The 72,089-nt window shown below is 42.3% G+C and overlaps 2 protein-coding genes across 12 annotated transcripts in view; one reads left to right on the top strand and one right to left on the bottom strand.

Moving 5' to 3' along the window:
* grhl3 (grainyhead-like transcription factor 3) overlaps window positions 1–14,216 on the top strand; it is a 14,884-nt gene extending 668 nt beyond the window's left edge. Inside the window, exons 2-16 of one of the 2 annotated variants that reach the window (XM_061217773.1) lie at window positions 2,163–2,340; window positions 2,548–2,612; window positions 3,472–3,763; window positions 4,434–4,522; window positions 5,001–5,157; window positions 5,839–5,950; window positions 6,056–6,150; window positions 7,800–7,958; window positions 9,227–9,308; window positions 10,136–10,275; window positions 10,917–10,948; window positions 11,327–11,427; window positions 11,574–11,659; window positions 11,895–11,959; window positions 13,614–14,216. In XM_061217773.1, the coding sequence (XP_061073757.1) occupies window positions 2,163–2,340; window positions 2,548–2,612; window positions 3,472–3,763; window positions 4,434–4,522; window positions 5,001–5,157; window positions 5,839–5,950; window positions 6,056–6,150; window positions 7,800–7,958; window positions 9,227–9,308; window positions 10,136–10,275; window positions 10,917–10,948; window positions 11,327–11,427; window positions 11,574–11,659; window positions 11,895–11,959; window positions 13,614–13,728 (1,768 nt within the window). In that variant the 3' untranslated portion in view covers window positions 13,729–14,216. Of the gene's footprint in view, window positions 1–2,162; window positions 2,341–2,547; window positions 2,613–3,471; window positions 3,764–4,433; window positions 4,574–5,000; window positions 5,158–5,838; window positions 5,951–6,055; window positions 6,151–7,799; window positions 7,959–9,226; window positions 9,309–10,135; window positions 10,276–10,916; window positions 10,949–11,326; window positions 11,428–11,573; window positions 11,660–11,894; window positions 11,960–13,613 lie in introns of both variants that reach the window. The other variant, XM_061217764.1, reaches the window with a different exon arrangement.
* An 8,136-nt stretch (window positions 14,217–22,352) lies between these two features.
* Window positions 22,353–48,143, bottom strand: LOC133132223 (nuclear GTPase SLIP-GC-like). 10 transcript variants are annotated; one of them, XR_009709098.1, is made up of 21 exons: window positions 47,986–48,142; window positions 43,816–44,332; window positions 42,312–42,383; window positions 41,718–41,837; window positions 40,851–40,950; window positions 38,849–39,074; window positions 35,367–35,618; window positions 34,985–35,188; window positions 34,690–34,868; window positions 34,551–34,590; window positions 34,373–34,474; window positions 33,790–33,910; window positions 32,330–32,463; window positions 31,201–31,380; window positions 30,537–30,682; window positions 26,665–26,828; window positions 25,833–25,989; window positions 25,549–25,657; window positions 25,327–25,460; window positions 24,925–25,015; window positions 22,353–24,451 (listed from the first exon to the last, which is right to left on the bottom strand). XR_009709098.1 is itself a non-coding variant. In XM_061247527.1 (20 exons), the coding sequence occupies exons 2-20, from the start codon at window positions 44,267–44,269 to the stop codon at window positions 24,387–24,389; spliced, it is 2,904 nt and encodes a 967-aa protein (XP_061103511.1). In that variant the 5' UTR covers window positions 44,270–44,332; window positions 47,986–48,142; the 3' UTR covers window positions 22,353–24,386. The 10 variants fall into 10 exon arrangements, 5 of the variants coding, with proteins under 5 accessions (XP_061103511.1, XP_061103520.1, XP_061103565.1 ...); XR_009709093.1 differs by having other exon boundaries at window positions 30,537–30,643; XR_009709095.1 differs by having other exon boundaries at window positions 30,537–30,629.
* Between the last annotated feature and the right edge of the window lie 23,946 nt (window positions 48,144–72,089).

Genomic DNA, 72,089 nt, shown 5'->3' with positions numbered 1-72,089 from the left:
AAAAAAAAAAAAAAGAAGCAGGATGCCCTGTCATTGGGAAAGATGATCCCAGCCTTTTCCCCTCTTTCTCTCTGGGAATGCTGTAAAAGAGCCAGGGATGCAGGGTGTCTGGATTTCACAGAGCCCTCTCTCTGTGAGGGGTTGTGTTGACGTTGTCCTTGGGGGATCTGTGTACAAAGCAGGAGAGGAAACGGGTAACCCGCAAAAACCAAAAAACCTGTGTTAGTGAGCACCTTTTAAACAATCACCTTCCCGACTCACGTTTCTCTCCGTCTCTCCCTCTCTCTTTGTCTCTCTCTCTCTCTCTCTCTTACAGTCCTGTGGCTAGGTTACCTTTAAAAAGTCTCTGCATTTTGCTCATTAGATTAATCTTAAAAAGTGACGGGGGGGGGGGGGGGGGGTCACTACAGATGTGCATGTTTTGTGTCATTGAAGACGGCGGCCCTCAAGTAAAAAGGGAAATGGTGTCATTCCCAGGGGTTGAGGGGTTTAAAATGACGTTGCCGGGCCCACCTGTGCTGGAATGCCACCTGGGCTCCTGCAGGTGCTGCAGGTGCGTCTCAGACAGGTGCACAGGCTCCCAGGCTGCAGGAAGTCCAGTGCACCTCTCTGACTTACAGCGCGGAATGCTGCTTTATTGGTCTTTTTTCCTTAAGGGTGTGTGTGTGAGTGTGTGTGTGTGTGTGTGTGTGAGTGTTTGTGTTTGTGTGTGTGTGGAGAGAGTAGGGTGACAAACTTTTTTCCTCCGGGGGGCCTTTAGCTGCCTTTTCTCACAGCGGCGTGTTTGGCTCCGCGGTCGCGATGGGTAAAGCTGGCTTTGTTTGCTCCCTGTCTTCGCTGGACAAACGCACCACACTGACACACTGAGGGATTAGCTCAGCAGCTCGCAGAGGCCCAAACAAACCCCAGGTCGGCTCCTTTTGTGACCCAGTCTGCAGGAAATGCACCCGTTTGCTTATATGACGACACCGAAGAACCATTTTGGCCTTTAAAAAAACAATGAATTCCCTTGTTAAAAAATTAGGAGTTTCACATGAAAATGAAAGTTTAGATTTGAGTGAAACCGGTGCTGATACAACTGCTTATAAAAATGAACTTTGTGTAAAATATATGTAACATGTAAGGAATACCTGCGCTGCCAAAATGTGCTGTTGATTGTGAGAAACATTTCTGAACCTGGAGGTGAAGAAGTACTTACAGATAAATGGATTAAACACAGCAAAATGTCCAGTCTCAAATTAACTCTGAAAGGGCATGTTTTGCATCACATTATTTAATATTCAATTTTGAAACTGAGCTAAATTAAATCTGATTACAAGCGCTTGATGTGTTAATTTTTTTTTTTTTTTTTTTTTGTGGAAATGTAATGTTACTCAGGACTCAATCAGTGGGTAACTAGGCGTTTGCACACGTGTGCGTGTGCGTGCGTTTGTGCGTGTACATGTGCGTGGGTGTGGGTGTGTGCGTGTGCGTGGGTGGCGAGTGGAAGTTAGCGCAGGGTTAAACTGCTCTCATCCTGATGCAGTAAGTCCCCAGCTGCATATTAAGCTGTGGTTTTGCAATCGAAACCATCGTAGCCTGGGGCACATAGCAGCGCGGAAGGCGTGTTATTAAGACGCAACTCCTCGCCCCACGTCTGCCTTTTCTCTCTCCTTCCCTCCAGGGCCACTGCGTCAGGCTTTGAGTCAGATTAGAAAAATATGCCAGCACAGGCAACAATGACTATTATTTTTATTTCGTATCTATTTATGTTGTGCGTGGCTGCTTTGACAAAAAAAACGTAGTCGTTCTACCGTTCCGATAAAAACGGCTAAACGCTTTAGTCTCAGTACTGTTTCAAAGCGAGGACATTATTCACATACGTTGTTTTATATGTTTACCGTTCAAGCCTGCTCAAGGTCCAGCACAAGCTTCCGATTGGGCAGAAATTCAGAGATTTCACCCTGGTTATGGCGCATTTATGGCGCGATTAGAATGTTCTCCACCGAACATTCTGCCGCCGATGCAACAACCGCGGCTGGCGACCGAAAGCATTCTAGAACACTGACAACATTCCAAAAATCCCCACTCTTCAAAGGGTTAAAAAACAAACAAAAAAACACAGTAAATGTATGCAGCTCAGTACTAATTTCTGCACTAATCCCCCCCCCCCCCCCCCACAGATCTCTGATGGTTCTACAAAACGAGAGCTTCGGTCCGCAGCGCTTTTACGACAGCTACGTCATGGACGCCTGGAAGTCTTACGGAGACGGATCCATGGTGGACCCGGATCGCACCAAGACCAGGCTGAACACCGAGGATGACATCACCACCATCTCTCTGCTCTGCGACCCCTTCAAGGTACGCCCACGTCCAATGACATCACACTCAAGTGCAATGACATCACACTCAAGTGCAATGACATCACACTCGAGCACCAAGACGCAGCGAGAATGTCTTCGAGCCCACGACAGTCCTTTTTCAAACGTATGCTTTCAACGGTCGGAAAAGAAGAAAGCGATTTTGCGAGACTGATTAAATAAATGTCATTTTTTTTCCCGCCTAAAGACCCAGAAGGAGCAGAAGCTGGTGGCCTGCAGTCGCAGTAGCAGCATATACAAGCCCCTGGAGAGGTAAGGCCCATCTCCGTCAGTGTGTGTGTGTGTGTGTGTGTGTGTGAATGTGTGCAGTGTGTGTATGTGTGTGCGGTGTGTGCGTGCGTGCGTGTGTGTGTGTGTGTGTGTGCGTGTACAATGAGGCAGGTCCCCTCCCTTCCCCTTGAATCGAGGTGTAGAAAGTCAGGGCTTTGCGGAGGTCACACTCAGGTGACAGGACAATCCAAACTTTACACCCGGAGAGAGGATTAAGAGGCGCTGCACAACTCCATGAGTCACTGCAGAAATCAGCCGCTCATGAGTGAGGCATCTTTGTTTTGGGAAGAATGGGTCTTTGATTGGGCATGCGTTTCTCTTTGAGTAAAGCCAACAGAGAGGAGGAAGTGAATAAGTTGGGATTAGATCAGTAATAATACTGTCCGCACAGGTTTCACATGGTTTCCACCACCACAGATCCTCAACCCTGTTCATTTTTTAAAAAAAGATAGCAGTTAGCATTAGCCTGAAGTGGTACATATATATTTAGACTTAAAATCCTTCCTTCTTTTTTTGTTAAAAGAGGCAAACATTTTGCCCACTGAGGGTTTGCCACTTAATTATAAAGGCGCTAGCAGTTAGCATTAGCCTGACGTGCCTTTTTCCCTTCGCCTGTCAAAACTGAAACGGTACACTGCAAAAACCAAAAGAATAAGTCAATCTCAAGAAGCATTTTAATATCTTAATATCTTAATATCTTATATATTTTTACTTCTTTGGTTAAATAAGACAATTTTTAAAAGCTTTTTATCACTTATGTATGTATTTATCACAGTTTTTACCGCTTAATTATAAAGGCGCTAGCAGTTAGCATTAGCCTGACGGCCATTTTCCCTCCCAGGAACCTGAGCGCCACGCTGCCCGACCTGGCAGCCCTGGAGAGCCCCACCCACATCATGAAGCTGCTGTCCGACAGCATTTCGGCCTCCCAGCCACAGGAGGCGCTGGACCTGAACAAGAAGCTGGCGCCCTTGTGCACGGCCAAGCCCGGCGGCCAGCCGGACGAGTTCATCGTGCCCGGCGGCGAGACCTACGACCGTCACGCCATCAACCACTTCTTCGACACCATCTTGTCGCCTCCCGCGCAGCAGAAGTGGGGCGTCGAGGCCGGCTACATGGACGCCGCGTCCGAGGTACGGCGACCGTTAAAAAAAAAACGTCTCGCCGGGGCCCTGCCGATTGCGACCGAGATTAGGCTGCGTTACGTCAGCGTGGAACGGGTGATGGTCAAATCCGGCCCTGGTTTTCCCTCCTCCCGGGTAATAATTCGCTGAAGGATTCGCGCTGCCGATTCGGCCCGACTGTCTTCACACCCGACTCCCCGACACAGGGAGGACGGGAAAACCAGCGGTGGTTTGATGATCATCGGCCAATTTAGAAAGACACTCAAATATGAAATGGAAGAACCCCGGCTTGCTTGTGACCGAGAGGTCGGAGGTCGTGGGTTCGAATCTCAGTGTGTATCCTGCCGTATGTAATGGAGATTAATGAATGCAACGAACGTAGTGAAAGATGCTGAGCAGTGTGATCGTTGGCCTCTCTCTCTCTCTCTCTCTCACTCTCCTCATGACAATCTCTCTCCCTCCTCACTCTCTCTCTCTCTCCACACAGTCCCTGCTCTCACTCTCTCTCTCTTTCCACACAGTCCCTGCCCTCCTCACTCTCTCTCTCTCTCTCCACACAGTCCCTGCCCTCCTCACTCTCTCTCTCTCTCTCCACACAGTCCCTGCCCTCCTCACTCTCTCTCTCTCTCTCCACACAGTCCCTGCCCTCCTCACTCTCTCTCTCTCTCTCTCCACACAGTCCCTGTCCTACACGGAGCCTCTGCTCGGGGATCAGGCGAGCCCGGTGTACTCTGACTCCTACACAAACTCGCCCCCAGACAGATACAGGTACGCCCTGCAGGACACGACAAACTACACTGCCCACTGCGTGCCCACATGGTAATTTACAGCACCGCTTTCACTTTCTTTATTGGATTTTTGACTTTCCTTTAACGAGGATCGTCACAAAATGAGTGTGATAACTGAAACGGTGGACTGAAAAAAAAAAAAAGTTGATCAAGTGTTTTAGCTATATTTACAATTTTTATCTTATTTTGATTACTCCTTCATTAAATAAGATTCTTGACTAATTTCAAGATTTGCCAATAAGGGTAAGATATTTTCCCTTGTCAAGCAAACTAACTTAAAGTGAAGTTAACATTTTCTACTTGAGAGAAATAAATACAAGTCTAGACTTTACTAAAACACTTGTTAAGACAGTTCTTTTTTTTTTTTTTTGGAAGTGCAGCACACGCACTATGCAGTCGCTGACTGGAAATCAGGAAATTGACCCCCCCCCCCCCCCCCTTTTAATATCCCTCCGTAGGAATGACTTTCAGTTCATCCTGGGGTCCCCTCGAGCCTCACAGCACAAGACCACCGACATGCCCATGGTCTACCTCAACAAGGGCCAGTTCTACCCCATCACGCTGCAGGGCATGGGCGCCGACAGCGCGGCCGGCCTCTCCTCCAGCAAAGTCAAGGTGGGTCTCTCCTGCCCGGCGCACTCTGATGACATCACAATGGGGGGCAGACACTTCTACAGCAGCAGTTGTACGGGCTACTGAACGCCGAAGGGCTTCGTAATCCCGGGGTAGAACGTGGGCCCTGTCAGTTTAAAAAGGGGGTCCCCTGTCGAGAAGGGGGTAGTTTAAAGGTAGTAGCACTCAGGTCTTCAGGGTCATCTCAGCCGAAAAATAAGAGGGGAGGTTGCTGTTCTATTTCTCTCTCACTCGCCGTTTCATCTCGGTGTCGGGAGGGGGGGGGGGTTAGGGTTAGGGTTAGGGGGGGGGGGGGGAGCACTGCCTCCCTTTGTGAGAAGGAGAATTGAACACACACAGACCTGGCAACTGCTAACACCCCGACACAAGGGAGAATTAGCGTGATTAATGAAGCTAGCTTTAGCCGACGTCACGCAGTTCATCCATTTAAGTAACGCCCGTTCTCTCTCTCTACTCTCTCTCCCTCTCCATTCTTCTCCTTTCAAACTCTCGATCCATTCCTTCACTCCCCTTTTCTCTCTCCCTTCTATTCTCCCTCTCCCTCTCTCTCTCTCTCGCGTCTACCTCCGTCCCTTTTCCGTCTCTCTCTTCCTCTCCTCCTCTCCCGTCCTCCCGCTCCTTTTTCTTCTCCTCTCTCTCGCCCCCCTCGCCCCCCGTCTCCAGACGGTGATCATGGCGGTGTTCGAGAACGACAAGAACGCCGAGGTCCAGCTGAAGTGCTGGAACCACTGGCACGCCCGCCAGCCGACCATCAAGCAGCGCGTCATTGACATCGGTAAGTATACTCCCTGTATATAGCCGAAGACACTCGCGAATTGTTTGAATCTACGGGAACGTTACCGGTTTTAACTTAACGGCTCTTCTTTCTCCCTCTTTCCAGCGGACTACAAGGAGGTCTTGAGCGGCATCAGCAACGTGGAGGAAGTGGCCTTCAACGCCCTGTCCTTCATCTGGAACACCAACGAAGAAGCCAAGGTGAGTCCTCCAAGGGGGACCAGGGGCAGGGCCAATGCGAAGGGAGTTGGCGGGGAGGTGGGGGGGTCTTTGGTTTAATGTTGGAAACACGCACACACACACACACACTCACACAAACACTGTATATATACACACACACACTCACACAAACACTGTATGTACACACACACACACACACACACACACACATACACACAGTATACAGACACACATACACGGTGCGTGTCAGGCAGGTTCTTTGCTATGCGCACACGCCCTGTGTGTGTGTGTGTGTGTGCGTGTGTTTACCCGGCAGAGCTGAGCGTTTTCCCTGAAAGTGGGCCGATGATAGCATAATCACACCCCCCCCCCCCCCTCGTACCCCCAACAGGGGGAGGAATCTCAGGCATGTGCCTGCCCCTGGCGCCTGTCACCGTGGAGCTCAATCTGATCCTCCAATCGCCCCGGGCCTTCTCTAGGGCGGGGCAGCGAAACTCAGAGCAGGGCGAGGGAGAGAGAGAGGGAGAGGGAGAGCGAGAGGGAGAGGGAGAGGGACAGGGAGAGGGAGGGAGAGACAGGGAGAAGAGAGAGATTATTACCACCTTTGTACAGGTATTATTACTGTCATTATTACACCTAGGAGAACAGAGCTTAACATAATTTTCTAAACACCTAGTCGTCGCGGCACGGACATATCTACTTTATCAAGCACTCGGCGACCCCGTTTGAGCATTGCTTCAACGCGAGCAGCGATCGCTCCCGCAATAAAAGCGCGTCTTCATTTCAGCGCGACTTTGAGAGCGGGGAGGGCGGGGGGGGGAGTCACGCTCGGTTTTCGCTGAAGGCGCCCGCGTCGCGCCGTCTCACCGTGGGCGTCAGAGCAGGAAGCCGGGCCCTCGGCCAACTTTCCTCACGGGGCTACGGGGAAGAACACGGAGTACGTTCCAGAGAAGCGGGGGAATGAGAGGGCACACGGAGATGGTCATTTTACAAAAATACTAATAATGTTTTTTTGGGTTTTTTTTTTTTTTTTTTTACATTTCGCTTTAGCCATGTAGGTGCTCATATGCAGAGGGACGTGCACAGCGTAGATTCTCTGGCGTGCGGCCCGTGTGCTACTGAAACAGCTCAGGACATGTTCCTTTCCCCCATGCACTCTATCACACCTGGGATTCAAACCCGCAACCTTCAGTTACAACACCTGTGGCCAGCCCGTCATATGTCACATCCCGGCTCAGTGTAGCCCACACGAGTAGCATGCTTTCAAAATTAACCGGGTACATAAATCAAGGAAAAATAAAACACTCTACGTTTTTTTTTTCTTCCAATTTTTCCACCCAGCTCCTTCTTTTCTTTCCCAAATTCCCGCACGCCCCAGCCTGCCCAGTAATTGTTCTTAATAAGTAAATCTCTAGTGCAGTCATCGTCCTGAACAGGTGGAAATTATTGCCCAATTAGCGGGTGTGGTGTAGCGTGCTGTTCTTTGATGAGATGCGTTTGCTCTGGAGGCAGATCCGTGCGATATTGTGCCGACACAAGTCGCCCGGCGGCGCCCTTCCGTCTCAGGCCACCAGGTGGCAGTGTATCCACCTCACCGCACCTTCGGGTGCCTATCTCGGACCCGTTTGACACCATTTTATTTACATTTTTTAATTTATTTTTTTTCACAGGTGTACATCGGCATCAACTCGCTGAGCACAGACTTCTCCTCCCAGAAGGGGGTAAAGGGACTTCCTCTCAACCTTCAGATCGACACCTACGACTTCAGCACAGGCAGCAACCGGCTGATTCACAGGGCTGCCTGCCAGGTCAAAGTGTTCTGTGACAAGGTGGGCACTGCTCTATGTTCACTCAAACGGGCCATCAGAATCATCGCGCCTGCCTACTATTGAGTACACAGGTCACGTGGTTGTACAACGCATACTGTGTACTCTATCGTGGGCACGTACAGTGATTCGGACACGGCTAACCAGCTGTAAATTGGAAGTGCGCCCAATCCAACAATAGGCTATAGCCCTGAATTGCACGCACTGTTCGGTTGCGGTGCGTTTGCGATTCACGGGATTGAACAAATAAATAAATTGGCCCTTTCTATTTTCCCTCTCGTCCGTTGTTCCGGTAACTCATACGTCTGCGGAAACTTTGCTACAAAAGCAACTCCAATTCAGCGCAGCTCGGTTCCAAAAACTACCAGCCCAATCTGCTGTACAGAGTAGAAATTAGGAGTGAAGTGGTGACGACCTTCCCTCCTGTATCAGATAACTGACAGCGCCTAACTGATGCCCTAATCTCTCCCATCTCTTTGACCTCATCTGTCTCACCCCAGCGTCTGTGCCTCTCGATGTTTTGTCACACTGTGCTTAGCGCACACAGGAGAACTCGCCGACGCACACAACCGACCGGTTTCTGTTTTTCCGGCAGGGAGAAAGGGCTCTTCGGTGATTGAAATGAGTGCGCCACTGGGATTTCGTTTTGCCCTGTGCTGTAATGACAAAACGACTAAAACATCGAACTTCTTACATGCGATACATTCATCTTAAGAACTACAGCAAATACTGCTACTACTACTACTACTACTACTACTAATAATAATAATAATAATAATAATAATAATAATATTATTATTATTATTATTATTATTATTATTATTACTATTATTATTATAACATTTTAGTCCACCTGCCATTGTTGTCTTTGAAACAAACAGGCTACATATTTTATGAATTAGCCGTCGGTTCTGCGCTCTCGGGGCGCCGGCTATGTGTCCTCTGGGTAATTCTCATTGCCATTTATGATGGAAAATGTTCTGGGAATTCCCTCTCAGCTAAAGAGCGATTTACCAGAGTGGCTTAATTAAGTGGCTGCTCTCGGCCTTTCACAAACACCTCAAGGCGATACTCCGTTATAAATCTGTCGTTCAGTCAAACACGATCCCATGCTAGCAGAGGCAGTCCTGTGTATACCTTCTTTCTTTCTTTTTTTATGTTCAGCGTCCATTTTATCGTCGCGCAGAATAAAAGCGGCACACGACGTTTAAAAATGTTTGGTGAAATCGCGTTCATGTCGCTTATCCCCACTGTATCATTCTACCCCCCAGGGTGCGGAGAGGAAGATGAGGGACGAAGAGAGGAAGAGGGTGAAGAGGAGGGGCAAGACCAGCGACAGCAGCAACAACAACAGTAAGTTGCTCCTCTCCTTGCGACCACGGCCATTGTGCGCATCGGCTCATCGCAAATGCTCAGATAAAACTAGGAAACTTATTTTAATGGAACAATTAGTGATTAGGTCGAATGCAAGAATCAGCAAGAGATTAGAAATTAGGAAGAAATACACGGGTATTTATTTTGTTCATGCTCAAGCCTGACAGGAAATGTGTTTATTCACCTATTGCCCCACAAGGCACTCCAATGTTGTGAAGGACGTTTCCCGATAAGAGTGTGGGATGTGTGCGGCGCTTCCGTGGCGCCCTGCCAGTGGCCCTCGCGTGCAGTTACAGCTCCCTGCGCGGTTAAACAGGCAGCGTCGGGCCCTCCGAGTGAAACCAGACTGTAACTTAATCCTGACAGTAATCACCGCTTTTTCACGCATCGGAGCCTGTCTTCCCAGTCCTGTCGCGTTGGCCGCGATTCCAGCTCTCCGCGTCTCCAAACACTGCACAAACTTCACAGACGGCCAGGCTTGCAAGCAACTAATTAAACTCTTGACATTTCAGAAGATAAATCTATAAACCAAAATCTGAAATACCCCTTTATGATTTATTTTATTTTATTTCGTTCCAGTTCATATTCTGAAATGCTACTTGATTCAGGCTCTTTAGTTGATCCGGCGCTAACATCTTTTATGAAACAAAACTTCTTGACAATGACTGCAAGCGAAAACAACCTTTCCCCCTGAAATCCAAATCTGCACCCTGCTTGAGATGCTTGATTTTAAAATGTCTGACTGATTGATTGATTAATTGACTGACTGATTGATTTATTGACTGATTGATCCCTGTCTTTGGTAGATTCCAGCAGTAAGCAGTCAGCGGTGTCCAGCTCCATCGGAGGAGACTGCACGTATTTCAAAACCATGGATGACCTGGTGACCCAGCCCGTGCTGTTCATCCCGGAGGTCCACTTCTCCAGCATGCAGCGTATTGGCCTGGTATGTCTCGTCTCCTCCAAATCCTTCTCTCTCTCTCTCTTTCCACCTGTATTCTCTCCCTCTTTCCTCTCTCTCTCCTGGGATGTTGAGTCATATCCATATCCTTATGACCCCGGGGGGTTGTTGAGAAATGACAGGAGGGAAAAAAAAAAAGTTGGGAAAAAAAAGTGTGGGAAAAAAGTGTGGGAAGAAAAGAAGGGGGGGGTGGTGCGGGGTGGAAGGTGTCTGGGATGGGAGGAATGGCACTTTCTCAGAGTAGAAGAGAGGCAGAAGGGTTTATCTTTTTTTGGCACGGTGATGAGTTTCAGTACAAAACTCATGCCTCAGAATGACACACACACTCTCTCTCACACACACATACACACACACACACTCACACACACGCTACCACTGTAGAGGTGCTTCTCAGGCTTGTCGACAGATAGCGGAGAGGCAGTAAGGGTGTTGTTTGGGTAGGCCAGTTTCCCACAGTCTGGAAACATTAGAGGGGAGGGGGGCGGGTAATGTGTGTGTGTGTGTGTGCATGAGAGAGAGTGTGTGTGTGAGTGTGTGTGTGAGTGAAAAGGAGTGCATACAGAGAAAAGGGCACGTTACAAACAAGCACATCTCTGATCATATCTCTCTTCTCTTGTTTCTGACAGGCGCCCCCGACAACTCTAGAGGAGGCTGAAAGGTAACGAGTCTCCGCACTTCATTTTGTCATATTTATGCATATTCATCATCGTTGTCAAATCTAATGTACTGGAGTACGGAGCCTAAAAGCAACAAATACTGTGTCACTGTCCCAATACTTACAGACCGTGTGCGTGCGTATCTATATTATGTGTTCAGTTAGCGTCCGTGAGGGTACTGCTTTGGCAATGGAGTTCAATAAAGTTTATGTCGAGATCTTCGTATGGAGTGGCTTGGGCATAAGAAACCGCTCAACTGCTAGGCGCTGTTTTAAGTCGTCGTCATCTTGCTCGCTTTCATTCTGAGACTTAACTTTTGACTTAATTGCCCGATTGTGGTGTCACAGCTGACCGGCGTTGTTCTTGTCATGGTTTTTCAGGACCTCGCTGAAGAGGAGAGCCTGCCCCCCTTATCCCGAGAACGGGGAACATTGCAGCCCCCCCGCTGCCAAGCAGCCCCGGCATGAGGAGCAACAGAGAGGTAAGGGGGGGGGTGGGGTAGATTTGGGAAGGGGGGGGGGGGGGGGGGTCAGTTGCGGCCTCGGCCAGAGCAACTGTCTTTTCTCGTTCCGTACCTTACCCCACACACACGCAGGGGCTAACTCCTGTCCCTTCTCCCTCACACAGTCCTGCTCTACGTGCGGACCGAGTCGGAGGAGGTGTTCGACGCCCTAATGCTCGGCTCGCCCACTCTCCGGGGACTCAAAATGGCGGTAAGCAGCAGCCTGGTTGCCAGGGGAACGGCACTGACGCCCTACTACCGTTGCACTTCCGGGTCACGGTCAGTGCAGACGGCAGTGGAACCTTTAGTGGTTGTGATGTCACTGTGGCTGGCGTTAGCGTTAGCGTTAGCGTTAAATGTGTTTACGTGACGTTAAATGACGTGACACTAACATGGATACCTCTCTCTCTCTCTCTCTCTCTCTCTTTCTTCTCAAAAACCCACAGATTTCAGAAAAGTACAACCTGCAGGAAGACACAATTGGGAAAATCTACAAGAAATGCAAAAGAGGGTAAGCGCAAATCTCCCGCCAATCAAAAATAAAAGCCAAAAACAACACAAACAAATGAAACGAAAGTTGCCCTGTCTGCGCGCGGCCGTTGTTACACTTCGCTGTCATTGGACGGGCAGCCGCGGTCAGGACGGAGACACAAGAGACACAAGAGATACAACCCCTGGTAATAAGCCACCTGGCTCCAGGTACCTGTTAGAAGTTAGTCGAATGTCAGCGCTGCCCTGACGAGGAAGCTTACAGCAAACTGTCTTGTCCTGTGGGCTGGAGGATCTCGAGGAATGCCATAATTGCACCTTTCAGAAAAACAAAGAGAGGAGAGGAACTGCACAGCTATGAGTCACGCCATTGTTTTCCCTAATCTGATGTGTGAGATGAGCTCCAGGAAGTGTTCGGACGGTTTATCAGTTTGTGTGTGTGTGTGTGTGTGTGTGTGTGTGCATGAGTGCGTGCGTGTGTGCCGCTATAGAATGAAAGAAAGAGATCACTGGTTCTGATAAAGGTGAAGGTCCTGATTAGGTACAGACTAGGGAGGTGTCCAACTCAGCAGAGGATGATGGTGTTTGCATGGTGCTGGCTGGGAGCGGATTGGTTGTGGGGGGGGGGGGGGGGTCCTGTGGGTTCTGGGGGATCAGATACAGGCAGCAGGGAGAGCCAGGGACTGAAGCATTGTCTAGCGCACATTCCCAGAAGAGTATTGATCAGGGAATGTTCCCTCTGGGTGGATCTGGAGTGTTTTAAAACAGGACCGCATATACTTACATGAAGTGGTGCAGGTCGTCAGGCAACATAAATGAAACAAATTTGGAGATTGGGTAGAATGAAAAAGAACATGTGGGAATGCACAAAATGGCGGACACCCTCAGGTTAGAGAGATGCAGGACAGTGGGGCTTGAAGGTAATCAGAACGTTCCTCCTTGCTGTGTGTTAAAACTCTGTAAACACTTTTTTTTAATTTTTATATTATTACAATGAAAGGGAACAGAAATGTTAGTTAATCACAAATCTGACTTTGTGCCGTATCACAGTGACTTGCTGGAGAGCCTGTGGGCCCGACTGGTGTTAAAAATGTCCCAGGGCGGGGAGGGCGGGGGCTCTTATGACATTCTGCAGAGGAGCCTTTCAGGTTCCGTCACATTTTCTCCGTCTTTAAGTCGTCCTCTTCCCTCGGGCGCCTGGCAGCATTACCGACGCAGATAACAGGGCGCTGATGAAGGGAGATCGCTTTTTTTTGTGGTTTTTTTTTTTTTTTTTTTTGGGGGGGGTGATGAAGCCTTCACACTTTGTCAGCCTTAGAGTCCTGCTGTCAACCACAAATGCCTCAAATGCTATCGGCGGATGAGTCTAAACGAGACAAACGACCTACTTGGTCGGTCTCCAGATAATTAAAGCGTAGAATCTCGCACTGGGCCGCGAAGCTTCCGAAGGAATCCAAAAAGGAACGATGTTCTAAAGATCCTGAAAAAGCGCATCAGCGGCCATAAGCATGTTATAGTGGTAAATAAATCGTGCAAATTGGTCGGTTGACGTCGTCATCGTCTTACGTTCACGCCAGTGTTTCCTCTGTTTGGATTTGCACAAACGAATGTTCCCCTCCTGTTTTCACGGGCAGGACATTAACCCCCTCTTGTTCCTGTCGCTTGTGTCTCCTCAGGATCTTCGTCAACATGGACGACAACATCATCGAACACTACAGCAACCACTCCGCCTTCCTGATGGAGATCTCGGAGGCCATGGGCCAGTTTCAGGTCACCCTCACGGAGTTATAATTGGGGTGCGGGGGACTGGAGGCCCCGGAAGTCTGTGGGAGTCCAGTCCCACCAAGCAATTTCAAAACTTTTTAAAAAGCACTGTCACTCCGGAGCCAGAGATCCCATCGGACTGCGCCCCACAGAATTCCAGAACGGGAAAACCAGCAGTTCACCGCAAACAAAGCCAGGCTTTCAAACAGATGCTAAACATTGCCATTGTATATATCTCTTCTAATAACCCCTTTTTATATTTTATAATTATTATTTTTTGGGGGGAGCGTAAACAAATATTTTATAACGTGAAAGCATTTATGATTAATATGCTGTAAATATTTTATGTAAATAGACATAATTATTGGACAGGGAGCTGTTTGCCTGCAGTTTTTGCTGTTAGCTGTTGCTATTTCAATTAGCCGAAAGTGTACGCTATCGCGCCATTCACTTCTCAAGCTGCCATTTGCTGCTTAAAAAAAATAGTTTTCATTCCTTTTTTTTTTTTTGCAAAACATATTCAAAAAGTGTTGGTTGGGAATGGTGAGGTTGCTATGACTTGTGTGTGACGAACATTTCTTTTACACTGCCGATTTTTGTTGCTAGCCTGTCATTTTCAGATCTAAAATCAGCCAGCAAGAGGCTTTTTAGACCAAAGTCGCACATTTCCTCCTGAAAGCCTGCCGCTCAGCACCACTCCTCCACGGAAGCTTAGTTGAGAGGCCCGGAACATTTCCAGACATTTCTCGTTTCTCGTGACGTCACCTGCGGCGGCTTCTGCCACCAGGCTGACGTGGCAACCCTTTCAGTTCATGACAACCACGAGCAAAGTGAACCACTGAGATTAAAAAGTGGACCTCCTTCAAGAGCTGTCGCTGAGTCTTACCCGCTGAAGGTCTAGGTTTTGTTCTTCAAATGGTATTTCACAACATTTCAACGCTTGGTATCTCTGTATTGTGTGTTGCCAAAGCTGTTCATTTTTTTTTTTTTTACTGACAATGTACCTGTTTTTTTTTTAAATAAAATAAAATGAAAACAATTATGTTCATTGTAGTTATTTTGTTCATCTATTAATCAATTCTCTGTACATCCATCCATTATCTTAACCCGCTTATCCTGAACAGGGTCACAGGGGGGCTGGAGCCTATCCCAGCATACATTGGGCGAAAGGCAGGAATACACCCTGGACAGGTCGCCAGTCCATCGCAGGGCACACACACCATTCACTCACACACTCACACACTCACACACATGGGCAATTTAGACATGCCTAACCTGCATGTCTTTGGACTGTGGGAGGAAACCCACGCAGACACGGGGAGAACATGCAAACTCTGCACAGAGAGGCCCCGGCTGACGGGGATTTGAACCCAGGACCTCCGTGCTAACCACTGCACCATCCAATGCCGCCCAATTCTCTCTACATGAGCAGAAAATAATTATTTCATCATTTTGATAGAAACCCGGCTTATCATTTCTACATCACTTCTTCTGAAGAAATTTAGAGAAATGTAGCAAAATCATTGATCATTGTGTTCATCAGTAAATTTGGAACCACCCTACACTCACTCCTCTACATGTTAAACACTGATTTATATACACAATATTTAAAAAGAAATTCCCCCATTTAAAATAAAAAAGTGCAAACTGCATGGATGCACACGTATTCAACCCAGAACATTGAATAAATGATATGCTGTTTTTACAGGCACTGCAGACTCCTGGCCCAATGTGGGGCCTACGGTCTATTGAAAAACATAAAGACAATATTGTCTTCATGAAGAGTAAGAAAAACAGAATATTTCAGTGTCAATATATCTTTGTTTCTATACCAGAGATCTACACGAAGAACTTGGATAGTGACAGTGCAATTTCATTAGGACATTGTTAGGAAATTATTATTTGATTATCTGAAATAAGGTTGTCATATTTAGTACTTGGTTGACTAAATATAAATGAAATAAATACAAATAATAAATTTGACGACTGTCTGAAGTCTGTAAGCCATAGACATTACATTACATTATTAGCATTTGGCAGATGCTCTTATCCAGAGCGACATACAGTTGATTAGACTAAGCAGGAGACAATCCTCCCCTGGAGCAATGCAGGGTTACGGGCCTTGCTCAAAGGCCCAACGTCTGGCCGCGGCGGGTATTCTTGGCCACACGTTGATATCGTGGCGCTGTTCCGAGCTAAACGAATGACGTCTTTTCAGTGCGGATTCCTTAACTATACGAAATCGCCTGGCGCGAATCATTTCCAATGGAACCAACGCACGTTTCGGTAAGTCTAAGTAAATAATAATTTTACTACTAACGGGTCCTTGAATTATATTGATGTTGTTGAGGTATTCCCACAATATTTTCAATAAAATTACCTGTAGTTTAATCAGTTATACTGCAATGTATTATTGTTATTTTGAATGTTCCAATTGTTGTTTTTTTTATGTGGGAAAATTACAGGTAAACGGGATAATGTCTCTGCATGTGTGTTTCTCACCGTCGTCGCCAGCTACATTAACATGATATCACATTACGGTTTAAAACATCACCGTCATTAATAGGATTGCCAATTTGTACCCACGTTTTATTCACTGTGTCGTGAAGGCTTAGACATAAAATGTATTATTGTTACTCTTATTTCACTGCTATCGTAAAAGCAATAAGTAGCGCCAGTGCCAATTGTTTATTGTCATAGGCGTAACTTACTGCCATTCAGACATCTTATTTTGGGACATGTTCCTTTATTTACCATTAATATATTATTGTTGAGGGCGGCACGGATGGTGCAGTGGGTAGCACTGCCGCCTCACAGCAAGGAGGTCCTGGGTTCGAATCCCCGTCGGCCGGGGCCTCTCTGTGCGGAGTTTGCATGTTCTCCCCGTGTCTGCGTGGGTTTCCTCCGGGTACTCCGGTTTCCTCCCACAGTCCAAAGACATGCACGTTAGGCTGATTGGAGAGTCTAAATTGCCCATAGGTATGAGTGTGTGAGTGAATGGTGTGTGTGCCCTGTGATGGACTGGCGACCCGTCCAGGGTGTATTCCTGCCTTTCGCCCAATGTATGCTGGGATAGGCTCCAGCCCCCCTGCGACCCTGTTCAGGATAAGCGGGTTCAGATAATGGATGGATGGATGGATATTATTGTTGTTGTAGTTAACTTGCCCATATTATGTAGTGGCCCAGCTAAGTACTTAAATAATAGAGCAGTTGCCACAATAATTATATTGTACAATATTTACACCCATGTTACCTTAAATTATATGAATGTACAGTAAATACATACACTTATTGTTTTGTTTTTTCTTTGTTTAGTACAATAATGACTGTAATACCAGGCATTACAGTATAATTAGGCACACAGTATAATTAGTACAGGTCTCTTGGTTACTTTCATCCTAACTCATGTTACTTTGATATCTTCAGGTGATCAGCATGTGGAAGGCGTGTATCTCCCAGGTAGGTACAGATATGCTTCCAAAGAGGTCTGTGAAGTCCTTGGCGAAATCAGAACAATACCAGTACTTAACACCAGTCCTGAGAAGCTTCAGGAGACCCAGCAGTTGTGGCAGCATCTGACTGTCGGGAGATGGGCTGTGTGTGTGCCAGTTGTCACCTTCCCTCCTGCCCTGGTATTTTTTGTATGCATGACTGCTTGAAGTCTGTGACCCATTGAGACATTACTGTAGTCTTCTGTGGACAGTAGTCTCTGACACATCCACGCCTGCCTCCTGAAGAGTGTTTCTGATTGGTCGGACACGTGTTTGGCGATTTTTCTTCATTATGACAAGAATTCTTCAGCTATCAGCTGTAGAGGTCTTACTTGGCTTGCCATGCCCTTTGCCCCATTACATGTTCTCTCTCCTTCATGCTGTTCCAAACAGTTGATTTTGTTACACCTAAGGTTTGGCATAACAAAACAGACATTACAGATTTTAATTTTTCAGTCTCATAATGGCTTCCTTGACATTCATTGAAACAACTCTGGCCCTCATGTTTAATAACAATAATACAAACCAAAGGCAAGAAAAAGCCTAGAAAAATATGGTGTTTATGGTTACTACGTATAAAACACACTGTAATTTCAATATGGTGAAACCAAAGTCTGTAAACATGCCCTTCAATATTTCCTGAGAATATACAATTTTACTGCATGTCATTTGTTTGATTGCAAATCTAAAATTGTGGAGTACAGAGTCAAATGAAAAAATGTATTTGTCTTAAACATTACAGATGGCACTGTATATAACATTGTAATCTTTTTTTTGTGTATGTAATAAATATCAATAATTGATGTAATGTTAGTACTTCAAGTAGACCTCTCCATATATTGATATACACAGCTATTTGCCCATACATACTTCTGTACTACTTTTATGTTGCCTCATTGTATTAGTGTAAATATGTCTATACAGTTATGTACTTTGATAAGCTATACCCTTCACCTCAGGTACGTAGTTTGCATGTTCTTTTTGACAATATACACTTTATTGAGCACTTTATTAGGTGTCTATTAGACGTATTAGGTCTTCTGCTGCTGTAGTCTATCCACTTAGAGGTTTGACGCATTGTGTGTTCAGAGATCTGTTCACTGATGTAATGTGTAGTTATTTGCATTACTGTCACCTTCCTGTCACCTTAGACCGGTCTGGCCCTTCTCCATTACCTCGCTCATCCTCAAGCCATTTCCGTCCGCAGAACTGCCGATCACTGAATGTTTTTTTGTTTTTTGCACCATTCTGAGTAAACTCAAGATACTGTTGTGTGTGAAAATCCCAGGGGATCAGCAGTTACAGAAATACTCGTACCTGCCCGTCTGGCACCAGCAATCATGCCACAGTCAAAATCACTAAGATCATATTTTTTATTTTTATTTTGATGGTTGATGTGAACAGCAACTGAAGCTCTTGACCCGTATCTGCATGATTTTACGCATTGCACTGCTGCCCCGATTGGCTGATTAGATAAGTAGGTGTACAGGTGTTCAAATAAAGTTCTCAGTGAGTGGATATTTTGGCTGTATCTGTGTGCATGGATAGTAGACAAGTTGTAAATATTGTTCTCCTTCAGTTGCCATAAAAACTTTTACCATCCAACCAGCTGCCTGCCTTTCATTTTATTTCCTGCTTGTTATTGTTCATTTGAATGTAAAGTTTGTCAGGATTAGAAGAGATTAAATTATATACAAAATTATTGAATTATAGGTCAAATTTATTTGAAATAACCAGTTTACAAAAATTTGTGGTGTGAAAGTCAGTTGCATCAGTAGTGTGAATGAGTGGATGTGTGAAAAGTATGCTGAAGCAATGTTGTCGGATGCAAACCCAAAAAGAACCAACAGGTATGTGGGGAGAGAGTTCCCTCCTTCAGACAAGAGACAGGCACATTTTAACATCTGGCCACAGGTGCTCCCAATTGTGCAAACAACCTGGTACTCCCACAAGGCGCCTGTGAAGTAACGCCAGACTAAGTAGCACAGAGCAGGGGGCTGTAACATATCCCTAATATTATTGTTTACTGTCAAGCAGCAGTAAACAATAAAATAAATAAAAAACATTTACAGAGTTACAATAAGAGCCATTAAAAACGACGTACTTAAAATAAATTGCATATACCATATTGTTCAGAGTTGGGGGACAAAGCCAAATACCTTAATTGTAATGTGAGATAACTATTAAGTAGAATGATGGCAGAAAGGATTTCCTATCCATAGTGAAATGGAGGTGGAGGTCAAATCTAATGACACAACAAACATGATTATGGGACAATTCTGCAAGGAAACTGTTTCCATTATTTATGTCATTGTTTGCCTAAGGGGGGATTCAAGCCGTGGTGACCATTGTAGGGCTCTACACCAACACGCGACTGGCCCTGGTGGGCTACACTGGGATTCGAAACCCCGACCTTGCCTGTCCCAGTCATTTACCTTAACCACTACGCTATTAGACATCACGAAACGCTGAGTAAAACGACACAAAAATCCGCCGCTGTCAGAATGCATGCTGCACTGGACTGTATATTCAGCAGGGAGATTTATGAGCGAACAAAAAGGCAACATCACCATCTAGTGGTGAAGCAAGAGTATTGGCTGTAGGCCTGCGCTGTGTTATTAAAACGAGTGGGACTTGTCAACTCGGTAATGTAGCATAGAGGCTACCCGTGAAAAGCATATCAAACACATTTAATAACTAGTCTACGTCGTTTACCTGTCCCATCATACTATAAATCATACTATTGTTAGGCCTGCAGATTGAAATAGCCTTACTGTAGGGGACATGTAGCAGCAAAATAAATATATACAAGATAGCCTACTGTTTAATCTATTGTAGTTGAAAATGTGAAACCACCAATTGTTCCGACCGTATAAAGAATATTTGTGGAGCTTTTCTAATGGGCCTATCCCTCTCTGTTGTTGACACCATCCAGCACAAACTCGGTTTCACAGCAAAACCCGTTCTTTAATCGGATGCGTGGCATTACTCTGCTTCCTCAAAGTGAAGTTTTGTGGGAAACTAAGGTTTCCACTGGCTATGGTAGTATTATGTCGCTATGTCATTAATTTAACATTTTAATTGGTCAATTACTTTTGGGCAAATATTAATAATTATGTATAGGCTCATAGACGTACATACTGTAGGCTATACAGGTGAAGCTCGAAAAAATTTTATGTCGTGTAAAAGTTTTTTTTCTTCTGTAATTTCATTCAAAAAGTGAAACTTTCATATGTTCCAGATTGATTACACATAAAGTGAAATATTTCGAGCCAGCATCTCAAAATATTAGAATATTACATAAGGATTTATAATACAGAAATGTCCACCTTCTGGAAAGTATGTTTATTTATCCATCAGGATGTTGGCATCAGATCCAGTGTTGCGAGATTGGGTTGAATTCTGAATCTGCATTCTGCATGTGGGAGTCTGGGCAACCCAACGAACAAACCTAGCGGTCGGTTTTCAAAAGTCAACCTGTGTATAAAGCAGCCTATCGTTGCCTAACGTTATTTTTGAGTTTCTGGGGTGCCACACAAGCCGCTATTATGATGAATTATAGATAACACTGGGGATAACCTTAGTCAAAGGAGGGAAAGGCTTTTTAGCTTTATTTGTAAATGGTTTACCAAAGGATATCCAAGGAAATTATGGCAGGTTTGTTTTGGCTAGCTAGCAAGGATAGCTAAATGTTCAAGGGGCTGGCGAACGTTAGGTAGCTACCGTGCAGGTTGCTAGCTAGCGATATAGCTAATCCGTTTAAACCGAACGTTAACCAGCGAATTTAGATGAAACAAATGCTAGACACTAAGCTAAGTAAGAACTTCCACGAGCGTCATGGCAGAAGAAATGTATAAACCCTGTTGAAGGTAGGTTCACTTTAGTGATTCTAGCTTTGGTTGGGCGTTAGCTAATCCATAGCCTATATTATTTGGCAAAATACTTTTATTTATTTTAGTAAGAAAAAGTGGCGCCCCTCTGGAATACTTGCGTAGCCAACATAGCTCAGCTATGTTAACGTTACCGCCTCCCTTCATTCATTCTTCGCTTGGCCTGCAAATTATGGACACGGTTTTTTTTATAAAGTGACCTTAATTTAACTTCAGAGTAAATACGTAATGTTAATGAAAATACAGGGCAAGTTTACGTTGAACAGCAGTTGTGTTCAGCAGGTCTAACGTAAAGTAGGGGTTTACACAGTTTATTATTTTATAATTAGATCACTTAATGTTATAGCTGTACCTATTTGTAATAAGTCTGCTGTTTGTCTTTAAATTACACTTGGTCATCAACCATTTTTCACGCAGTTGAGGATTTTTAGACAGGTGCACAAGTCCATATACTGTCGACAGCTCCAGATAGTTATGTGTTAGGCTATAACCTGGAATGGACTTAGGCTATATATCCATGACTTGATAAATATTTTTGAACGAGAACAGTGAATAGACATCCAAAAACCCAGACAGGTGGCAAACAGAAGAGTGGACTACATCAAATGGAGGAGTCTGATCAAGTTCCTCTCGGCTTAAAGGGTCATTTATATTTTGGTGTGAATAAATGTATAGCACAGTGTGCTGACTTCATTATTTAGTATTTTTGAATAGAACTCATGCATTATCATGATATTTTTGCAAACCTATCTGCTTGTAAATGTAAACTCGCCTGGATTTACATAAAAACAAAATGTTTTTTCGTGAGTGAGTGCTTGGTGCTGTGGGGTGTATCCAGATGTGACTTGTGTTGGCTCAGGATCACAGATGAATTATATTCCCCATTAGGAGAGGTCAGGTCTCCACGTCTCAGGCTTTGTGTTGGAGGACTTTGCACTGGCCCCTGCTTTGTGCAGGCAGGAGCAGGTGCCAAAGGCAGAGGTTGGTTGTGGTGTATTGGGCCAAATGGGAGGAAATAATGAGCAATATTTTTTTTACTGTCAGTCCCAGGAGAGTGTCTCCCCTACTGTCAGTCCCAGGAGAGTGTCTCCCCTACTGTCAGTCCCAGGATAGTGTCCCCCCTACTGTCAGTTGCAGGACAGCACGTTTTCTTGGGACATTCAGTCTGCCCTAGCTTTCCCACATTAGAAATTAATCAGACTGAAGTTCAAGTAACTTCTCAACTATTCAACAACTATTCAAATAACAAATCACACACACACACACTCAGTACAGAATAATTCCCCTTTTATTCTGGGCACATTCTACGTCATGGATGATTATCGATATGATTATACACTCAGTGAGCTCTTTATTAGGTATTTATTAAACTTATTTTTTTGACTTATAGGGAGGTAAAGTGGATGTTTCGGGGGCCGATACTTCCAGTATATTGCTCCCTAATAAATAGCACGGTGGAAGCTAAATATAAACAACTACATAGCGTTGAAGTCTGGACTCAAAGTATGTGTTTCATGGTTTAAATACATAGCTATATGCTGAATACGATGGGATTTCAATGAGAAAAAAGTCCTGTTTTGCGTTTTTAGATCGACGAGGCTAAAACTCCATCCTAATGCCACCGGCAGTGGTGTCTGTATTCATTTATCGTCCCGACTCGTGTGATTTAAAAATCATAGAATACATTTATGTAATCAGTCGGCTATCGATGGCAGCCTGCAACCAATGTCAAGCACAGTTGGAGAAAAAAACCCCAGGGCCCGAATGTTTTAGTGCCTCTCATGAGAGTGGCCAGCCAGGGATAAACTTAATCTTTGTTGTTGTGTTTGGTACACAAATCTGACCGTGTGCTTGTAACCAAGATATTTTAAAAAAGTAACGAAGAGCTGCATGTCAATCATTTGCTGACGATACGGAGCCGTGTGATTTTGTGGTTGCAGAGCGATTTAATGCTTTGTTTGCTTAAATTAAGTTGCTGCTGCTGCCATCTATGATGAAATGCAGTAGCATAGCATTTAGCAATGCAGTTCAGTGGGACATTCACTTTTCCTCCCTTTTCTTCTTCTGCTGCTATAGCCGATCCACTTAGAGGCTGTTGTAATGTCTGCTTATTTGCGTTACTGTCACCTTCCTGTCAAATTTGACCAGTCTGGCCCTTCTCCTTTGACCACTCTCATGAACAATGCATTTTGATTGGCTGATTAAATATTTGCATGAAGAAGCTGGTGTACAGGTCTACCTAATAAAGTGGCTACTGAGTGTATATTGCATGTAAGTAACTGAATTGAAGAAGTAAACACACATGGCTATATCCCTACAAACCTGATTTCCCACTATAAATCCCACACAAAGAAATAAGATCAATATAGGCGGATAAGAGCAGTTCTGATATGGAGGTGGTTCTAGAAATACTAAGTATGTAAATGTTATTTTTAAAAAGCAATTTTTTGAAATATGACTAAAAGTAGATGTAAACCAGTGATATGCAGTTCTATTCCCTAAACTTCCTTGCAGCTGTATTACACGAAAGCCCTGATTCAAGCGAATGGAAATAAAAACTACAATTTTCCAAATAAAAAAGTCCAGAATCCAGACCAAACTGAGGAAAGGCACACCCGCCTACTGTCAGGCCCAGGAGAATAAACATTCATTATGCCCTCACTTTTCCAAATTAGAAGTGATTCAGACTGAAGTTCAACAATTTAGCTGTTTTAACAATTCTAAATATTAAACTGGCAAAGAACAAATCCCACAGTACAGGAAAAGTCCTTTCTTATACCAGGCACATTCTACTTTAAGATGATTATTGATATGATTATATATTGCATAAAGTAACTGAATTGAAGAAGTGAACAAACATGATATGATTGCTGTATTCCTACCACCCTGAGTTCTAAACTAAACAAATTATTCATTTTTCAATGTTTTCATCAATAAAAAAAGTACGAAAAAATAGTTTTCTGTTTAAAGATTCTAAAAAGAGCGACAGCAGAAGTATAGTATCACATAGTTTAACATACATTATTGCTTACTGAACTGATAAGTTGACTAGTTATTCAAAGCCAACATTGATGCTGCAAGTGTATTTGAGACCACCTTTCCACAAAAACTCATCGATGTTAATCTGTGGCCTTGTTGTGCAGTTAAGCAGTAAGTATTAAGTATTACATAGTCAGTGAAATAATAAGAAAAATGGTTATCAATAGAATGCATATTTGACAGCACCCACAGACAGGTTGCCATGGTGATCTCAAATCAGTTTGATAATTCTGCTGCTTCTGGATCCATCATCCTCTTTCGGTTCTTAAAACACCTGGAGGCCCAAAGACTCACAGCATCGCTCCATCATCTCAGTCTCTTCTGAAACGTCTGGAATGAAGAATGAATCACATTGTTTGAGATGGACACATGCAGGCAGGTATGCTGTACTGAACAAACCAGGACACAAACAGCAGCTGCTGTACCGTAGATCATGACATGACCACAGATTTACATGCACGTAAAAGGCTGAAGAGGAGGGGGAGTTATTGACCATGTAGACATAGCAATATACCTGTGAAAATGTCTGTTTCTGTTTTGTGGTCATTTTCCCAGCTTTGGATTTAAATTCAGCTAACAATAGCCACTGTTCAAGTGGTTCCAGGTTATTCCTTCAGTCAAGACGGTTTTGGGAAACGCCTTGAATATAAAGGAATATTCTCATGAGGAAAACCTTTGATCTCTGTGTAGATCATTTCAGGAAAACGGGGCCCTGGTCGGAAACACTAAGTTTGATGATTTGGATCAGTACAGAGTGCCCTGTCACATCCTCACACAGTCCTAGAGTGGCTTCCACTGGTTACCTGGGAGGCCAGTCAGGTCCTCAGGGATCTGGCGTAGACCCAGTCTCAAGGCGGTTGTCATCCGTGTCTTAATTTGATCCACAATGTATTTCTGTGAGAGGTTTGAAAAACAAATTTGATTGTTTCCTGTAAAGTGATCTTTATCGAGGCGTTATATCTGAACTGTTTTTTTTCTGTTGTGTGTAACAACAATCTACATTTATTTGAAACTGAAGAGGATGCAACCTTTACTATATTACGGGGTGATTTAATCAAAGTAATAAAATGTATTTGGCTCAGGCAGCTCATACAAACTAACTAATGAAAAGTGTTACTGCCTTGCATGCATTATTATACCATGAACATTACATAAACCACCCCCTGGATAATTAGTTGTTCCATGAAAGCAAGCTGAAAACGAACCTGCAGATCACTGAACTCTTTCAGCATCTTCGTCTTGGCATTGTGGAACATGGTCTTTTTGAAATCCTCAATTGCACTTTTAATTTTCTCCTGAATCTTTCTGAAAGATTCTTTTCCTGTGATGTCAGAGCATTCTGAAAATACATTTCACACATTTCTATTGACAATGGAATTTTACATGTTAATATCAACACAATTGACACGACTTGCCCAAGTGCCGACCTTGATATGTTTGCTTCATCTTGTCACGGATTGAATCACTGAGGGAATTGTAGATCAGCTTCTTTCTCTGTAGGATTTCATTCTCCAGTTTCCTGTGCACTTTTCTTTGCTAGATGATATGAAAGGGAAGATGTTTCAGTTCAGTAAACCTTTGAAAAACTATTGAGGTCATTGTTGTACTGGAGCATTGGGGTCAGTTTCTAATATTTGCATCAGTATGAAATGTGTAAGACTGCAAGAAAGGAGATATCGACTGTAGAAGAGGCATTGAAATGGGTTCTTACCTCTGTTCTAATGTACACCAGACGCAGGTATTTCTCTTTATCCCTTGTCCTGATTATCAGATAGTCATTTGTGATGAAGTTCTCTTGGAAACTTTCAAATTGCGCTTGAATTGAGGTCTTTCGGGTCTTTCTGAAAGAGGTTCCTGAAGGTCCAGTGCTTGGGAGACAGTTTAGAATGATTTGTTGTTAATCTGAGTCTCTTGTTATACTTAGACAGCAAAACACAGAAATATGGGGCTGTTGTGTATGGAAGCACATTCCAGGCAAAATTCTAATGAAAATATATCTTGATTTTCATTGGTCATACAGCTGCGATGGAAAGACAGTATCAAAATAGTTTGTATTTTGTGAGTTGTATTCTGATGTGTAAAACAGGATTGGCAGTTTAGTGATGCATAAAACACGTGCAAATTGTGTTCTGCAGATCACAAAACAAATGTGAATTGTGTTTTGAAGTTCACAAAACACACAAATAATATTGGGCCTAAATTTGGTCCATAATACATGTAAATCCCATGATTTGTAGCTTTGCAGTTGCAGTGACAAATCTTTGTAAAATGGGTATTGTAGTCCTATAAAAAATTTAAAAAAACTCTTGCAAAAGGGAGACAAGACCTGTTTTAAAACATTGTTCAGAGTTTCAACCTCGTGAATATGATGTTGATTTAATGTCCTAACAGCTTGTACTTCAGAGTGCATCGTGGTCTGTGCCCAATTTTTATAAGATTAAATATTACTGAAATATAATTGGTCACTCTGAATCATTAGATATTGGTGTGATATTGGTTGCACAAAGGAAAATACATTATTCGCAAAGGCAAAAGTCACTCACCCAAATATCTTCTGGAAGTGGTTGTCTTCATTCATCTTTTTGTACATGGGTTCTGACAGAGTGTAGTTCAGATCAACTAACCCTCCTGTTACAGATCGGTAACATCCATCATTTCTACACATGGCTTTAAGCGTCTTGTGGTGGCCTCTGTTATCAGGCCCTTTCTGTACAAAAAAGAAATACAAATGAAAAATCGCAATGTAGCCTATGGAGAGCAAAATGTGCACCAGGCATCCCCTTTTCACTGTACAAGCTGCTCTGAAGTGACATGAGGTTTACATGAGACTTTATTTGAGTAAAAGAGTAGGTCTACTCGCCAGCACATTCATGAAGGCTAAAGCACTGACATTGTCAGTGAACGTGTACCAGCGATGTGATTAATTAATTCCCAGGTCATTATCTGATATTTGTAATATAGACCATAGTAATAGTGTCTTGGATGACAAAAACATCTTGCAGTGAACATTATTATAATATATTTATAATATCTATTATATATTATACAATATATATTTTATTTTATTTTAATTGAATGTCCCTTTTGTGAAGAGAGATATTGTATGGAGCTCAGGGAAGCCAACATTTAATGTCCTCATTTGAGGGACACAGGGTCTCAGGAGGTTAAATTACCAATATGCAAATTCTGGCAAGGTCAAAATGATTTACACTAGAATTTTCCTTTCCATGTTTAGATAAAATTCTAAAATGATTTGATGATTGATTAAAGAGACATCGTCACTAACTGAATTGGCCAAAGATGAAGATGAATAAATAAGTTTGGGAAAAAGTAAAAGCAATTTCCACTGTTCACCTCAGCGAATAGGCCTTTTTGAATAATAGAAAGTGCAGTAATTCACTTTAGCCTGCACGTCAGAATGCATTTGACAAAATACAATAAAATAACAATTGATCTGATCATATGAAGCTCATCGTTATGCTTATAAAAGTTAATTCAGTGAAAATCTGTTTATGACAAGGCAACATGCGGCAATATTCAAACCTGTTTATAACAAGGCAACATGCTGCAATATTCAAACCTGTTTATAACAAGGCAACATTAAACAACATTAAACAATATTTAATGTCATGGAAGTAGGCAGCTGATGACCTGAAATTCAAAATTCAGTTGATTATTGCATTTTGAGATGCCAGTATTTATTTGATTGATTGATTGACTGCCAGCAACAATGTCAGGAAGGCATTGCAATTTCCTTGACTCCTGGATTATTTTTACCAGCCAAAAACTGGCAGTTGCCAGCTAAATCCTTTACTGTTCTTATATACTTTTCTACAACCTTTTATTTGTAATATAACATGCATGCATCCTTTTTCTTTGTAACATTGTGATATGTGTGTATGTATTTTAGGGTTGCAACTAACGAATATTTTGATAGTCGAATAATCGTTAGTCGAATAATCAATTAATCGAGTAATCAGATTACAAACCAGACAATTACTCAATGGCTCTTATTTAGCCATCAGCTTTTACATTTACCTTGAGCTTTTGCATGTTAGCATGTTTTAGGCATGTGCTACCTAACAATAAAGACAATAAAGATGAATACTTTGTTCAGAAATACTTCTTTTAATGAACTTTCCTGCTGATACAAAAGATTCCCATGGATTCCAATATCTATTTTTCAAAGTTTTAAACCAAGGATAAGCAAAGTAGCAGCAATAAAATATAACAAATAAAATAATAAAAAAGAAACAAAAAAAGAAAAGTGCATTCTGTGCTTTGTGCATTCTGTGGTCTTCACTCTTGCAACTATCACAGTATTGAAGTGGAGGAAAGTCAGCTTCTCTACATGGTCTTGTGAGAGGCTGGCTCTCTTCTGAGAGCAGATATTCCCTGCTGCAGAGAAGATGTGCACTGACGGGGTGGATGTTGCAGGAATGCACAGAAAAGATCTTGCCAGATTTGATAATGTGGGAAAATGCCTCTTATTTTCCCTCCTCCATCTGAGAGGGTCTTCCTTTTTGGGTATTGCTGGCTCTGCAAAGTACATCTGAACTTCATTTCAGCGCTGCGGACAGAAGCCCAACCGTGTTTTTCTTCCAGCATTTGCCTTGCTGCCACCATATTGGACTCATTATCACGAACTACTGCTTTTATTTTGGTAGGCAAGATGTCTAATTTTGCTACCACCTCCTCCAGCCACATCATTATGTTTGCACCAGAATGTCTCTCCTCAAGAGGCATGGTGGCAAGGCTAAAAGTCTTCATTTGCATCATCTTCACTGATGAAATGGCAGGACACACCAAGGTATGCCTCTGTTGCACGACTAGTCCAGACATCAGCTGTCAGTGTGAGGGAGCTTTTGACTTCTTTAATGGTCTCCTGTACCTTTAAATACATCACAGGTGATTTTAGTTAACAATTTGAAGTGCAAGACCCATACAGTGTATTCAGTAAACCTTCAACATTTACATTATGGCGGCCGTTTTATGCTTTAATCAAGATTTTAAATATTGATCAGCGATCTTAATATTATTTCGTCATGAATTCTGTCATTATATCAAACACAAATTTCTATTTTGTGTGTATGTGCATATGTGCATGTGTGAGAGTGTGAATGTGTGTGAGAGAATATAACACTTGTACCTTCAGAAAGGTTCTTTCATATTTCTTTACCATCAAGTGCATGAAATGAGCTCTGGATGGAAGGGTGTATTCAGTGTTGAAATGCCTAATCATTTCTTGAAACCAATCGCCATCAACCATGGACAGTGGTCCTTGACCAGCATTTGATATAGAAATATATATATTTGTCAGGCAAAAGAGTAAAATTTAATTTAAACTCCAATACTCCAGTATTTCCAAAAAATACATTCAAGCCATATTCATTCTTGATTCTAGAATTGTGTGTAGATATTGAAATGCATTGTAAATAAATGTTTCCCATCTATATGTCCAGTTTCATGATAAATGGAGATGCAAATTATTAGGGCTGTCACATCTTTCCAAAAGTTCAGTTCAAACGAGATCAAACAAACCCGTTAATTTGAATGGAACTCACATTGGGCATGCACGTATAGACAGGAGTTGAAGATCTTTTTGCGATTTAGAAAGGATGAAATACTCAGATGTTCTCTAAACGTGTGCACTTGGCAGCAATATATTCTCCAGCTACGACTGTATAGCCTAATGTTTTCCCTTCAAGAAATTCTCCCCCACCACAACGAGAACAAAAATTTAAATGGCCGGTCTCCTGTACCCTTGTTTAACATGCCATTTCCAATCAGTTTTTTCCCTATAGCTATATAAACTGTGCGTTTTCAAAATGAATACAATGTGGTCAAGTCATAGTTTCCACATATGTAGGCTTCATTAAACACGACGGACAGTGTTGCTAACATTGACATTAACATTAGCCTAAGTGAATTAACCTTAACTAAGATGGGCACTGCATGGTTAACATCAGCTAAATTCTGGTTCGTAATAGGGGGCTACGTTGTGGCAGCGTAAGTGGATGCGTATAGTTAACGTTACACCGCTACGTTTCTTTCAAACTAATGGGCAACATTTTAAAAACATGTTATTTTAATGATTTATCCAGACTGTGCAGATCAGGATTACTAAACACATTGCTAATTGCTATTAGCTAAATTCCATTTAGTTGGCATGGGTCGAGCTAGGATGTGCACATATATTCTGCGGATATGCACATATATAACTAATGCTCTTTTCTAAAATAAAATAAAATAGGAATTTAAAATAAGTGCAGAATTATTTATTTGGTGAGTAGCCGTGATATAAGCAGAAAATATTTATATATTTCTATATAGAAAACGTTACAGCTCATAACGTGAAGTAACGTAGCTTTTAACATTAATATTGGCTAGCTAGCTAACTAGAAAACTAACTTACCAAGACAAATCTTCATCATCCAGAGAGCCAAAGTGCCTCCTCTTCAGACGCTCCAGCATCATCGATGTGCTCCCATGCCAGGCAAGTTCGGCTCTGCAAATGTTGCACTTCACAACATTCACATTCACTCAAGTAAGCGGTAATACCTACATGTTAGAGCATTAAAACACTTGTGCAAAAAACACTAACTAATTTGGTCATCGATTTTAGTCGAATATGTTGATTAATCGTTGCACCCCTAATGTATTCAGCATCTATTAAATGTTTGTATTTTAAATGTGTATATTTTTAACATCATCCATTTAACACTTATTTTTGTCTTATTTTTAATATTTTTCTGTTCATAAAAAAGCCTAACGAGAGACGGGAGTTGAAAACTAGCAATTGCTATAATCTCTGTATGCAGAACATTAACTATATTAACCTGCTGTAACAGGGATGGACTGTAGCGTAGTGGTTAAGGTAATTGACTGGGACACGCAAGGTCGGTGGTTCTAATCCCGTCTGGCCACAATAAGATCCGCACAGCCGTTGGACCCTTGAGCAAGGCCCTTAACCCTGCATTGCTCCCAGGGAGGATTGTCTCCTGCTTAGTCTAATCAACTGTACATCTCTTTGGATAAGGGCATCTGCCAAATGCCAATAATGTAAAACACAAACTCACTGATTCCAGCACTCTGTCTGTGGCATTTTTCAGGCATGTTGTCTCTGCTGTCTTTACTCCCATCTCCAGTTCTTTCTGGAGTTTTTGGTGAACTTGGCTCAGATTTTCATTCAATTTTTCGCATGTTTTACCCAGAACCTTTTCAAGTCGGTTGAATTCGTCGTCATTTGAAGACTGTTTCTGAAAAAAAGACAATGCTTACTTGCATTTCTATCGATAGCTAGATTAAACATTTGCTGTTGATATCAGTTCCATTTCCAATTTTGTGAGACAATGAAACAAGTCAGTAAATAACAAACTAATGTTTCTTACAAGCTACCTAGTTATCTGGAAGCTAGGTAGCTGAACACCAGAATTCCAGCAGATTGTTTTGAAAGTGTAATTGCCTATTGCACTCACTACTTCAGCCTGGCTCCACCTACTACACTCACTAATTCAGCCTGGCTCCACCTACTGCACTCACTAATTCAGCCTGGCTCCACCTACTACACTCACTAATTCAGCCTGGCTCCACCTACTGCACTCACTAATTCAGCCAGGCTCCACCTACTGCACTCACTAATTCAGCCTGGCTCCACCTACTGCACTCACTAATTCAGCCTGGCTCCACCTACTGCACTCACTAATTCAGCCTGGCTCCACCTACTGCACTCACTAATTCAGCCTGGCTCCACCTACTGCACTCACTACAAGTGTTTCTCTTTGGGAAATCACTTCCTAGGTCCAGTTACTTTTTTTGTGGTGGGCGGGACTTTAACATTCGACTTACGACTACGACTTATAAGAATATGTGGTTAAAAATGTTAAAATCAACAATTTTCCCACTATATATCTTGATTGACATCTTGAGGTACTCTGATCACTATTGGGGCATGGCCAGAATAAAATGCAAAAATAATTTTTCTGCATCAGTTTTCTTTCCAAATTATATTTTGGAAATGTCAGAAAAAAATGTTTCTTTATAAAGTAGGCATACAAACACATGGACAAAAATGTGATCTCCTGGAGAGCGCAATTACCCTTTAATATTACATTTCCGACAGAGCAATAAAATTGTGTTTTCGTTGTCATAGGATTATACTTTTTAAAAACACATTAACATTTACATACTGAAGGAGTCAAAACATACCTTTGAACTGAGAGCATCCTTTGAAAAGTGAAGATATGAAATGATTCCAGAAACCTCAGATACATAATCTTTCACTTTCTTCTCGAAATGGGAGACGTACAGTTTCTTCATGTGCTCCATCAGCGCTGGCAATTCTTTGTAAATAGTGAAAAAACAGCTAGTTAACACTTAAACCATGCGTCTAGCCTTCACCTTGTGCTTATGTACTGTATATACACTAAGTGAGCACTTTATTCGGTATTTCTACTGCTGTAGGCTATCCACTGAAGAGTTATGACGCATTGTGTGTTCAGAGATGCTCTTCTGCATACCACTGTTGTAATGTGTGGTTATTTGCGTTACTGTCACCTTCCTGTCAGCTTTGACCAGTTTGGCCATTCTCCTCTGACTTCTCTCATTAACAGAGCGTTTCTGTCTGCAGAACTGCTGCTCACTGGATTTCCTTTTTGTTTTTTGCACCATTCTTTGCAAACTCTAGAGACTAGTGTGCGTGAAAATCCCAGGAGATCAGCAGTTTCTGAGACACTGAAACCTCCCTGTCTGCCATCAACAGTCATTCCACGGTCAAAGTCACTTGAATCACGTTTTTTCCCCATTCTGATGGTTGATATGAACATTAACTGAAGCTCCTGACTCATATCTACATGATTGTATGCATTGCACTGCTGCCACACAATTGGCTGATTAGATAATTGCATGAATAAGTAGTTGTAAGAAAGTAAAATTGTTCCTAATAAAGTACTCGGTAAGTGTATATAGTCAGTGAGCATTTTATTAGATAGACCTGTACACCAGCTTGTTAATGGAAATATTTGATCTGCCAATTATGTGGCAGCAACTAAATGCATAAAAGCATGCAGACATGGTCAAGAGGTTCAGCTGTTTTTCAGTCCAAATGTCAGAATGGGGAAGAAATGCAATCTAAGTGACTTTGAACTTGGATTGATTGTTGGTGCCAGACAGGGTGGTTTGAGTATCTCAGAAACTGCTGATCTACTTGGATTTTCATGTCTCTTGCTAGACTGGTCAAACCTGTACGTGGATAGGCTACAACAGCAGAAGAACCAATAAGTAAAAAAAAGGCTAATAAATACCTAATAAAGTGCTCAGTGATTGTATCGTGCTGCAAAAAAGTATTTGCCCCTTTTCTGATTCTCTATAATTTTGTATTATTCACACAGAATGGTTTCATACATTTTAATAAAATGTAATATTAGAAAAAGGGAACCTGAGTAAACACAAAACACATTTTTCAAAATCAGTGTTTCATTGATTTAATAACAAGAGTTATCAATAACATTTAATAACCATTACCATTAGCAGCAATAATTGTGACCAATTCCTTTAATATGATATCAGTCTTCCACATCACTGTGGAGGAATTTTAGCCCACTCTTATGCTTTAATTAAGACAAATACATTGGTTTTTCATAGTGATATATAATATAAAAACGTTTTACCAGTTTCATTGCGATCCAGAACAGTTGACTTCCCTTGTGCAGTACTCTTGAATTCTTCAGAACTCACAGTGAACACATCAAAGAACTCATTTGAACGGTCTTCATCACCAAGCAGAAATTTCTTAAGTGAAATATAGAAAATATGATTGTTAAAGAAGGTTTTGGTCTATAATAGTGGGGAAGTTACTGTGAAAATGTAATAGGAAGTATTTAAGCTACAGCACAGCCACCAATAAGATAAAATGAGTTGATTAAACTAAAAGTACTTTTCAAGTAAAAAAGTGAACTTGAAGCTGCTTATTGAAAAACATGAATTAGGTCACCTATGGGCCTTGCCATATGTCGGCTAATGCTACTCTATTTATGCTTAGGCTCCTTTCAAATAACATAAATATTCCTTCAGTTCACAGTTAATTTAGCTTCATGCTTCTTCAAGTCAATTTCCTCAAGTCAATGGAGAAAGTAAGCTGGCATATAGAGAATTAACTTTTTTTATGCATTTATCCTATTCGTTCATATTTATTCCTGTATTTGTCTGTGTGTAAGAGCAAGTTTCAGGTAATGCTACCACGCTAAACCTCACCTTTGTTTTAGCTTTGAAGACTTTACTGATTTTGTCTTTAAATTTCTGATTACGGCACAGTATACACGCCTGTTTTTCTTTCTTCTCATATTCCGGGGTATCCTGAAAAAAAATGTATTAATAAGAATTGTGAAATATGTCCTATTAAATATTTAATATTTATTTAACCTGTCCTTACCTTGTTAATGTTAAGGTCCTCATCTGTGATACGATAATTTCTGGTAAAATCAGAAAAGTTATTCAGAATTAGAAACATGAAAGGTCCGTACACAGGTGTATTAAATATTTCTGAAGATATTTATAATGTAACAGCTAACTTTCTGAAGTTCTCTGGATTGATGATATCTGTATGGGTGCAGATGAAGGTGATATTGTAACACTCTCCTCCTCCAGCAATGGTTCTCAATGATGTATCAAAGATTTCATTGGCTACTTTCTCAGACAGGGCACGTTTCATATCATTCACAATCCAGACAGAGGAGCACTGGCTGAGACACTGTGGGAGTTTAATGAAAATCTTTCAGTATTGTCAGTTTCAACATTGTCCATGGAACCCACCATTGTAATAAACAGAATTCAGTAAACGATTACAGCTTGAAGCAATGACATCACCTCTTTCCACATGTCACTTCTGTATTTACTGACATCTCCAGCTCCAGGCAGGTCCACCAGCACAATCCCCTCCAGCAGAGCTGGAGACTTCGGCAAGGAGATGGTGACTCGCTTCACCAGAGGCCAGAACTGCTTCCCTTCATTTGTATCTGATTCTGTATCACTCCGAATGTAGCATTCAATGCCTTCAGACAGTTCTGCGACCTGTAGAGAAGTTTTAGGAGTAAATTGTTTATATTTTAAGAGAAACCAGAGAACAATTGTCGGAGGGTTGCCGGTTCGATCCCCCGCCTGGGCTATGTCGAAGTGTCCCTGAGCAATGCCAACCATTTACCATTTACCATAAAGACGTCCTCTTAAAAAATATTATTTTAGCACTCACAGTGTCAAAAGTCAGAGTCTTCATTCCTGTGCCTAGAACCACAGGAAACTCTCTGGCTCCCACCAATTCACCATAAACTTTCTTCAGGCCCTCTTCTCCATAAACGGCTGTAATCTTTTCTTTTGCCATTTCTGCAATTCCATCATCGTTTTCTGCAATGGTGTCTTGTTGGTCATTTTCATTTTTGAGTGAGTCTTGGTCATTTTCATTTTTGAGTGAATCTCGCAGGAAACGTAGTTCTGATTTCCAGTCCTGTAGTAGAAATTCCTTAATCATCAACGTGTATTATCATTCTGTTTGCATTTAAGAGTACATGGAACATGGTGGGGTTGATTTGTTTACAGGAACCAGTCACAGTGTGTTTCTATATTAACTGAAAGATACACATGTACCCCGGTTGCACATTTGGATTCGCACCATCTGACATGGATGATGTAAGGCAGCCTGAATTCCTAGAACCATAGTTACATGCATAGCTTCTGTTCTATTTCAATCTTTCTTAATGTCAGAGGACTGTGCTTTAAAGCACATTTGGATGACTCATACCAACATAGTCACAAGGAAACGTATCCATCTCATGACTGCATGGTGAGCAGCTATGTTGACCCTATAGAAACACTCATGACTGCATGGTGAGCAGCTATGTTGACCCTATAGAAACGCTCATGACTGCATGGTAAGCAGCTATGTTGACCCTATAGAAACGCTCATGACTGCATGGTGAGCAGCTATGTTGACCCTATAGAAACGCTCATGAGCGCATGGTGAGCAGCTATGTTGACCCTATAGAAATAGGAAAAGAACATGGTGCAGCGCATATGTCATTCAGTGGCCCGCCATTCAAGGAGGTAGATATACTGGTGGAATGGCGTCTAATTCCCTCAGATATAGGAAGGCCTTTTAACATGTTGGCATGTGCAAGGACCTCGATAATCCTCTTGGGAAGCCTCTGCTTTGACAGGGCTCTGCTCTTACTGTGACCATCATGCCAGACAAAAGGTATTCAGACCTACGAAGGCTGGCAGTTGCCCTGATGTATGTCTTTAGTGCATGCACTGGGCACAGTTGCCCTTGCATTCCAACCCCTTCTCAATCCTGAGTTTGGGGGGTGAAAGGCCCCAACTCAGTGCTCTGATTAATGTGAAAAGGAGATGAACATTTGGGAATAAAGGATGGGTTCGGCCACAGCGTGATCCCTGAGTCATCAGCGTTCCAACGCATGCATCTTAGCAGGCAGGGTGGATTCTGCCATTGGCCCCTTCTGGAAGCAAGAGACTAGTGGGTGTTTGTGTGAGTTCACACTGTCTGGTTTCCCACTTGTCACGATACACCTTACTCCAGAGGTTGATTTGGAAGCATCCTCTGGAAACTGCAATATCACTGGCACTGAGCAGAACAGTGGACTTCACCATGCGATTCACACCATGCTGCAACAGTTTCCACCTGTTTGCATACAGTGAATGAGTGCCCAAGAGTACAGGATGGTTTGTACAACTGCCCTCAGAGGCCAAACACAGACTCACAGGCGATCTGGGTCCGGATGTCATTTGCGACTATGCAGTGCTCCCTCCTTGGAACTGTCACAGCTCCCAACGAGGAGTATGAGCAGCACAGGAAGCCGTCGTATTCCTGACCAGCTGGGATACACCAGCAGAAGCTTGTAGTTGCTTTGTCGAACCCTGTCTAGTGTCAGAAGAAGTGAGGGAATGGGAGGAAATGCATACAGAAGGCCATCTGGCCACACATGACCAGGCTGGATGTTTCCCTGAAGGAGAACCACAGGGGGCAATGCATTGTCCTCTCTGAGGTGAACAAATCCACATTGGCTTCGCCATGTCAGCGCCAGATCTGTTCCACCGCCTCTGGTATGCTATTTCCACCAACTCAAACCTACTTCTGCTTCTGGTTCTGGGCTGCTGCTGGTGAAGGTTCACACCTTTTAAGAACCGGCTTGCTTTTCCACGGGCTAGAGGGCCAAGTCATTACGTCACTGTATATTCAGTATATCAGGACATGACATGACTTTACATCATCACCTTACAAATGTTGCTCCTGGCTTTGCGAGCCTACTTCGGCATCCAAACAGAACTGATACAGACCATTTGTGCTGCTCGTCGCGATTGCTATGGACAGCGATTACATTCAAGAAGAAAGGTAACTACTTCACATGTTTTCATTCTTATTAACACTGAACGTAACATTTTAATGTTAGCCTTGATCTAGCTAGCTAGCTATGTTTGCACTGTGAAATTTGTATATACAATATGATTTCGTATCGCAGGCAATTTACGTTACGTAACAGTTGTATTGACTGAAAATGGTGGTCACAATTGAGGTGAGAGCATGGCTGTGGGGCTGAGGAGATGGTGAAAGGCCCAGACGTGCAGCTGCTACACCACCTGGAAGCTGCTGACCTGGTTCCCCTATAGTGGTTGACCTGATAGACAGTGGCGGAGCTGTCTGTCCACACAAGAACATGCTTGCCCTCTTGGACTGACTAGAGGTGTCTTAGCACCATGTAAACTGCCAGCACATCTGCAGGATGCTGCAGTCAGCATATGGAGCAGTCGGAGGAAGAGACCGGGCTCCACATCTTGTGGCTCAGGAAGGGATCAGGTGGAGTATTGTCTCCCACATCTGTAAGTCAGGCTCTATTCGCTCTATGGCATCCTTCTGGTCTGAGTTACAAGCACACTGCTCTAGACTAGAATCCGGTGCTGTGGTCTATTGCTAATAAGGTGGACTATGACAATCTATGGATAGAATGCTGTGGATTCTAGAGCTTCTCTGCAGCCTCTGGAGGAAGAAATATCCGTTGCTCCAACCCAGGTTACCAACAGATTAGCTACCATCAGTGAGGAAAGTTGACCTGCTTATCACTGCAATTTGTGAGAAGATTTTTAAGAACAGACGGGTGGATTATGTTGACAATGTTACATGCATGCAAAAGACGGAGACAAAATCCTCTAGCGTGGATGAGAACTGCGGCATCCTACGCGCGGAAAACCTGCCTCTTATTCTCTCCTGACATGCGGCAACATAAGCAGGCTTAACCAAACATCAAAACCCAATCTCTTTTGCATTTCTTCCCTCTCCCACATCAATTAGGAGGCCAACTTAAATCACCTGTGGAATGGAGGCGTGTCCCACTGCCTGACGTCACAGCAGCATGTGCCAAATCAAACAAAATAAAGGGAAAAACTAAGAAAACAAGGAGTGTCCGTGTGTGATTCCTAGTCGTAACAACAGGTACTCATGGGGGCTGCCTTACGTCATCCACGTCACAGGTCTCGACCTGCACTTGCGAAAGACGGAGATAATTTGAACGTGCTCTAAAGCACCATCGTCTGACGTTAAGAAGGAATGAAATAGAATTAACAACATTAACATGAAGTTATCATTCTTTATATCTTGTAACTGTCAGAACCGAATTTGGATTGCTGTGTTATAGCAAATTTTCTGTTTTATGTTAACCTGCTTACCTCTGCACTGATGAATTCAATATCAGCTTTGTATTTGCTGGATTCAGTATTAGCTTGTACATGCACAAAAACGGAAGTGCAGGCATGCATGCTTCCTGAAGGTAGAAGTTGGCTTTCTTCGACAATTGCGTTGATCAATGAGCTCTTTCCTGCTCCCGTCTTCCCGAAGAATCCAATGTAAATTTTCTCTTCGTGGTTATAATCTTTTAGACTTGAGATCTTCTCTCTGCATTGGGTAGATACAATAACTATGGGCTCAATGAATATTACTTATGTTCACTAAAAGTATTGAAGAATTTTTGAAACAGTTGCATCATTTTCACAACTACATGTAATCTAACTTCACCTGCCTAATACAAATGTCTAAAAATGAACCCAGTGAGCAAAGCCAGAATTTAATCTCGGTTGAGAGACAGGTTTAGAGACATTTTGACAAAAACTGACTTACAGACAGGTTAATCCCAATATAGCTCCGGTTTTTACCCAGTGTAGCCTGACTACTTCTTGAGCTGTTCATTAGAAAACTTTTTTTTTTTACTGGATCTTCTGCTGCTGTAGCCAATTCATTTCAAGGTTTGACATTTTGTGTGTTCAGAGATGCTTTTCTAGATACCACTGTTGCAACACATGGTCATTTTAGTACTGGCACCTTCCTGTCCGCTTAGAACAGTCTGCCAGTTGTCCTCTGACACCTCTCCTTTACCCTTTCAGTCCCCAGCCGGCTTCTGTCAAATAAAGTGGCCCTGTCACAATAAATTTTATCCAGGCGACGCATCTAACATTCTAAACAGTTGTACTGGCCTCTGTGACATGGTTACTGTTCTGCAACAGCGACTGTTGCTATACCGACGCTGCCTGCTAGCTGGAATATACGAAGATGGCATATCCGTCATCTCCCAACGGAGAAAGCCACCCAGCTCCTAGTCCAGGCGCTTGTCATTTCCCACCTGGATTACTGCAACTCCCTCTTAGCCGGTCTCCCAGCTTGTGCCATCAAGCCCCTCCAGCTCCGGCCCTAGTGTGGGCATTTCAGGCTACTAAGGGGACTGCCCCACACTATATACAATCCTTAATCACTCCCTACTCCCCAGCAAGACCACTCCGGTCTGCCAGCTCTAGTCGCCTTGTGGTTCCCTCACTATGAGCACCTGGCGGTCGAGCTGCACGTTCACGCCTGTTTCCTCTTCTGGTTCCTCAGTGGTGGAATGACTTGCCTACCACTGTTTGTTGACCGAAGTAAGGATGATGTCATTTTAGAATCTTCATCTTTACATATTCTAGCTAGCAGGCAGCATCGTTATAGCGACGGTCGCCGTTGTAGAACAGTAACTACGTCACAGAGGCCAGTACAACTGTTTCGAATGTTAGACATATCACTCGGATCATTTTTGCAGCCCGGAACAAATTGGATGTGACAGCCCCACCCAAATCCCAAGGGATTTTGGATTTGGTTGAGAAAATTGATTAAGTTAAGAACATTTAGTATGGTTTTAATATGGGCTCAATACAATAGTATAGTACTGTCATTTTAATTGATTGAAAAGGTATAAGGTTTTTTATTTTTAAAGATTTGCACCATTCTCTGTAAACTCAAGATCATGTCTGCATGCTTTTATGCATTGAGTTGCTGCCACATGATTGGCCAATTCTATATCTGCATTAAAAAGCTGGTGTAGGTCTACCTTAAGTGGTCACTAAGTGTACATCCTAGTCAGCTAGACAACTTGAACTTTTTAACCAAAGGCAAAGGTTTTAACCTGAAGGCCTAGATTAAATTTGACCAACTTCACTGGGACTTTCACTTGTCACAGATTCTTTAACATTCTAATGCTAAAGGTAAATTATTATTCTTGTTTCAAAAAACAGAGTACTGCACAGCTGGCTTTTACAAGTAGTAGTAACAACCTATCACTATTAAAACAAGTGCTGTTTATTGATCCTGGGTTTACATTGACATCACATTGAGTTCCACATTATAAATTTTAAAAGAAAAACTTTGTACTTCAAGTCTTCCAGAAATGAGTTTTCTCGGCAGGAAACCCCTTCGAGTTTGTTGTCAACCTCAGATATGGCATCTTTTCCAACCTGGAATGCATCTTCACCTGTTAAAAGACAGTTGTGACAAAATGCATGAAACAGTTGGCTTTTTCATGTAATGGGCCCTATTTTCCAGAAATCCTTATCGCATGAGTTCGCAATGGGTGTGGATGCTGACTGTTGGTATTTTCCAGAAAGCGGCGAGAAGCACATATCTCAAATTTATCGTCACAGGTGGCCAATGGGCTGGATTATGCTGAATAAAATATCAGTGTGTGTTGAAGCTAATTCCCTTCAGGAGGGCAACATTAGCTCAGGAGATAAGAGCAGTTGGAGAGTTGTTCAACGTGTGTTGAAGTGTCCCTAAGCAAGACCTCTAATGTCTGAATTTTCGTCTGTCAGAATTTAAATAAATCATGACCTAAATGTTTATTATGGGAAAGATTTAGTTTCCCATTAAACCTGTAGCTGATCAGGTTAGAATTGCTAAGAAATCCTGACAACAGTATCGTGAAGTTAAATAAAAAGGGAATATCATGGGCCAATGATGCCGTTTGCAACAGGATTTCATTACGTTGTTGCTCAAAATGAAAAATATATAAAACGTATGATTCTGTCATTAATTCACAAGAATGACTTGGCTTTTTCTAAAATGTAGGTAAGAATCTTTGAGAAATTAGCACAGTTTAAGTTCATGGTCATTTCTTTTTCAAGCATTATTCCCTTCAATCTTATAGAATTAGTACTGTACTAGTATCATATGTAAAGGCTGTCAATGATTGAGTTCACTCTGAGGTACTGTAGATTATAAAGAAGAAGGTAAGACACTTACAGGTTGAGAGAAGTTCTTCTGTCTCATATGAAAACACAGACTGTCTGTTATTTTTCATCTTCCTCTTCTTTGATTTCACATCTTCATTCCCATGGAGCTTTCTTTTACCTTTCTGAGGAGCTGGAAAAGTGTGTGTGAGACCTTGAGGTATTAAAATGACTTACATCATGTTCCAGACACCTAACACATATATTCACATAAACTATACACTCACTGAGCACTTTATTAGGAACACTATACAAATACTGGGTAGAGCCTCCCTTTGCTCTCAATACAGCCTCAATTCTTCATGGCATGGATTCCACAAGATGTTCCTTTGAGATTCTTTTCCATGTTGACATGATTGCATCACACGATTTCTGAAGATCTGTCAGCTGCACATTCCAAAGGTTTTCAATTGGATTCAGATCCTGCGACTGGGAAGGCCACTGAAGAACAATGAACTCATTGTCATGTTCTTGAAACCAGTTTGAGATGACTTTTCTGCTCACCACACTCATACAGAGTGGTTATCTAAGTTACCGTTTCCTAAGAAAGAGCCCAGTGTGTGTATGTTCACAAACACAATATATTTGAAGGCCCCCAAACACTCACACTCATCTTCCACTTGTCCCTCAGTTGGTTCCACTGGTCTTTTGTCTCCATCATCTTGGGTCTGCGGTCTTACTTTAAGACAACATTAACATGTTCTATATTAGGGCCTTGCATTTACATCATATCAATAGAAGTATATCAACACCACAACTGTGCTTGTTTTTTTATGCTCATGCTGAGTTTCTAACTGGTAAAATATTTTTCAAAAACATTATATTTAAAATATATATTATTTATGTTACAAGAAATGAGATGATGTTAGTTCTGTTCAGTGTAAACAGTCCCCCATCTTTCTGGTGTGGTGCCTTGCTAGTTTACTCCAGTATGTCTGCATGGTGGTATTATAAACGTTTTATAATTCATCATTTGTCTTGCCCCATTTTTGTTCTTTTTTTAAATACTGCATAAATGCCAGCATTTAATTGACCAACACATGCACTGTAATCAACCATCACCCAGTGCAAGGAACCTCGGCGTGGTGATGGACAGCAGACTGACAGCAGACTGTCCCTCTCCGAGAACATTGCGGTGGTGACCCAGTCATGCAGGTTCTTCCTATACAACATACGGAGAATCCGCCCCTTTCTCACCCCCTACTTGACTCAGCTCCTGGTGCAAGCGATGGATTTGTCCCGCTTGGTCGACTGCAACTCCCTCTTGACTGGCCTCCCAGCGTCCGCCATCAGACCCCTCTAACTTATCCAGAATGCAGCAGCTTGTCTGGTCTTCAACCTTCCCAAACACTCGCATGTCACCCCCCTGCTTACTTCCCTCCACTAGCTGTCATGGCTTGCATCAAAATCCAAACATTGGTGCTAGTCTTCCAAGCAGTTAAGGGTCTGCCCCAGCTTACATCCAAAAAATCATCAGACCCTACACCCCTGCCAGACCTCTTCGTTCGGCCTCCACAGGCTGCCTGGCGCCTCCCCTCTCCAAACTTCCACCTCCTGCTCACGACTACTGTCTGTTCTGGCTCCACGGTGGTGGAACAAACTCCCCGTGGAGGTCAGAACAGTAGAATCTCTTTCCATCTTCAAGCGCAAACTGAAGACGCACCTCTTCAAGCAGCACCTCTCCCCATCCCTCCCTACCTCCCTGTGAACCTTAATTGTTGTCTTTATGTGATTTACTTTTTTGTGTATCAGTATTTTTAGTTTGGCTAGGTAAGCAGTGTTTGGCTAGGTAAGCGGTTTGTTCATACATTTGCGTGTTGCGGTATTACAATTTAAAAATGAATAAATATAAAAATGTGACGATCAAATAGGCCCTGGTCCTTATCTTTGTTGTGCAGGTAGCTGTTGAAATTTCAGCGCACTTATCCCTGGTTATGGGTATGCACTTTGCACTTTGTTGTTTGTTGTGCTTTGAATAAGAGTGTCTGCCAAATGCCATTAATGTAATGTAATATAAAAAAATGAATAAAGTGCAATAAAGGACATTATAAAACATTAAAATGAAAGCAAATAATAAAATCAAACATTCAAATATGCATAGTGAAACTTACCACATTTATATGGCCCCAGATTTAGTCCATTTTCAACTGTGTCAAGCACTCTGATCCAGTGCAGTTCCCTCTCACTTAATTCTTTGGAACCAGTGACCTGCTCAATTGGATAGATAATCAGATCATCAAGACGATGACCATTCTTGGTGAAATGATCAGGGATTGGCCGATGTTGACATTTTCTGATGGAACTTCTGTGGTCTTTGAATCTTTTTTGCAGTGTGGTTGAGGTCTTCCCAACATATTGCACCTTGCATTCTTTACACTGGATGACGTAGATGACACTTGGTGTCTTACAGGTCAGGGATTGTGGGATTTCATATATGTTTCCTGTAGCTGCACTCTGAAATAGATCCGATCCCTTTAATATATGCTTGCAGCAGATGCATCCCTGGGAGTTACACTGATGAATGCCCCTGCGAGTGTCTGCTGTGCTGGGACCTTCCTGAGCCATGGGGGCCGTCTCTGTAACAGTCTTCTCTGAGGGGAAAATGGGGTGTAATTAGGTTCCAGTGGCCTGAGGAATGAATGGAAGTGGATATTATAATTCCGCATGTAGCTAATATTACATGACTCACCTTTATTTGTCTTTCCAGTCTTAACTGAGAGATATGAATGAAACTTTTTTGTTGAAGGAGTTTATAGTGTCAGTCAGTCTCCTTGATAATGCTTGAGAATACATGAGATTCAGTGAAACCACCCTAATTGTAAGTTTACATTTCTGGCAAATGCTCATATGGTCTGAAATGTAAGAAATGTTAAAAGGTATGGGCTGAAAATTGTGGTGAATACAAAAGGGGATGGGGTCATTGTTTTACAGTTTTTGACAATTGTTTTCACACTTGTCTCAATACCATGTGCAATTTTTCAAAACACTTAACACATTCACCATATCAATAGACTATGTGAACTAAACTGTGCATACTTTTGCATTGCTTTGATACCAAAGGCATTCAATCACCACTTCTTCCAAAATTCATGAATACTCCCTCTCTAGTCATTGTTCACTACCAGCAAGAGTCTGAGCAAATACAGCGAATTTCGCAGACATTTAGATACTCTGTTCAAAACAGTTAACTTTCAGTTCAAAACCCCACAAAATTCTGATCACTGTGGATGGAAATATGCTGCATTTTGACAGACAAATGAAACTATATGCTTGAAATACAGACAGATCATTCTGATTTTTGCAGAAAGTTTTAATTTTTTTTTGTTTGCAGACTTGTTACCATCCATACATCATACTTGCATTGACAAGTGTATGTATATATGGAAAATATAGATGTAGTTGTCACTGAAGAGATTTTTCCACTATTACATTACATTACATTACATTACATTACATTACATTAATGGCATTTGGCAGACACTCTTATCCAGAGCGACATACAACAAAGTGTATACGCATAACCAGGGATAAGTGCGCTGAAAGACCCTAGAGGGAAGTACAATTTCAACTGCTACCTGCACAACAAAGATACGTTTTTTTTCTTCAAACCGCAAGACGCAAATGTATGAACAACCCCTTAACTAGCCAAACACTGCTTACCTAGCCAAACTAAAAATACTGATACACAGAAAGTAAATCACAGACAGTGATTACTATTACTATTACTGTCGTATATGTACTTTTTCCTCGTTATGAAAATCTATGGCCAAATGCAGAGGACAGGATGGATGGGCCAGGCCAACAGTAGACTTATGATACTGATAGGCAGACAATATATGTGCGAATTACTGTATGTAGTGAAAATATTGCTATTTGGTATGTATTTGTTATTGATTGTAATGTATTTTGAGTAATTGATTGTATTGTATTTTTCTTTTCTGAACTACAGTATATCGTAGTTATTGTATATAATGTTATTCTGGGTTTCTGATACAGTAAAACATTCATACATTAACCACACTCAGTCATGACATCTATTGTGAGAGGCAAACCAACAGATCAAAAGTTTCTTTAGCTGCTTGGCTTGAAGTATTTGCTTATGCAAAAATAGAGGAAAGGGACACACATAATATATGTATTTAGCAATGTTCCAAGTTGTTTGTGTTTTGTAGTTCATTTAACTACAAAACACATTGGAGTGACAAAGTAGTCTTATGGGAGAAAGCATATGCTATAGTTATGGCAGCACAAGTCACTTTTGGGGGAAATATGAAGTGTTTTTGTGGTTGAAGTGCATTTTGCACCAAAGGTTAACTGATGTGCTCAGATGCGTGTTTCAAAAGCACACTGTGTGAAGTGTTTTGAAGAAGTGGACATGGTATCGAGACAAGTGTGAAAATGATGAAACTGTAATTGTCTACTTCAGTTCAGTAAGTTTCCTTTTCTCAGTAAGTTTCCTTTTCTCAGTAAGTTTCCTTTTCTCAATACACCCCGCCCAGCTGTGCGTGTCTGTATGTGTGTGTGTGTGTGCGTGCGTGTGTGCGTGTGCGTGCGTGTGTGTCTGTGTTTTTGACTTAGTTGTCCTTAGTGCCACTGTCACATACAGTACCAGTCAAAAGTTTGGACACACCTTGCCTTTTTCTGGCCACTGTTTGTAATCAAGCAATTCCTATGTGTCAAAGTGCAGATTCTCATATTTCAACATCAGATGAGCCTCAAACCATCCTGCTGCTGCCAGATATGCTGTAGATACTACAAGGGACATTTCTCCTGACTCATTTTCCTGTTGTTCAGGAGAGACAACCCCTGACGTATCTACTGTGTATCTAGTAGCAGCAGGGTTGTTTGAGGCTGGTTTGATACCTCAGACCCTTGATGACTTAAAGCCATTTAGCCAACAAATGTGTTCTATACTGTATCAGCATAATTTACAGCCAAATCTAGTCCCACCTCCCAATTCCCATAGAGATCCATTCAAATGCAAAGAGTTATAGTATTGCTTATAGGACAACCTGAGAACAAGATATCCAGACTCTGGTGATGTTGATAGGTCACAGACATCAGGAAGTCATGCTATGCAATGGATATATGCAACTAAATACTATTTTATTTGACATTATGTGAAAGTGTCTCAAACATTGAAATGGGGGGCTAAGTATAAAAAGTTCTGTAATTACTACATGGTGCAACCAAAATGTATAAAAACATGGTTTAATAAAATGTGAGAATCTGCACTTTGACCACATATGAATTGCTTGATTACAAACAGTGGAAATAAAACATTCATTAAAAAATCCAGAAAAGGGCAAGGTGTGTCCAAACTTTTGACTGGTACTATAGTTTGGCCAGTTTATAAGCACCCCCTCCCCAGTCTCATCTGCAACTAGTGACACATTGGACAATAGTGTATCTGGGAGCATGAACTCTAGGATTCATGCAAACATGCACAAACATATTTCAATACACTGAAGAGCAAAGTTTAAAAAAGGTATCCTTGTGTAATCATACCACGCCATTCTACTGACAATATCTCATTGAAGACATTTATTATCCATTCAAGAAGAAAAAAACTCAACCAGGAAGTGGTGGTAGGTATTATATCAGCCACGTGTCATAACCAACTTCAATACCTTTCAATCCACTCTGTTTTGATTTCATCACTATAAGCTGTCCCAACGGTGTATGGCATAGGTGATTTTAGGTCAGTTAGGATCACTAAGACAACCGTATAACCGTATAACTAAGGACTGAGATCCCTCCCACAAAGCTTTACGCTGCCAACTGTAACGTATGCAGTATTATATTCAGTGGAGTCCATAAGTATTTGGACAGTGACACATTTTTATTGTTTTTGCTCTGTACTCCTAATTTTAACTTTCATTTGCAAACAGTTGAAATAAAACAATCACATGTCAACAGCAGAATATTCTTGAAATTATGTATCAAGCAAACAAAATAACTTAGAGTTTGACTGAAAGCAAGAGAGCATTTCATCAATGTGTCTTTGAGCATACTCTGTGGTCAGCACTCCAGCAGAGTTTCTCATCATCTTTGCCATTTAATTTCTCAAAACAAAAATGCAAATAAACCAGGTACTGTATGAACAGCCTCAGAGCAGTGAGGGATACACATCCCAGGTTATACACATGACCAGTTACTGACCACCAGTTACTGAGACCACAATGATTTCCTCATACGGTATGTAGCCACTACAACCACATGTAATATATAAAGTGTGATAATTATATAGGCAGTAAATCTTTGACCATTGAGGGACTCACCAGTCTTTCAATGAAGAGCCAGGCTCATCTGATCTTCACCTGTTTTTCAAGCCTCCCAACAAGTTTTTCTCTTTAATAGTCTACTTCAGTTCAGTAAGTTTCCTTTTCTCAATACACCCCGCCCAGCTGTGCGTGTATGTGTCTGCGTGCGGGTTTGTGTCTGTGTGCTTGCTTGTGTGTGTTTGTGTGTGTGTGTTTTTTTGTGTTTGTGTGTGTGTCTATGTGTGTGTGTGTTAAGATAAGATAAGATACACTTTTATTGAACCCCGTGGGGTAATTTGTCCACTGCATTTGACCCATCCTAGTTACCTAGGAGCAGTGGGCAGCCACAGTGCAGCACCCAGGGAGCAATGTGGGGTTAAGGGCATTGCTCAAGGGCCCAACGGCTGTGCGGATCATTTTTTTATTGTGGCTCGACCGGGGTTCAAACCACTGACGTTGTGGCTCCCAGTCATGTACCTTAACCACTACGCTACAAGCCGCCCTTGTTGCGTGCGTGCGTGCGTGCGTGCGTGCGTGCGTGCGTGCGTGCGTGCGTGCGTGCGTGCGTGCGTGCGTGCGTGCGTGCGTGCGTGCGTGCGTGCATCACCTCCATCACTCCTCCCCTGATCAGTTCCACATATTTTGTTCAGAAAAAAGAAGCATCTGAGGCAGTGCACAGAAGTGTGTTTGTGACAGAGAGAGAGATGCCAGTATACTGTTGTCTCTCTTTACCGAATCAAAGATTTAATAATACATATTTTTTTTTACATATGTAAGTGTGAAATATGCACTGTAGAAAGAGAAATCGATTTGAAGTTACTTTAACAACCATTCTTCCAGTGGTACCAAAATGAAACAAAATGATTACAGTTTTTTACAATCGTTTTCACAAAATACCATGTCCACTTTTTTCAAAACTCTTCACACAGTGTGCTTTTTTTTTTTACCACATATACAAAAGGGGCCACCTTTGGATTGGCATTTGCATTCTTTAGCCTTGGTGGGGAAAATGGATGCAGCCAGAGGCAGAGGAAGAAGACGTCGCGAAAGAGCATCAACCAAACCAAGTTCAATTGATGTGTATATTACAGCAGTACTGTGATTTCAGAAGTCTCCAGAAAAAGCAGATGTATCAGTGCACATTTGTCTTTGACTCACTACAGGACCCAGCGGTTACCTCACACAGTCACACAGGGGGGAAGGGGAAGAATGTTTACACCTCAACAGGAGGATACAATAGTTGGGATGGTCATTGTCAATAACAGCATCAGGCTAAGAGAAATATGCAACAACATAATCGCAGACAACAACATATTTCCAAACATTGACACTACAACCATTCAGGATGAAACAGTTGTACACTGTCCCCTTTGACAGGAACTCTGAGGGTGTCAAGGAGCTCAGATACCAATATGAAGTTTATGAAGGTATATGTGAAGGTTGGACAGGGTATTGAGACAAGGAACAATATGAAGTTTATGAAGGTATATGTGAAGGTTTAGGACCACCACCCACATGAACAGATGTCACTTCTAGATGCAATGGCTGTTGGGTGTATGGACAGAACAGTGGAACACATCCAGGGCTGGAAAAGGCACTCAAAGAGATGTTTTCCTCGGTGTATAGCAAGAGATAACATTTGGAGTGATGTTGATGAAAATCTATAGCCGAATGCAGAGGACAGGATGGATGGGCCAGGCCAACAGTAGACTTCTGATACTGATAGGCAGACAATATATGTGCAAATTACTGTATATAGTGAAAATATTGCTTTTTGGTATGTATTTGTTATTGATTGTAATGTACTTTGAGTAATTGATTGTATTGTATTTTTCTTTTCTGAATTACAGTATATTGCACTGTGAGAACAAATGTCAAAATACTCTAAACCCTTTGAAGAATACTGTTGCTTTTGTGATTTGTTTCTTTATCATATATTCTTTTATGTTACATAGTAAAAATGTGGGATTCTGGGATTCCAATATAGTAAAACATTCATTCATTTACAGTTTACTGTAAATTTACCACACTTAGTCATGACATCTATTGTGAGAGGCAAACCAACAGATCAAAAGTTTCTTTAGCTACTTGGCTTAAAATATTTGTGGATGCAAAAATAGAGGAAAGGGAAACACATAATATATGTATTTAGCAATGCTCCAAGTTGTTTGTGTTTTGTAGTTCATTGTACATTGAGTGACAAAGTAGTCTTATGGGAGAAAGCATGCGCTATAGTTATGGCAGCAAGAGTCACTTTTGGGTGAAATATATAATATATAATAAGTGTTTTGGTGGTTGAAGTGCCTTTTGCACCAAAGGTTAACTGATGTGCTCAGGTGTGTGTTTCAAAAGCACACTGTGTGAAGAGTTTTGAAAAAGTGGACATGGTATTTTGTGAAAACGATTGTAAAAAACTGTAATAAACTGAATAAACTTTCTGCTCAAATCAGAATGATCTGTCTTATGTATTTCAAGCATATAGTTTCATTTTTCAGAATTTTTCAGAATTTTATTGGGTTTTGAACTGAAAGTTAACTGTTTTGAACAGAGTATCTAAATGTCTGCAAAAGTTGCTGTATTTGTACAAACATTTGCTGGTAGTGAACACTGACTGAGAGAGGTATTCATGAATTTTGGAAGAAGTGGTGATTGAATGCCTTTTGTATCAAAGCAATGCAAAAGTATACACAGTTTAGTTCACATAGTCTAATGATATGGTGAATGTGTTAAGTGTTTTGAAAAAGTGGACATGGTATTGAGACAAGTGTGAAAACGATTGTAAAAAACTGTAATTTTTAAGTGTCCAACGAAATAAGGAGTAGTTCCGAAAAAAATACACCTAAGGCAACATCCTCGTATCGAAATACCAGCAAGACCGCCAAACCCCGGCAAAACAAATGATGACTCATAACGACGCTATGAGTTATTTCAATAACTGCACGTTATCTGGCAATGAGCAGATAAACATCTACAGCAAAGCTAACGTGAGTTGGTTAATCCAATCTCTGCCGAGTTTAGTTCCACTAAAATACAATCATTTAAAGTTTGTCTTGTCTTTCGTTTGTGAAAATTTTAAAGATAAAGGTGGTAGCCTTTGTATTAAAGCGTTAATGAACTCGAACTCCGCTTCGCATCGTGCCTCGCCAATAGAGTTTGAATTACGTATCGAACAAACAAAAGAAGGAAGTTTTCTCACCACAGCTCAGTTTGACTGAAAGCAAGAGAGCATTTCAGCAGTGTGTCGTTCAGCATACTCTGTGGTCAGCACTCCAGCAGAGTTCTCATCATCTCTACCATTTCATTTCTCAAAGAAATATTCTTACTTGAGCCGCCAGAAGTGCAAATAAAGAACCAGGTACTGTATGAACAGCCTCAGAGCAGTGAGGGATACACATCCCAGGTTATACACATGACCAGTTACTGACCACCAGTTACTGAGACCACAATGATTTCCTCATACAGCATGAAGCCACTACAACAACATGCAATAGATATATAAAGTGTGATAGTTATATAGGCGGTAAATCTTTGACCATTGAGGGACTCACCAGTCTTTCAATGAAGAGCCAGGCTCATCTGATCTTCACCTGTTTTTCAAGCCTCCCAACAAGTTTTTCTCTTTAATAGTCTACTTCAGTTCAGTAAGTTTCCTTCTCTCAATACACCCCGCCCAGCTGTGCGTGTATGTGTGTCTGCGTGCGGGTTTGTGTCTGTGTGCTTGCTTGTGTGTGCAAGTGTCTGTGTGTGTTTTTTTGTGTTTGTGTGTGTGTCTATGTGTGTGTGTGTTAAGATAAGATAAGATACACTTTTATTGAACCCCGTGGGGTAATTTGTCCACTGCATTTGACCCATCCTAGTTACCTAGGAGCAGTGGGCAGCCACAGTGCAGCACCCAGGGAGCAATGTGGGGTTAAGGGCATTGCTCAAGGGCCCAACGGCTGTGCGGATCATTTTTTTTATTGTGGCTCGACCGGGGTTCAAACCACTGACGTTGTGGCTCCCAGTCATGTACCTTAACCACTACGCTACAAGCCGCCCTTGTTGCGTGCGTGCGTGCGTGCGTGCGTGCGTGCGTGCGTGCGTGCGTGCGTGCGTGCGTGCGTGCGTGCGTGCGTGCGTGCGTGCGTGCGTGCGTGCGTGCGTGCGTGCGTGCGTGCGTGCGTGTGTGTGTGCATCACCTCCATCACTCCTCCCCTGATCAGTTCCACATATTTTGTTCAGAAAAAAGAAGCATCTGAGGCAGTGCACAGAAGTGTGTTTGTGACAGAGAGAGAGATGCCAGTATACTGTTGTCTCTCTTTACCGAATCAAAGATTTAATAATACATTTTTTTTTTTACATATGTAAGTGTGAAATATGCACTGTAGAAAGAGAAATCGATTTGAAGTTACTTTAACAACCATTCTTCCAGTGGTACCAAAATGAAACAAAATGATTACAGTTTTTTACAATCGTTTTCACAAAATACCATGTCCACTTTTTCAAAACTCTTCACACAGTGTGCTTTTGAAACACACACCTGAGCACATCAGTTAACCTTTGGTGCAAAAGGCACTTCAACCACCAAAACACTTATTATATATTATATATTTCACCCAAAAGTGACTCTTGCTGCCATAACTATAGCGCATGCTTTCTCCCATAAGACTACTTTGTCACTCAATGTACAATGAACTACAAAACACAAACAACTTGGAGCATTGCTAAATACATATATTATGTGTTTCCCTTTCCTCTATTTTTGCATCCACAAATATTTTAAGCCAAGTAGCTAAAGAAACTTTTGATCTGTTGGTTTGCCTCTCACAATAGATGTCATGACTAAGTGTGGTAAATTTACAGTAAACTGTAAATGAATGAATGTTTTACTATATTGGAATCCCAGAATCCCACATTTTTACTAGGTAACATAAAAGAATATATGATAAAGAAACAAATCACAAAAGCAACAGTATTCTTCAAAGGGTTTAGAGTATTTTGACATTTGTTCTCACAGTGCAATATACTGTAATTCAGAAAAGAAAAATACAATACAATCAATTACTCAAAGTACATTACAATCAATAACAAATACATACCAAAAAGCAATATTTTCACTATATACAGTAATTTGCACATATATTGTCTGCCTATCAGTATCAGAAGTCTACTGTTGGCCTGGCCCATCCATCCTGTCCTCTGCATTTGGCTATAGATTTTCATCAACATCACTCCAAATGTTATCTCTTGCTATACACCGAGGAAAACATCTCTTTGAGTGCCTTTTCCAGCCCTGGATGTGTTCCACTGTTCTGTCCATACACCCAGCAGCCATTGCATCTAGAAGTGACATCTGTTCATGTGGGTGGTGGTCCTAAACCTTCACATATACCTTCATAAACTTCATATTGTTCCTTGTCTCAATACCCTGTCCAACCTTCACATATACCTTCATAAACTTCATATTGGTATCTGAGCTCCTTGACACCCTCAGAGTTCCTGTCAAAGGGGACAGTGTACAACTGTTTCATCCTGAATGGTTGTAGTGTCAATGTTTGGAAATATGTTGTTGTCTGCGATTATGTTGTTGCATATTTCTCTTAGCCTGATGCTGTTATTGACAATGACCATCCCAACTATTGTATCCTCCTGTTGAGGTGTAAACATTCTTCCCCTTCCCCCCTGTGTGACTGTGTGAGGTAACCGCTGGGTCCTGTAGTGAGTCAAAGACAAATGTGCACTGATACATCTGCTTTTTCTGGAGACTTCTGAAATCACAGTACTGCTGTAATATACACATCAATTGAACTTGGTTTGGTTGATGCTCTTTCGCGACGTCTTCTTCCTCTGCCTCTGGCTGCATCCATTTTCCCCACCAAGGCTAAAGAATGCAAATGCCAATCCAAAGGTGGCCCCTTTTGTATATGTGGTAACAGGGCACAAACAACAAACACCTTGGTAGGTGGTTCACTGAAATGACAGCCAGATGTTTCAACAGTACATATACAGCAGTAATAGTGGAAAAATCTCTTCAGTGACAACTACATCTATATTTTCCCTATATACATGCACATTTCAATGCAAGTATAATCAATTTTGTATAGATGGTAACAAGGCTGCAAACAAAAAAATTTACAGTTTTTTACAATCGTTTTCACACTTGTCTCAATACCATGTCCACTTTTTCAAAACACTTAACACATTCACCATATCATTAGACTATGTGAACTAAACTGTGGATATTTTTGCATTGCTTTCATACTAAAGGCATTCAATCACCACTTCTTCCAAAATTCATGAATACCTCTCTCAGTCAGTGTTCACTACCAGCAAATGTTTGTACAAATACAGCAACTTTTGCAGACATTTAGATACTCTGTTAAAAACAGTTAACTTTCAGTTCCAAACCCAATAAAATTCTGAAAAATTCTGAAAAATGAAACTATATGCTTGAAATACATAAGACAGATCATTCTGATTTGAGCAGAAAGTTTATTCAGTTTATTAAATTTTTTTGTTTGCAGCCTTGTTACCATCTATACAAAAGTGATCATACTTGCATTGAAATGTGCATGTATATAGGGAAAATATAGATGTAGTTGTCACTGAAGAGATTTTTCCACTATTACTGCTGTATATGTACTGTTGAAACATCTGGCTGTCATTTCAGTGAACAACCTACCAAGGTCTTTGTTGTTTGTGCCCTGTTACCACATATGCAAAAGGGGCCACCTTTGGATTGGCATTTGCATTCTTTAGCCTTGGTGGGGAAAATGGATGCAGCCAGAGGCAGAGGAAGAAGACGTCGCGGAAGAGCATCAACCAAACCAAGTTCAATTGATGTGTATATTACAGCAGTACTGTGATTTCAGAAGTCTCCAGAAAAAGCAGATGTATCAGTGCACACTTGTCTTTGACTCACTACAGGACCCAGCGGTTACCTCACACAGTCACACAGGGGGGAAGGGGAAGAATGTTTACGCCTCAACAGGAGGATACAATAGTTGGGATGGTCATTGTCAATAACAGCATCAGGCTAAGAGAAATATGCAACAACATAATCGCAGACAACAACATATTTCCAAACATTGACACTACAACCATTCAGGATGAAACAGTTGTACACTGTCCCCTTTGACAGGAACTCTGAGGGTGTCAAGGAGCTCAGATACCAATATGAAGTTTTGAAGGTATATGTGAAAGTTGGACAGGGTATTGAGACAAGGAACTATATGAAGTTTATGAAGGTATATGTGAAGGTTTCGGACCACCACCCACATGAACAGATGTCACTTCTAGATGCAATGGCTGCTGGGTGTATGGACATAACAGTGGAACACATCCAGGGCTGGAAAAGGCACGCAAAGAGATGTTTTCCTCGGTGTATAGCAAGAGATAACATTTGGAGTGATGTTGATGAAAATCTATAGCCAAATGCAGAGGACAGGATGGATGGGCCAGGCCAACAGTAGATTTCTGATACTGATAGGCAGACAATATATGTGCAAATTACTGTATATAGTGAAAATATTGCTTTTTGGTATGTATTTGTTATTGATTGTAATGTACTTTGAGTAATTGATTGTATTGTATTTTTCTTTTCTGAATTACAGTATATTGCACTGTGAGAACAAATGTCAAAATACTCTAAACCCTTTGAAGAATACTGTTGCTTTTGTGATTTGTTTCTTTATCATATATTCTTTTATGTTACATAGTAAAAATGTGGGATTCTGGGATTCCAATATAGCAAAACATTCATTCATTTACAGTTTACTGTAAATTTACCACACTTAGTCATGACATCTATTGTGAGAGGCAAACCAACAGATCAAAAGTTTCTTTAGCTACTTGGCTTGAAATATTTGTGGATGCAAAAATAGAGGAAAGGGAAACACATAATATATGTATTTAGCAATGCTCCAAGTTGTTTGTGTTTTGTAGTTCATTGTACATTGAGTGACAAAGTAGTCTTATGGGAGAAAGCATGCGCTATAGTTATGGCAGCAAGAGTCACTTTTGGGTGAAATATATAATATATAATAAGTGTTTTGGTGGTTGAAGTGCCTTTTGCACCAAAGGTTAACTGATGTGCTCAGGTGTGTGTTTCAAAAGCACACTGTGTGAAGAGTTTTGAAAAAGTGGACATGGTATTTTGTGAAAACGATTGTAAAAAACTGTAATAAACTGAATAAACTTTCTGCTCAAATCAGAATGATCTGTCTTATGTATTTCAAGCATATAGTTTCATTTTTCAGAATTTTTCAGAATTTTATTGGGTTTTGAACTGAAAGTTAACTGTTTTGAACAGAGTATCTAAATGTCTGCAAAAGTTGCTGTATTTGTACAAACATTTGCTGGTAGTGAACACTGACTGAGAGAGGTATTCATGAATTTTGGAAGAAGTGGTGATTGAATGCCTTTTGTATCAAAGCAATGCAAAAGTATACACAGTTTAGTTCACATAGTCTAATGATATGGTGAATGTGTTAAGTGTTTTGAAAAAGTGGACATGGTATTGAGACAAGTGTGAAAACGATTGTAAAAAACTGTAATTTTTAAGTGTCCAACGAAATAAGGAGTAGTTCCGAAAAAAATACACCTAAGGCAACATCCTCGTATCGAAATACCAGCAAGACCGCCAAACCCCGGCAAAACAAATGATGACTCATAACAACGCGATGAGTTATTTCAATAACTGCACGTTATCTGGCAGTGTGCAGATAAACATCTACAGCAAAGCTAACGTGAGTTGGTTAGTCCAATCTCTGCCGAGTTTAGTTCCACTAAAATACAATCATTTAAAGTTTGTCTTGTCTTTCGTTTGTGAAAATTTTAAAGATAAAGGTGGTAGCCTTTGTATTAAAGCGTTAATGAACTCGAACTCCGCTTCGCATCGTGCCTCGCCAATAGAGTTTGAATTACGTATCGAACAAACAAAAGAAGGAAGTTTTCTCACCACAGCTCAGTTTGACTGAAAGCAAGAGAGCATTTCAGCAGTGTGTCGTTCAGCATACTCTGTGGTCAGCACTCCAGCAGAGTTCTCATCATCTCTACCATTTCATTTCTCAAAGAAATATTCTTACTTGAGCCGCCAGAAGTGCAAATAAAGAACCAGGTACTGTATGAACAGCCTCAGAGCAGTGAGGGATACACATCCCAGGTTATACACATGACCAGTTACTGACCACCAGTTACTGAGACCACAATGATTTCCTCATACAGCATGAAGCCACTACAACAACATGCAATAGATATATAAAGTGTGATAGTTATATAGGCGGTAAATCTTTGACCATTGAGGGACTCACCAGTCTTTCAATAAAGAGCCAGGCTTTTCAAGCCTCCCAACGAGTTTCACTCTTTACAGTTTTTGCTGATTGCTTACGCACCAAAATTGAATGCTTAGACAAAAGCATCAGAGCCTTAACTTTTTGTAATTATGCTTTAAACAAAGGCATCAAGAGTACAAACACATTTTCTGCTTTGCAATATGTTTGCAATTCTGCACACTTCTTGCAAAACACAACGCACTTTGTTCAAGAATGAAATCTCTTGCAATCATTGTGAAAACACACCTGAAATTGGCAACGCCAAAACACTTATACACTAATCTGTCTGAGCCTTAGTACGACAAATAGACCTCAGGTAAGCTCACCTCTTTTGTGAGAACTTTGTAAATATGGAGGCAGTGAGAGCAAGAGGAAGAAGTAGATGAAGAGCTAGAGAAGAGAAGGAGGAGGACAAAGAAGGGGACCAGCCAATAGAGTTATATTTCGACGATATTAGCGCCACCATGGTGGACCGTGTCATAAATCATGAAGAGGGAGGCTGGGCAGAGAGTCCAGCCCAACCTGAGTCACTACACAGTAGCATCCACAATACGGACATTTAGACTGGAGAACTGGTATGTCTTCAACTTTCTACACTAGACTGTACCTGTGTAATTGTTCACATCATTCTGCATCACAGTACGACACAATATAGTCCTAGAATATTAGGTTTATGCTCCACAGTGAACAAAAATAAATAGTGCTGTGAAGTAAATGTAATGCAGTTTTGATGTTACTTCTATTTGATGTTACTTCTAATTATATTTTTCTTTGTGTTTTTTTGTTGTTGTAAAAACCTGAAATAGCAGAAAAATAGGCTGTATATATTTTTCTCTGAAGCCTTTCTATTTATGTGTTCATTGAAAGGTGAGTAGCTGTACTATCCTGGAAAAATCTTTCACAGAAGTCTGTATGAGAAAATGTAAAAGGTATACAAAGCACTAAAGACCGCAGTGTTTTGTATAAAGTCCATCCGTGTGTTGTTGCTGCTTTGAAAGAGTAATTCAAATGGTGCATGTGTGTATCATTTTGTTGCAAAAGTGCCATTTTGAAAAAGGATTGTTAGGTTTTGATTGCAAAGTTTCATTTTGCCTTAGTAGTGAGATGTTTAGCTCCAAGTGTTGTGTCTTATGTGGCTTGTGTGTAGAGTTTTGACGCAATAAGCCAAATTCTGTGTACGCAATCATCAAGAACTGTAATAGTCTACTTCAGTTCAGTAAGTTTCCTTTTCTCAATACACCCCACCCAGCTGTGCATGTGTGTGCGTGTGTGTGAGTGTGTGTGTCTGTTTGTTTGCGTGTTTGTTTGTGTGTGTGTGTGTGTTTGTGTGTGTGTTTGTTTATGTTTGTGTGTGTTTGTGTGTGTTTGTTTGTGTGTTTGTTTGTGTTTATGTGTGTGTGAGTGTGTGTGTGTGTGTGTGTGTGTGTGTGTGAGTGTGTGTGTGTGTGTGTGTGAGTGTGTGTGTGTGTGTGTGTGTGTGTGTGTGTGTGTGTGTGCTCATTCACTAAAATCCCTACACTAGCTTTAGAAACGATGGTGGTCAGAAGTGAGCTCAGAAAGCCAACATGACAGGTCAACCACCGAGGAACATCTGGAACAGTATTTATGTAAACAACCTGGGCCACAATATTCCTAAGGCACAGTTTCATTTCTACGCTGACGATACTGTCATTTACTGCTATGGTGCCACTCTTGCTCAATCGTTTCAGTACTTGCAGTCTGCTTTTTGTATTGTACAGTTAAGATTGTTTCATCTGAAACTAGTGTTGAAAAACCAAATTGATGATGTTTTCTAATGCCAGGAAAATGTTATCTCCTCCTTTTAATATGGTAACCTTGCAGGGCAGTCAGATCTAATTTTTAATTGCAGTTGCAGGTCGCTGCAGTTGTACACTGAGGACCGGGGTTTGATTCCCGGTCCTACCAAAAGCCAAGTTCACGGTCACAAGCATGAGACGAGACGGCTTGAAGAAGGCGTGTCGCTCTCCTTCGGGCCGCCGAGGGATGGGGTGTGGGCGGTGTATCTAACACTCACTCTAATTGGATTAGATGGGGTACAAAGAGCAACCAAATTTGGAGAAAAAGGGAAAAAATCTGAAATAAATGTATGTATAAAAAAGATTTTAAGCTGAAACTCAAGCTAGGTTTTTATATTAGAAACAAATCCTGCTTCCTCTTTGCTGCCAGGCTACGTTTCGTCCCTTGCCTGACGATGGTGATCTGTTGTATGTGCACGCCTCTGCCCGACGCTCCCACTGGCTGGATACTGGGCACCACAGTGCTCTGAGGTTTGTTGTGTGTCTATGCCTCTGCCCGACGCTCCCACTGGCTGGATACTGGGCACCACAGTGCTCTGAGGTTTGTTGTATGTGCACGCCTTTGCCCGACGCTCCCACTGGTGGATACTGGGCCCCACAGTGCTCTGAGGTTTGCCTCAGGCTGCAAAGCTCTCACTCACCATTGCACCCTATACGCCAGAGCTGGGTGGCCTTCTCTGGCCATACGCAGACTCACTGGTTTACATTTATTTATTCATAAGCCCATCCTCAGCCTGCTTCTCTCATATCTCTGTGGGTATATGCCAATTAAAACTCGCAAGTACTGCTTGCGTTCAAATGACACCCTCTCACTGTCCGTCTCAGGTTCGTACTGAACTCGGCGAACAGGCCTTTGTGTTCTCTGTTCTCTGAAATATCTGCGGCTAGATGAGCTGGATGATCCCCATTAGCACATTCAAAAATGTAGTGAAGGGTTTGGAGGCGGATCGATCAGAATTTGTAATTGTTTCCTCAGCTAGATTCCTCCTGCTTGACTTCTTGTGGCATGTGATTGTGAGCCTCACAGTATATTGTTGCTTTCATGTTGATTTTATGTCATCTGCAACACTGTATTGCTGCTTTTCTGGCCAGTGCTCCCTGGTTAAATAAAGGTTAACCTACTGAAAGCACACATACATTGCATCCGGAAAGTATCGACAGCGCTTCACTTTTCCCACATTTTGTTATGTTACCGCTTTATTCCAAAATGGAATAAATTCATTTTTTTCCTCTAAATTCTACACACCACATGAAATAAGTTTTTTTTGAGGTTTTTGCAAATTTATAAAAAAAAAAACCCCAAGAAATCACATGTACATAAGTATTCACAGCCTTTGCTCAATACTTTGTTGATGCACCTTTGGCAGCAATTGCAGCCTCAAGTCTTTTTGAATATGAAGCCACAAGCTTGGCACACCTATCTTTGGGCAGTTTCGCCCATTCCTCTTCGCAGCACCTCAAGCTCCATCAGGTTGGATGGGGAGCGTCGGTGCACAGCCATTTTCAGATCTTTCCAGAGATGTTCAATCGGATTCAAGTCTAGGCTCTGGCTTGGCCACTCAAGGACGTTCACAGAGTTGTCCTGAAGCCACTCCTTTGATATTTTGACTGTGTGCTTAGGGTCGTTGTTGTCCATCGCCCCAGTCTGAGGTCAAGAGCACCAAGAGCAGGTTTTCATCCAGGAGAGTGCAGTTATCCTGTTTAGCTCCCAGGCTTATTGCAGTTATCCTGTTTAACTCCCAGGCTTATTGCAGTTATCCTGTTTAGCTCCCAGGCTTATTGCAGTTATCCTGTTTAGCTCCCAGGCTTAGTGCAGTTATCCTGTTTAGCTCCTGGGCCCCTCTTTATTGCCCTGTTGGGACGGGTAGTTCTAACTGGGGCATTCCCAATATTTACATTTAGATTTTACATTGTAGTCATTTGGCAGACGCTTTTAATCCAAAGCAATTTACAAGCGCAAGATTCCATAGGTTAAAAGCATCAAATCCATGACTTGTAAAATACGCATGAAGAGTTGTTCTAAACAAAAAGACAGTCATCATAAATGCAAATTATATTTTAATTTTTTTATTAAGGGTCAGGTTTACCTGTCAGGGCAGCCTGTAGGTCAGGCCGGCCTGTAGCGTAGCGGTTAAGGTACCTGACTCGAACCCGCAAGATCCACACAGCCATGTCTCCTGCTTAGTCTAATCAACTGTAAATGACATGTAATGTAATGTAATGTAATTCAACTGTAATCTGAGTAGGCCCATCTGTACTGTGTAAGAGTTGATTCAACAAGGAACATTTCACCATGTAATGATGACCATTATGCGTCGATCATTATTTACTGCATGCAGGAAGTGGCCTGTAGCGTAGTGGTTAAGGTAAATGACTGGGACACACAAGGTCGGTGGTTCTAATCCCGGTGTAGCCAGAATAAGATCCGCACAGCCGTTGGGCCCTTGAGCAAGGCCCTTAACCCTGCATTGCTCCAGCTCAGTCTCCTGCTTAGTCTAATCAACTGTATGTACGTCTGCCAAAATGGCAATAATGTAATGAAGCGTGCCAGGCCAGGTGACACAGACCGTAGGCGTATTTGCGATGAGTGACGCAAGTCTTATGGAAAAAGGCCATTCATAGAAAAATAATAATAATTCCGTCTTCGGACGGCGGGGGGTTTGCAGGGGTGGAGAAAGCCATAGGCCCTGCAAGTACGCACCCCTTCAGCTCTCTCCCAAATCTACAGACCTGCGTCTCCCGCCCAGAGCCGCTCTCTCCCAAATCTACAGACCGGCGTCTCGGCCCAGAGCTGCTCTCCCCCAAATCTACAGACCGGTGTCTCGGCCCAGAGCTGCTCTCCCCCAAATCTACAGACCGGTGTCTCCCGCCCAGAGCCGCTCTCTCCCAAATCTACAGACCGGCGTCTCCCGCCCAGAGCCGCTCTCTCCCAAATCTACAGACCGGCGTCTCCCTGGCTGACAGTTCTGGCTGTAGATGACATTTACATTTACATTTTTGTCATTTGGCAGACGCTTTTAATCCAAAGCGACTTACAAGTGCATAGGTTAAGTTAAAGTTAAAGCAACACATCCATAACTAGTAAAATACACATTAAGTGCTGTTCTAAACATACAGTCATCATAAGTGCAATTCTATTTTATTTTATTTTTAATTTTTTTAATTTTTTTGGGTTAGACAAGAAGGATAGGGATATCAGAAAGGGGGGGGGGGAAATCAGGAGTTAGGACTAAGGTAGAGTTTGAAATGCTGTGTTTTTAGTCTGCGTCGAAATAGGGGGAGGGATTCTGCTGACCTGACAGTGGTAGGCAAGTCATTCCACCACTGAGGAACCAGAACGGAAAACAGGTGTGAACGTGCAGCTCGACCGCCAGGTGCCCCGTAGTGAGGGAACCATAAGGCGGCCAGTGCTGGCAGACCGGAGTGGTCTAGCTGGGGAGTAGGGAGTGATTAAGGATTGCTTAATCGGTGCGGTGATCGGTGATTCCCAGGCATAGCCCGGAGGTCCGCTGTGTGTGCTGGTTTCTCTTGATCAATTCCAGGTTGTTGAAAATGTGACCCAACGTGATTTTGTGGTAAAAATTACTTCAGCAGGACGGAGGTTTGTCCGGTTGCTATTGGGCGTCAGTAAATTCAATAAATTCAGTAAACTGAGTAAATTCAGTAAATTCAGTAAATTCAGTAAACTCAGTAAACTCAGTAAATTCAGTAAACTCAGGAAATTCAGTTACTCAAACAGGTTTCAGGGTTCCACACATTCTCAGCATTCGGCACCCAACTGATTTCACCTGGATTTAATTCATTCAAAATTGAACCTATAACAATTGCAATTCATTATTTAGCTGACACTTTTATCCAAAGTGACTTACTGTTGAATCGACTAAGCAGAGGACAGTCCCCCCCCGTTGTGGAGTTGGGGGCCTTGCTCAAGGGCCCAACAGCTGTGTGTATCTTATCATGGCTACACCGAGGCTTGAACCAACAACCTTCTGGGTCCCAGTCGTGTACCTGCCACTAGGCTACAGGCTGCCCCGCCTCTTTCATATGCTTGACCGGGACCTGTTGGGGGTTCAAGCCCCAGTGTGGCCATAAGATCCACACAGCTGTCTGGCCCTTGGGCAAGGCCGTTAGCCCCACATTGCTCCCTGCCTAACCTAATCAATTTATTTTGGATAAAAGTGTCAGCTGAATAACTGTAAAGTAATGTAAAAAGTCTGATTAAGAGTAATTGGCAGCTCATTACTATACAGAGTTTGTTTTCCTAACCCTGGCATACGCCGTGTCTCTCCAGGGCCAGGGCTGAGAAACAGTGGTATGGAATGTTTATGCCAGTTCATGCCCTGTCCGTGCCCATGGGGATGGGAAGGCGGCCATTTTGTAAATAATCTTTGTTATCCAGCTAACTCGGTAATCCTGCTATGGGAAATGACAGATGCTCTTTCAATGGCATATTCTCTGTTCCTCTGGCCTCCAGGGGAATGTACACTGCTAGTGCTACAGTGTGGCCCTGTCACAGTGTAAGTGCTGTTCTGCTATAATTAGCCATCTTAGCTACGTGTACGCTATAGGTAATAATTACACTTGTGTATAATTATTTTAGTATTCGGGGTATTCTAGCTGCCAACTGTGGTGTGCTACTTCGAAAGTTGAGGCACCCTTTACATTACAGGCATTTGGCAGACGCTCTTATCCAGAGCGACGTACAGTTGATTAGACTAAGCAGGAGACAATCCCCTGGAGCAATGCAGGGTTAAGGGCCTTGCTGAAGGGCCCAGTGGCTGTGAGGAGCTTGTTGTGGCTACACCGGGATTAGAACCACCGACCTTGCGTGTCCTAGTCATTTACCTTAACCACTACACTACAGGCCGCCACTCTTCAAGGGTTCAAGTTTTATCAATGTGATCACTCTAGGACTTGGAACTGTACTTTCCTCTAGGGTCTTTCAGTGCACTCACTGGTTCTGATTTGCACTTTATTGTACAGCGCTCTGGATAAGAGCGTCTGCTAAATGACTGTACGGTAATGTAATGTGTTTAACTGAAGGTCCTCCTCTGACTCCACCCTCTGAGTTTAACAGAAGGTCCTCCTCTGACTCCACCCTCTGAGTTTAACTGAAGGTCCTCCTCTGACTCCACCCTCTGAGTGTAACTGCAGGACTGTAGAGAGAAAAGATGTGGAGCCTTGACTTGCGTTTTAGAGAGAATGTTCCTGTCAGTCTCCTGAAATGGCAAGGTGTAGAAACATAAAACACATGCATGCACGCACACACACACACACACACACACGGACAGAAGCACAACAGACACATACATACACAGAAGCACACCATACACACATACACATACACACAGACAGAAGCACAACATACACATACATACACAGAAGCACACCACACACACACACACACACATACACAGAAGCACACACACATACACACACAGACAGAAGCACAACATACACATACATACACAGAAGCACACTATACACACACACACACATACACAGAAGCGCGCACACACACACACATACACACACAGACAGACGCACACCATACACACACACACATACACAGAAGCATGCACACACACACACACACACACATACAATATAAATTGTTACCATTAAACCGGAGATATATACGGTTCCGTGATTTCATAGGGTTAAACTGAAGCAGTCTTTTGTACACCAGTCAATTCTGAAATGAAATATGGAGCTCACTCTCTCTCTCACACGCATGCACAAGCTCTCGCTCTCTCACACACACACACACACACACACACACACACACACACACACACACACACACAAGCTCTCTCTCACACACACACACACACACACACACAAGCTCTCTCTCTCACGCACACACACACACACACACACACATAAGCTCTCTCTCTCACACACACACACACAAGCTCTCACACACTCACACACACATACACTCTCTCTCACACAGACACGCACACACACAAGCTCTCTCTCACACGCACACACACACACACAAAGGTACCCTCCCTGAAATGAAACGCACACAACAACAATAAAAGGACACTCAGGTGGTAAAAATGCGCAGTGCTGGGAACCCCTCGCGAGACGAAAATCTCTCGCTATCATTCGAGTTAGCCCCCTCCTTCCTCCCCCCCGCATCGTTTCCTTCAAACGGGATGGCGGATCGATGAGCCATGGAGGGTCTTACCGTGAAATTGGGCCCTGTTCGCGACTAATTGAACCGGCACTCGAAAAACACGTGTTTATGGTTCCTTCAGGCATCTTATCGCTCTGACGTAGAAACAGACAGAAGAGGAGAGGAGAGGAGAGGGGGATAGGGAGAGGAGGAGAACAGGAGGGGAGAGGGGGATGCATTCCTGTCTCTCGCCTCTGACTAATGTTTTTCGTAAGAAGGAAGGTACTATGTGGTGGTTTATTTAAAACAAAACAAACACACACAATAGCACACAGAAAACTGCATAGACAACCACACAAACACAATCACATATGCGCACACGCATGCAAGCAAACATACACACCCACTCACACATAATGAAAACATGCACGCACACACACATTCTCTCTCTCTCTCTCTCTCTCTCTCTCTCACACACACTCACAAACCCTCCCTGAGTCCTTGTGGCAGAAAGAGATCAACAAAACAAAGTGAGGATGTGGTTGTCGAATGAAAAAAAATTAATAAAACAACACCTTCAGAAGATATTTCCACTTGTCCCTTTGCGAAACTCAGTCTGAAAGCTCTCTGAACGCAACAGACACGCTTCTTCTCAGCGATGAAAACAGAAATAAAATTGAATCCGATTGAACCTCTCTGGAGAGATCTGAAAATGGCTGTGCACCGACGCTCCCCATCCAACCTGATGGAGCTTGAGAGGTGCTGCAAAGAGGAATGGGCGAAACTGCCCAAAGATAGGTGTGCCAAGCTTGTGGCATCATATTCAAAAAGACTTGAGGCTGTAATTGCTGCCAAAGGTGCTTCAACAAAGTATTGAGCAAAGGCTGTGAATACTTATGTACATGTGATTTCTTGGGGTTTTTTTATTTATAAATTTGAAAAAACTTCTTTCATGTTGTCATTATGGGGTGTTGTGTGTAGAATTTAGAGGAAAAAATGAATTTATTCCATTTTGGAATAAGGCTGTAACATAACAAAATGTGGGAATAGTGAAGCGCTGGGAATACTTTCCGGATGCACTGGATATATATTTTTAAATATATATCTTTTTTTATTTAAAGTAAGCACTCAACCCTGTTCCTGGAGATCTACCATCCTGTAGGTTTTCATTCCAAACCTAACAAACCACACCTCATTCAACAGCTAGAGCCGGGCTGCCCAACCAAGTTCCTGGAGATCTACTATGCTGTAGGCTTTCACTCCAACCCTAACAAAGCACACCTCATTCAACAGCTAGAGCAGGGCTTCCCAACCAAGTTCCTGAAGATCTACTATGCTGTAGGTTTTCACTCCAACCCTAACAAAGCACGCCTCATTCAACAGCCAGAACAAGGCTGTGCAACCTAGACCCACTCCCACTGTTGCTGCTTTGAAAGAGTTATTCAAATGGTGCATGTGTGTTATGCCGTGGGGAACAGAGGAACCAGAAGCAGACGGGGGTGCAGAAAAATGGCGATTTAATATCAAAAGGGGCAGAGAGAGCAGAGTCGAAAAACATGCCAGGGTCAAAACCAGGGGGTCCGTCCAAAAAGGCAGAGGTACAAAAATCAAAAAAGCAAAGAAGAGTCCAGGGAAGCAGGCAGGGGTCAAAACCAGAAAACCAAATAAACTAGGGCAAAGACTCAGGAAGGGCAAGGGCAAGGGCAAGGGCAAGGCAACAAGGGGGCTAGACCAGGGGGGAAGGAATAAAGGGCTCGGGAACAGAACAGGACAAGACGAACTAGCCCCGTGCGACTGAAAAGCACAGGTATAAATACACAGGGAAATGAGACAAACTAGGCGGGGCATGGGAGTGGGGGCGGTCTAACAAATGAACATCAGGTGAAACACATGAAAGGGTAATAGGACAATAACGAGGGAGAAAATAAAAACGCAGACTGGATTCACAAAGACACACATGTAAAACAAACGGCTCTGGACTAGAGAGTAGACAATGCATAGACTGAAGACGTAGGGATAGTTAAGAGACAGGTGCGAACACTTCGCTGAAACAAACGAGTAATAAGGGATAGCATAGGAAGGCGGAGTTAAAGAACAGCGCAGAAATGCTAAGAGATGCGTTAGTGAGTTAGTAACGTGAATATTTCTAAACTACCCAATAAAAGTGATTGTTTTTTTTTAAAGATATTTTTTAGGGCTTTTTCAGCTTTATTGGACAGTATATAGTATAGAGAGACAGGAAGAATGGGAACGAGAGAGAGGGGAAGACATGCGACAAATGTCGGACGGTCGGATACGAACCGCCAACGTCACGGCTCGCAATGAGCATGCGGTCAGTGCTCTACAGGCTGCGCCACCGAGACACCCCGAATAAAAGTGATTGTTAGTTAGTTAGACAGACAGTAAGTGTATTAATCGGATTAATACTGTACAAAACCTAGATTAGTAGTGGTTAGTAAGAATAGTGCTTTACAACATTAAACTACCAAGACAAAGCAGGAAGTAAGAAACGCGAGTGAGGAATTAATTGGAAACCTGAAAATACCGTAAACACCTGAATAGTGGGGCACGCAGACAGGGGAGTGATTTGACTGGAAAACATTCAGACGCAGACATAACAGGGGAGGACGAGTGCAAAGACTAATGAAAATAAACAGAACCAGACATGAAATATGAAAAATAATAAATTACAAGAATAAATAATTCTAAACAATGATACACTAACACACAGAACACAGGAACATAACAATGTGTGGATCATTTTGTTGCAAAAGTGCCATTTTGAAAAAGGATTGTTAGGTTTTGATTGCAAAGTTTCATTTTGCCATAGAAGTGAGATGTTTATCTCCAAGTGTTGTGTCTTATGTGGCTTGTGTGTAGAGTTTCGACACAATAAGCCAATTTCTGAAACAAGTGTGTACGCAATCATCAAGAACTGTAATAGTCTACATCAGTTCAGTAAGTTTCCTGTTCTCAATAAGTTTCCTGTTCTCAGTAAGTTTCCTTTTCTCAATACACCCCGCCCAGCTGTGCATGTGTGGGAGTGTGTTTGTGTGTGCTTTTGTGTGTTTGTGTGTGTTTGTTTGCGTGTTTGTGTGTGTGTGTGTTTGTTTATGTTTGTGTGTGTGTGTGTGTTTGTGTGAGTGTGTGTGTTCTTGGAGATCTACCATCCTGTAGGTTTTCACTCCAAACCTAACAAAGCACACCTCATTCAGCAGCTAGAGCAGGGCTGCCCAACCAAGTTCCTGGAGATCTACTATGCTGTAGGTTTTCACTCCAAACCTAACAAAGCACACCTCATTCAACAGCCAGAACAAGGCTGTGCAACCTAGACCCACTCCTCGATCTCCAGGAACAGGGTTAGGAACTGCTGCTCTATCATATCCCACAATGCACCATGTCCACATAAATTCAGGCTCACTGGAGAGTGTCAACGGAGCCTTCTCTCCAGTTTCAGTTCTGAACAGAAAGCAAAGTACGAAAAGGGAATTGGTTTGTCTTTTTTTAGTCAATTGTGTAATTTACCAGTAAAATCCATTGTGCATACAACGCAACGACTTGGACGTTGCAGAAGTGTTCTGATTGCAGTAGGAAGATAGGCAGGGTTTCTGCTGTTCCTGACCACAGTGTGGAGATGGGCAGGGTTTCTGCTGTTCCTGACCACAGTGTGGAGATGGGCAGGGTTTCTGCTGTTCTGACCACAGTGGGCAGATGGGCAGGGTTTCTGCTGTTCTGACCACAGTGGGGAGATGGGCGGGGTTTCTGCGAAATAGTCCAAAATAGTGCCAGTTAGTTAAGTACCATTATAATCTGAGGCCCTACTCTTCCTGTCATTGCCCCACATACAGGAAGTGTCATCACATGAAACCAATGGCTAATTCAATGAATAAATTAAACATGAACTACGGCCTGCAGGGTTGGAGCTAATGTAAAGCCAAGAGCCATCTGCTGTGACATCACGTGATGTGACCAATGGGAAGGAGAGAGTGATGAAAAGTAAAGGACCCAGCACCGAACCTTGGGTGACGCCTCAAGTGACAGGAGTAGAAACAGATTTGACATTCTTGGGGGAAATCGGGTGTTACCAGTTGGACAGATAGGCCTTTAGCCAGCAGAGTAAATTAGCATGGAGTCCAGTGACAGCAAGGCTAGCAAATGTTTTGAAGAGGATGTGGCGGGAGACTGTGTCGAAGGTAAGGTCAAGTAAGATTGTGATGTCTATCAGAGCCACCTGCATGGAGGAGATTGTTTGTGACATTAAGACTTTCTCTGTGTTGTGGTTAGGATGGAAACTGCACAGAAAGGCTTCAGAAAGGTTATTGCAGGTAACGTAGTCACTCACAATTACCTTTTCTAGAGAAAATTATGTTGGTGTAGTGAGATGATCTGGTAACCAAGAAGGCAGGTTTGAAGTTCAAACATCAAAGACACAATGAGCAAAACAGAGACCTACAAGCTGGTAAAAAAAAAATCTAGTGAGTGGGAAAAAATAACGTTTATAGAGAATAACAGTCACAATCAAGCACCCTTGTTCACATGAGTCAGGATTGCATTATGGGTAAAAACACCACAAATCTGGTGAAAAAAAAAACATGAAAAAGCACACCTTCCACACAGTGTTTTTGTCAGCGGGTACGCTGCGTGGATTGGGTGGGGGTGCGAGTGTGGTGGGGGCGGGGGAGGGGGGGTGTCTTAATGTGGCATTTTCAGCAGCTGTACCTCGCCCCCACCCAATCCCGCCCCCCCTCCCTCCGCCTTCCCCCTCCCCACACAATGAATGAAACCAACACAAGAAACAGGAAGTGCATCTCAATAAAAAATACACCAATCAAAGCCATCATTATTCTACGTTTGTTCATGTTTGTGTGTGTGTGTGTTTGTTTGTGTTTGTGTGTTTGTATGTGTGTGTGTGTGTGTGTGTGCCCTCGGTGATGACACGTACATTCATTGATTATGGGTTTTAAAGATAAAGGTGGTAGCCGTATAAAAGCGTTAATGAACTTGAACTCGCATCGTGCCTCGCCAATAGAGTTTAAATTACGTATCGAACAAACAAAAGAACTGCCAGGAGAAAGTTCTCTCACCACAGCTGAGTGTGACTGAAAGCAAGAGAGCATTTCAACAGTGTGCCGTTCAGCATACTGTGTGGTCAGCACTCCAGCAGAGTTTCTCATCATCTCTGCTATTTCATTTCTCAAAGAAATATTCTTACTTGAGCCGCCAGAAGTGCAAATAAAGAACCAGGTACTGTATGAACAGCCTCAGAGCAGTGAGGGATACACATCCCAGGTTATACACATGACCGGTTACTGACCACCAGTTACTGAGACCACAATGATTTCCTCATACGGCATGTAGCCACTACAACAACATGTAATAGATATATAAAGTGTGATAGTTATATAGGCGGTAAATCTTTGACCATTGAGGGACTCGCCAGTCTTTCAATGAAGAGCCAGGCTCATCTGATCTTCACTTGTCTTTCAAGCCTCCCAATGAGTTTCTTTCTTTAATAGTCGACTTCAGTTCAGTAAGTTTCTTTTTCTCAATACACCCCCCGACCAGCTGTGCATGCATGTGTGTGTGTGCGTGTGTGTGTGTGCGTGTGTGTGTGTGCGTGCGTCACCTCCATCACTCCTCCCCTGATCAGCTCCACACATTTTGTTCAGCAAAAGCAGCAAAAGTGTGTTTGTGACAGAGAGAGAGATGCCAGTATACCGTTGTCTCTCTTCACTGAATCAAAGATTTAATAAGGCAGTCCTCACTATTATCTCTGGTTTAACCTGTAATTGAGCTTTAAACCCTGAACATGTAGGCTTGGATGAGGCGTGCATGAAGATGCTTTGCAGGTTGCTTTGCTCGAGAGAATAGCTGATGCTACATGAATGTGAATCTGTGGTCAGATGCACAGGAGAGACAGGATATCCTGTGAAGTATGAGATGGGTGCGTGGGGGGTTGGACCCAAAATGCACGACTCAGAAACAGGGGTGTCATTATTTAAGGGAATATCCAGAGAGCGTGGTCAAAAAACAAGCAATGTTCATACACATAAAATCCAGCCAAAACCAAAGTGCAGTACCGAGGAAGAAGGCAGTCTTGTAATCGGTACACCATGCAAAAAGTCCAGTAGCCAGGGAAGCTGTCAGCGGGGCAGAAGTACAGGCGGATGGTAGGCAGCCTCAGGGTCGATGGCGGCGCAAGAGTCAAGACCGAAGTCTGCTCCGCGGGGCAAAAGCACAAAGACAGCAGGTAAAGTCGTGGTACAGGCAGGCAATAGTCAACAAAACAGAAGTCAATAATCTTTGGTCAATAAACAGGCTTGGATCGTAACGGGTAGACAATGGCTTGACAAAACCGCTAAAGAGATGCACTGATGAACAGGAGGCAACAATTTCACAAAGACATGACATGGAACTGAGCTTTATATGCAGATGTAGACAGGTGCAGAAAATTAGATTGAGAGCAGCATGCGAATGGAAATCAAGTGTGGAGGATGGACAAGTTAACGAGGTAATTAGTCATCGTTAGTAATAAACCTATCCTAAATTGAAACAATAAGGGTGTGAGTGACAGAAAGGGAGAGAGAGAAAGCAGGAATGCAAGATTTGCAGAAAGACATGAAAAAGTGTATGCTAATCAATGAACAGTACAACATAACATGAAACATAAATTGTGACATAACAAGTTTGCAACACAATGACAATAAACTATATTACGTGACATGACAAGACTAACATAACACATGACATGACAATAACGTCACTAAGACAATGACAAAACATGAAACATGACGTGACAGACATGAAACAGGACAAAGTAGACGACATGCAAATCCACATTAGAGCACTGTATCTTTACTTTCGCCTCAT

The sequence above is a fragment of the Conger conger genome, chromosome 1 (assembly GCF_963514075.1).
Source record: "Conger conger chromosome 1, fConCon1.1, whole genome shotgun sequence".
Taxonomy (NCBI): domain Eukaryota; kingdom Metazoa; phylum Chordata; class Actinopteri; order Anguilliformes; family Congridae; genus Conger; species Conger conger.
This window is presented reverse-complemented; position numbering and strand designations above follow the sequence as displayed.

Bases quoted from the DNA above. Each gene is read 5' to 3' on its own strand.
- LOC133132223 (XM_061247527.1), bottom strand. From the start codon at position 44,269: ATGGCTCAGGAAGGTCCCAGCACAGCAGACACTCGCAGGGGCATTCAT. The intron at 41,838-42,311 runs GTGAGTGTTTGG...ACACTTTTCCAG, and splicing joins GGGACAAGTGGAAGATGAGT to CTCCTCAGAAAGGTAAAAGA. The intron at 25,990-26,664 runs GTGAGTGACTTT...CTGTCTCCCAAG, and splicing joins CACTTCCAGAAGATATTTGG to CACTGGACCTTCAGGAACCT.